This window comes from Lepisma saccharinum, chromosome 29 (assembly GCF_977018435.1).
Source record: "Lepisma saccharinum chromosome 29, izLepSacc3.1, whole genome shotgun sequence".
Taxonomy (NCBI): domain Eukaryota; kingdom Metazoa; phylum Arthropoda; class Insecta; order Zygentoma; family Lepismatidae; genus Lepisma; species Lepisma saccharinum.
Window position 1 is genome coordinate 48,714,951 of NC_139257.1, and position 65,656 is coordinate 48,780,606.

Consider the following 65,656-nt stretch of genomic DNA (forward strand, 5'->3'; position numbering starts at 1 on the left):
GGGTGAACGGCCCCCGTTGCCCCCCCTTCCGGACGCCCATGGCTCGGGAATAAAACTTGATGACACACAAAAGTATAAAACTGTTATGGTCCTGAAAGGTAGCGTAACGTGTTGTTTTGGCACCTGCCAGATTTAGACTTGATTTGGTTTATTTTACTTCGCTTTTCTGCCACTTTTGGGTAATCGCGAAGATGATGAGTAATGATATGATAAAACTGATGAAAGGACACTAACAAAGAACACTCATGTCCGGCTAGTTCATCTTGAACATATTTACAATATTTCGTCAGGAATTAGACAACACATTAAGAAAAAAAAACGAACACAGATAATGCACGAGTTGCACAACAGTCATGCTACTCATAACGTGATAGTAGGGTCTATCAAGGCTAACCATACTTCGAAGTTCGTAAGATTTATCAACACTGACAACTATTTCTACTGGGGGAACATTACTTGAAATTGAAAGTGTTTTTCGTATGGACAGTGTCTTTAATTTGACTTTGTACCACAATTGTTTGTTTCTGTTGTAACTTGTAAGTACCTTCCAGATTTTAGCTAGTTATTAAGAAACAGCATTGAAGTCGGAATATATCTTTCCCAAATCTACCTAATTACGCCAGATATGTTTAAATGACCCCAACACATCTGTTCGTTAGTTTAAATCAACTTTGCAGAGTCTCTCCCAGTCTTTTTATTTTCTGACGTGCTTTTCCTCGTATCCGTAACATTGAAATTCAATTGTTCTAAATGTCTTTTCTTTACACTGAACTTATAAGTGCAAAACGTTGTTAAGATTCAGAATTACGCGAAATCTACGAAGAAAAAAATACAGTGTTGCAAAGCAAGATTTGTTGGGTCTCGTTGTTAGGAAGGCAGCACGTACATTCACGGACACTTCTGGGTTCTAGCAATCTCATTGACTTTCAATGATATCATTACAACCCAGAACTGTCCGTGACTGTACATACCAATTATAATAATTCGTTAACTCACTTATTGTGTCCTTGAACAATCTTTTGCATAATTTAAAGACCATGGGAAGAATGTATCTAGCTTTGGTTCACGATACTATAAAGGTATGCAAGGGACGATAACAATGTGCTTCCGGTTTAAGCTGTATTTTTTGTTTTGTAGTAGGCTATGATAAGTGGACTCAACCACGAGATACAGTGAAGGTGCCAGGAAAAAATGACCTGCAGTTCAAAGTGGTATCCGAACCACTATGTGCTTCCACCGTGTATCGAACCAAGAAAGGGGGGGGGGGTAGTGAGAAGGCAGACGAGGGATTTAGTACAGTGGGATCCATGGGTATTACCGTGCAAATCGTCCATCACCATGTTCGAGTACTTTATTTGATCCAATAAGAGCTTCAATAATTAAAAGAAAACTCAAAACAAGCTGTTGACAACTTCTGCACCAACATACATAAAAATCCATGGCTTAAAAACACATAGAATGTAAGAGAAAAATTAATGAAAATAGTCATGGACAATTTGCACGGTAATACTCATGGATCCCACTGTACACATGTAAATACCACTCGAAAACGCATATTTTGGCTAAAGGGCTATTTGTCATAGGAGTTCTTAGTATCGATTCCATCTAATCAACACTGGTCCTCATTGCTCGAAAATAAATGGCAAAAAGTGACGCAAGACACAAATACAAACTAATTAGTGCATTTATCCATAAGGTCAGAAAAAAATACTACCACCACGAACTTAAATGAAAGAAGCATTCTCGCTGTTGTAGAAAAGGACCTACGTACAGTGGGATCCATGAGTATTGCCCTGCAAATTGTCCATGACTATTTTCATTAATTTTTCACTTACATCCTATGTGTTTTTAAGCGATGGATTTTTATGTATGCTGGTGAAGAAGTTCTCAACAACTTGTTTTGAGTTTTCTTTTAATTTTTGAAGCTGTTATTGGGTCAAATAAAGTGCACGAACATGGTAATGGACAATTTGCAAGGTAATACTCATGGATCCCACTGTACGTAGTCTTACATCTGTTCCAAAAACTGGAACAACCTGTTTGACGTTTCACTCTCTCTCTCGACGAAATTTCCTTTACGTTCACGGGAATTGTGGGTAAAACCGCGTGACCTCAAGTCGGATGATGTTTTGGTCGGCAGTACTTGAATCCCAACAGTGACACAGGTGAGTTAATTCCTTGTTTACAATTCCGGTCTTAACTCTATACAATTTGTTTTCCCGAGTATTATAAAAACACAACGATGCTCTTTAAGCACTGTTTTCTGTTCAAGATACAGCGTCAGATTACAGTAACAAGACCCTTCAGGATACACATTTCTGTCGGTTGGGTAAAAATACATTTGATTCGACCGACAAACGTTACTGATTTGCACGGTCAATCTGGATGTGCCGATCATATGCTTATCTGCAGGGGCAGACAGTTGACAGTTGTTGTTCAGCTGTTTCGGCGGCAGAGATATACCCTACTGCATTTGAACCAGAAATGTGCCCAGTTTTTGTACCGAAATCTTGACCTTTAATTCAATTTGGTCCTATTAATGTGTATTCTGCAGAAGGTTTAAGTCAATACAGATACGTCTTTTATCTATTTGGGGTTATTTTATGTCTCTTTTCTACATCTTGGGCCAATCGCGACGATGATAATGAATTATGGGTAAGGCATGAGTGTGTCGTAGTATTTGTACAGTGGGATCCACTAGTATTATCGTGCAAATTGTCCATGACTATTTCCATTATTTTTATCTTACATCCTATGTGTTTTTAAGCGATGGATTTTTATGTATGCTGGTGCAGAAGTTGTCAACAGCTTGTTTTGAGTTTTCCCTTAATTCTTGAAGCTCTTATTGGGTCAAATTAAGTGCACGAACATGGTGATGGACAATTTGAACGGTAATACTCATGGATCCCACTGTACCATCGTCTAATTCATCAGTCTATAGACCTATATGGTTTCCACATCCGTTTGCAAACCCAGGAATATTCCAAAATTACATTATTAACTCAATGGTGAGGACGGTTGAAGAGGAATGGTCGAGCAGGGATGCTAAGTTTTCCTAGGAGGAGCCCCCCTCGGCCCCTCCCCTGAAAGAGGAAGCGACGCATTGAGTCTGGAAAGCACGATGAGATGACGGGACTCGATTCGCTTACCACGCGTCATGCTCCCTTTCCCAGGCCTTGATCTTGAGCCAAGGTATGTTTATAACATAATTACGTAATTTATCCTTTTGATTCTCTTCTCGTGGTTAAATTAGTACTACAAACAACCGACGGACAAGCTGATAAGAATACTCACACTATACTAAATTCAATGACAATTTCATTTCCTTGTTATAAAAAATAAATTACAATCATGGCTTTTTGCAACCCAAACCACTACAGAGTACATATGGAAATTTGCTGAATTTGTCGTGATTTTAAGAGCAAAATATTCCATTTCATGCCAAATGATCGTAACTGGCAACACTGTAAAATGACGAGAAAAACTTCTTCTTTTCCCTGTGGAAGTACCTGCAATCAGCACTTGTTTGTGGTTGTTCTGACAGCGCTGCTGCAAGGAGATAGTCACGACAGACAAAGCGTTTTTGTGCTAAGTTGTCTTTTAAGACATTCACCTGACCTTGGCTAAAGTAATTTCTTATTCAGACGCGCATGCTCATGAATGTATTATTTCTATTTGGAATGTTTTACATACAGGCAAATTCATCCATATTAATAAATAGATAGCCGTATTTAGTGAGTAAACATGGGGACTGTGTAACCGATTTTTGCCTCAGGCCAAAGGACTTCCGGTTTTGCACGTGCAACAAGGCAGAAGTGCAGTGCGCGCACAGCAGGCCCGTAGCCAGGATTTTATTTCGGGGAGGGCTCATCCATTTTCAGCAAAGGCGTCGCCAGAAATAGGGGCAGGCACTTGATAAAAACTTGATTGTAGAAATAATAATGACAATAATAACTATTATAAGTTATTAAAAATAAACCAATTTTAATCCAAATTTATCTTTAAAAGTTACGGCCAAATTTTATTCATAAAGTTTATATTGTGTGACCTCTCACAAAGAAAATTATACATTTTGGAAACTGTGGATCCATTTTTTCTTTGGATTAAATTTTAGAATATAAAAATATAAGCTATATATAATATAAGCTATTATACACTAAACGTTTTTCGATCTAATGTTTAATCTTGCTAAGGAAGTAAAAATTAATAACTACTATACACTATTTAAATCAGATATTTGTAGGTTTTCAGCCCCCTTAGCCCTCCCCCTGGCTACATGCCTGGTGAACAGTATATCTATTTCTGTGCGAGTTTGCTTTAGAATGCTGGTTCTCAACCTTTGTAAGTTCGCGGCCCGGTAAATTAAAAAAAGATATAAAGTGCTCCCCATGAAAGGCTGTCGTGGGTCCAACACTTTCTTGATCATGTCCGAAGGTGGAGGTGATGTGATCAGCACCATGCTCCTGGCCGCCTTTACTCCCCCCAGAGTTTCCTCCATGTACCCACTTTATACAACGCTGGGTGGGCGACGCAGTAGCTTGAGCAGGTGGAAAAAATCTCGGTAAATTTGTTTTATAAAAGTCGATGCCCCAACAAGTGAGGATTCACAAGTCATATCAGGGAAACTTGTAACCGTATACTCTGTCCCGTGAATCGCTGGAGTAGGCGAACGGAAACAAGTCTCTGGGGAACTGGATTGCGTGGAGGCAAAAGCGACTGCAGCTACCAGCCGTTTCAAGGAGTGCACTGCTTCACTTCGCCCACTCGCTTTCTCTCCTTCTGTACCGTTATGCGCGACCTTACTCCAGAGATTCCCTGGATAGAGAATATACGAGTTCTTTCTAATTCTTTTTCTGGATAAAACTGAATCGTTTGACTCGCATTCGATCGTGCTTCACAAGAACGATGGTTGATTCCTCACATGTGCGTAACAATTTAATAACACAAATTCACACACATGGATTTCAAAGGACACTGAACCCCGCAATTCTAGACTTGCTACTTTCTTCCATTTCTCGTCTGCTCTCGTGTGAGCAACTTCTCGTTAGTAGTTATTTCGAAGCGTTTAAGTGGTAATTTTATGTGAAAACTTCTTGACGTCTTCGTTATATTTTCCCTCTGAGGAGTCACGCCATCACAAATACAAATATATACACACAAAAATACCATCCGTACGTTCATCTCACCCATTGGAGGGGTCGAACGGATCTGTCGGCATCTCGAGAACAATCGGGTAGGCAGAAAGCATTCCGGCGTCGAAAGACAGTAAATAGCTGTGACGATTTTGATCAATTGATTGATGTGGTTTATTTTACGTGGCTTTTCTTCCAGTTTTGGCTAATCGCAAAGATGGGTATTAGTGATAATATGATGAAATTGATGAATGGGCATTCAAAAATACCTATGCCCAGACCGGGATTCGAACCCGGAACCCATACAGCTGTGACGGAAATATATGCATTGACCAGTGGCGGCGATTGGGTTCCAATATTAGGGGGCAAGGTGCCAAAATTGGGGGAGCAAAGACAGGGCTAGACTCTACTTTACGTCCTTATTGCCTTTTGGTGGTAACCGATGGGAGTTAACAACACTGCAGGCTCGTCTTTGTGTCCGCGTTGTGAATGCGCGTGCTTTGCTCGTTTGCGTTCTGCGTGGTGATTTCTTCTTTGCGTTCTCGGTGCGTTGTGCGTGTGTATGGTGCATGAAAAAGAACAGGTTCCAAAAACTTGTAGATAGTGTAAAATACATTTATCCCCAGTAATAATTTAATGCATCGTTTAAAACCGTGCTTGCAGACAGCCGGCATCTCTTCGGGTAAATATATTTTGCTTTTTACACTTTCTGTTCACGATAGCCCCACTTACCATTCACGGGTAGCCCCACGAACCATTCACGATAGCCCCACGAATCATTCACGTTAGCTCCAAAAACCATGCACGAGTAGCCCCACGAACCATTCACGATAGCCCCACGAACCAATCACGGGGACGAGGTATGCCTACAAGGTTAGGTTAGGTCTGTTAGGTTAGGTTCCATTAGCACTCATTTTACTCCTAAATATGTGCTTCATCATCGAAAAATTTCCTCAGTACGTTCAATTACGCATATCAGGACAACATCGGTTTTTATCGATTTCCTCCTCCAGGTAATTTTTCCTCGCTTTTGGATTTACGTTGTTGAATTCCTTATACAATAAGCTTTCCAACGATATATGACACGTATTCCGTAGGAAAAGGACGTAGAGTCTTACCAAAGACAGTTTTCTTTCCCTCGTAGATAAGGTTTAGCATAGTGCGGGGTCAAAAGTGGAAAAAAGGCAACTGCCCCACTCGCCCCCCTGGCACTGGCACTGACTGAGCCTAGACCATTGAAAATCCGTTCGGAATTTAGAATTTCAGTTCATTCTCTATAATATCTTAACTCGTGTTTCTTGTTGCGGATAAATTCGTTTAAGAAACAAAACACAAACGTCTCACCCTCAAAGGCTGAAACTGGTAGGCTGTGAGGAAGAATATTTGTAACTGATTACGTGCACATTTTATATAATGTTGACTGTTTCTTACATAGCGTTATTGTGTTACGTAACGCAATGTGATGTATGAAGAAGAGGGTTCATATAGAAATTACAGCTGAGTGAAAAAAATATTTCGTGATTTGTGACCACATGAAGGACGCAATTTTTTGTGCTTTCAAACATAAGTACAATTGCTGGCACATCTTATTATCAAGAAATGCCTAATAATGTTTTATGTGTTGGCTGAAAGCTGAAGGTAGAATTTAATGGAAAGCTCGTTTCGTTCATAAAAAAAATAATGGCTTACAGAAGTTTCAGTTTTAAGAGCTTGAGTCAACATTCAAAGAAGTTAAGTATTAGTTCCATAAAAACAGCTACTTTTCTTATGCAACGAGACTTCTAGACTAACATGTTTTTCAGGCCTCCCCGATGACGTAGAGGTGACGTCGTCGCCTTGTAATCAAGGAGTCCCGAGTCAATATCCGGTGGAGGTAGCTAAATGGCACAGTGGTTCGGTTTCTATTTAAAACTGTAGGTCCAGTCCCGATTAGCCTTTTTGTGCATAAAGTGGACTTAAAACAATAATCACAACTAGCAAGTTTTTCAAAATGAAGCAGCAATGGATGGAAAATAAGATTTGATAGAAGCAGAAGTGTAGTGAGCGATCCAAAAGAAGATTAGCGTGTAAAATAAGTGATTTAGTTAATTATTATTAAGTTAATAATTATTTTAATATTTCACTAAAGCCATTGTTAGAATTACTACTACTACTACTACTAACATGGGCGTCGCCAGAAATTTTTCTAGGGGCGGGGTTCGAATCGAAGATGTCGATGACACTCCTCCCCTCAAAAATATTGTGATAAAGACCAGTGCCATATGCAGGAGTATGTCAAGGGGAGGTTCATTTTTAAAATTATTGCATTATCGATATTTTAAATTATGTTATTATATTATTATTACTACTACTGCTAATAGTAGTAGCAGTAGCAGTTTTAGTTTAGTATATTTTAGCATCCAATAAGTTTATTAGTATATGAATAATATAGTACTTGTTACAACCAAGTTTACATAATAGTTACTTCTAACATTAACCGCAGCAGCAAACGCAGTAGTATGAGAAGCTTCGGAACGTGTGAAAGTTACAAATTAACAGTGTTTCAGTGTTGCAAATTATGAAAGTTTCGTACCAAATTCGATATCTCAAGACCATTTCTAAACAGTTACGCGAAATGAGGCGAAGTAAAGTGCTTCGTAAATTGGAAAAAAATAGAAAATTTTCAGGGCAGAGTCAACCGACCGGTTGGGCCCCCTGCTGACGCCCATGACTACTACTACTAATAATAATAATAATAACAACAGCAATGAAATGCGCATTTAACTGCTCCAAAAAGAACGGATTTCGTAGCATTCCCCAAATATAAAATTCGCGCTTAGCCAAAAGTGACAGAAAACCAAAGTAAAATTTAACAAATCAATCAAACCCAAAGCAAAAATGTTTAATTCGCACACTGGTTCAAGTTCTACTTTATGCCTAGATAGACAAATAGACTGGACCTACAGTTAGTTCAATTCAAATATAGTATTCGATTAATCATAATTGATATAGGCCTACATATTAACTGTATGGCTCATCATGGCGGAAGCAGAACAAAAGGGGGCTGCTTTACGTATTGAATGGCACATTGCAAATGTTCACTACTAATTTTCTATAACAATTTGCAAGCACATCAGTTTGGTGTCGGTGCCCCCCCCCCCGCCAAGTTCTGGCTACGCCACTGCAGCCCACCCAAATACAGAACATGATATATTTTTATTTAACAGTGGTTTTTTAACAACCTACTTAAATATTTATAGTATATAATATATACGAATTTCAGGCGGCGTAAGAAATTCTTGTGCACAATTTCTAAACGTGATTCTTTGGGACGTACAATTTTTTTTTACACCATGGTCTTCGAACAAGAAAACTATATCGATATAGGGGAGACCGGGGTAATTAGAACATGGGGTTATTGGAACATGTTAATGTAGAATAATTTAAAACGAAAAGACTGGTGTAATAACATTTCATACCTATGTACCTACACTAAACCTACATGCAGAAAATTTGTTATTGGAATAACTACACAAAAGTAAGTTTTATTTGACTTTTATTATACACCTGCAAAAAATGATGTGACGCATGTTTGGTGTTTCTCTGCTTCTGAATATACTGGATGTGAATGAAAGAACCCTTGCAAAATTTTCTTCACCCCTATAATAAAACATAAGGGCACACATCTTTTCATGTGAGTTTGGTTGTCTATGGGCAATTTGCCTGGTTTTTATAAGCAAAGTTCTTATTACCCCAAAAATTTCTGCAAAGGGGTTATTAGAACATTGCGTAATTTGCTTGATTTTGCTTGGGGTAATTAGAACAGTCATGGGGTAATAAGAACATCATCTTGAAATACCATGAAACGTAACTACTTTTGGAACAACCTGCTTTTAGACTGGAACAGAACCAATCCTGGTGCTCGTTTGCCGAAGTCTGTCTTTGCTCAGTACATAGGGAGAGTGTGGTCTAGGAGTTTCAAGAAATCATACCTAGTGTCGGGATTTAAAACTACTGGTCTGTTTCCACTGGATGAATCCATGTTTCCAAGTGAAGAATTTGACCCCCTTGCCCTAGCACGATTTCGTAATCAAAGTCAAGAAGACATACAACCTGGATCAACAGTTGTTGCTGATGTTCAGATGACTCAGAATTCACGAAATACAACTGCCTCCACTGACATCCCACCAGGAGCAGTTCAAGATCCAGTAAACATTCACACTGCCAGCCAACCAGCCACTCCTTCCTCTTCCATTACTTCAACAGCAATGCCAACGCCTTCAGATGTTGAAAATGTTCTGAATAGAAGTACTACACCACCATCCCAGTATCTGTCTTTTGAACAATTCATCAGAGAATCTCTTAGTAAACAACACAGACCAAGCGGACAAAATCCAAGAACAATGTCTAGTGGTAATCTATCAAGAGTACGCCTTTCTGATCAGTATGGCGAAATTCTAACAACTGAAGATGCTATGCAGCGACTGAAAGAAATGTCTACTAGGCCTACCAGTGCCAAAAAAAGAAATCGCCCTACTCAGAAAAAAATACCCACAGGAAAGACCAAAAAAGACAAGAAAAGAATGTCCCTTCAATCCAGCTCTACTTCTTCAGAAAGTGAAATAGACCTATCTCTCAATGATGAAAACAGCACCGACATTGAAGATGACGTGGAGCCACAGGCCGAAAGTGAACCAGGCCCAGCAGCTGAAAATCAGCCAGGTTGTTCTGGTATACCAACTGTTCCAAAACGGAACAAAACACAGGAAAACAATGAGGAAAGTGGTAGGCCTAATGAGGCCGATGAAGAATCAGAGGATGACGATGTAGGCCTATTCAAACTGGAAAAGTACTACGCTGTATATTACGAGCGAAAGTGGAATGTTGGTAGAATTATTAAAATCTCTAATGGCCAGTCTAAAGCAACAATCAAGTTTCTGGAGGAAAAAGAAACTGGCAAGTTCGATTGGGCACGAAGACCTGATGTTGAGGAAATTGATAGGAAGTTTATATTTTACGGACCTTTGGAGTTAAATGGAATCGGTCCATTTACCCTTCCATTGTATGACATCATTAAGAGCAAGTATGAAGCTTTCAAAAAAGAAATCAAACATTCAAATCAGTAGATCTACTGGTGCCAAACTGACAAATGTTAATATGGGTCAAGTGTTCTTTGGTGTAGCTTTTGTCATGTAGCCTATATTTTATGGTTTCATATATAATTGTTTTTTGAGACTGATAAGCTTAATTTCTGTATATATTAGTTTTTCACGACAGTTAAACCTGTTAATGTAAGTTATCTTAAGTGTTTTCATAAGTATTAGCACTACTTGTTACAAATTGGAGTAAGTTTTCCTCCAAAAAATATGCTTTTTTGTACTTTTTCTAATTGATATACTAGATTGTACATGTAACTATTAGAAGTTTTTTCTTTACTACATTGTAGAATGGCCTGTAACCTTTCAAATAAATCATAGAACACTGATTTTCATTCACACATGTTTGCTTCATAGCTGGGAAATTGAACTTTATGAAAAAAGACGTTAACTTGGGATTTTATTTAAACAAGCATTGATAACTCCAGAAGAGGTAGAGCTATTGTGTTCAAATTTGCAGGGTAAATGGGACATTTATATATGATGTTTGTATTACCCCAACAGCAATCTAAAGCTATTCAGTTGAAATTTCTAACTTATGTTCCATTAACCCCAAATGGGGTAATTGGAACAATTTTATGGTGTCATGACAATTTATTTTTTTTGGACGAGTATTTGCAATGCAGGTATGGTCAGTATTTTTTTCAAAAATATACAAAAGATGTCCTTTGAAATGGTAGAAATTTTTAAAAAATCCATCAGTAACTTTCTGAGTAATTTACAGTGGAACTTCTACAGGCTGTTTCCTGTTCTAATTACCCCGGTCTCCCCTAAGGCATTTATTGCTCGCTCGAAGCTTATCACAATTTCATTGTTGGTAAAAAGTGCACAATAGGAACCAGGTAAGTGTGTTAGGCATTCAAAGTGTGCCACAATCACTAAAGGATAAATTGAAAGGCAACACAAAGATTAAATCATTCTTCTTTCATTGCCTTGATACCTCATTCTTGACTAAAACGGAACATGCTTTCAGGTCATTGACCGTTTTGTGTCACCGAAGATTTGCTGAGTACGAACATACGAACTTGGCCTGAATGACGAAGGTATGTAAACCCCGTTTAAGGCATTCTGTCATTCTAGAAAATATGCTTTCTGTACAAAATGTTTGTTTACGCAAGGGGTGGGTAGGCTTAAGTGTATGTTCATAGGTCAAGCACTTCCTCAATACATTGCTGAGCGCTTAAAAATGCCTGGAGGTATTACACAGAGCGACCCGACCGCAAAAAACATTCTGGGTTGTGTGAAGTGGTGAAAGTCAGGTCTGTTGTTGCTGCAAGAGGCAGGGGATTACGCGAGTCTTTCGTTCAATCCAAGTTCGAGAGGCGAAGCAGTCAGGTAGCCAGCCAGCCTATCCAGACCGAGAAGAAATGTGGGATTTCATGTGTAAGTACTCGACTTGCAAGACTGTCTCTATAGCTATACATGAGTTAAGGAAGAACGATGAAGGAAGTGAGTTTGCTTATAGAAGAGGAAGTGAAAGACTTTATTTGTCCAGTTTTTTTTATAAACTACCGAAAGTAGTCAGGTATGTAAAGGAAATGACGTAACATGCTTGGAGGAAATTTTGATCGAAGACGTTACACATGTTATTTCAAAAGAAAAAGTACATTATTCGCTAATTGGCCCCTAATGAAATGAACAGCTGATTTATTTATCTTGATTATTACGCGATTTGATGTTCGTGCTTTCGCTTCTCTTCTGCAAGGCAACGAAAATTTTCTATTCATTCCTTACAAAATGTAGGATTCTCTATATGTGCGATACGGTTTAGTGGCATTCAAATGAAGAGTACAGTGGGTATTGCTGTGCAAATTGTCCATCACTATCTTCGTGCACTTTATTTGACCCAATAAGAGCTTCAAGAATTAAAGGAAAACTCAAAACAAGCTGTTGACAACTTCTGCACCAGCATACATAAAAATCCATCGCTTAAAAACACATAGGCTGTCAGAGAAAAATTAATGAAAATAGTCATGGACAATTTGCACGGTAATACTAATGGATCCTACTGTACAAGAAAAGTTTTAAAGGAACTGAAATTTTGTTTCCCAAACAGAATGTTGTTGTAAGAGATCTTATTTTAGTACTTTGCTATTATTATTTTTTTGTATATTATTATATCTATCAGGTATTTAATCTCTTATATTGTGCCTGAGATATACATCTCGCCGGTAGTTCAGACAGATAGAAAATGAGAAGGGGAAGAGAGAGAGAGAGAGAGAGAGGGGAGGAGGTAGGTAGGTCACGATTAAAATCTGACGGACATTACCGAGACCATTCATGTGTAATTTGTTTGTTCCTCGAAAAATTATGACTAAAATTTTAACATATTCGGTTTTATGTTGAAGGATTTTATTTATCATATTATAATGTGGACAAGACGCAAAATTAGAATGTGATGCTACATTTTGAAATTAAAAGCAATTTGTATTCAACAGAATAGAATAGAATATTTTTTATGTAAGCAGGTCAACATATAACGCTTTAATAAATAATTTACAAACTTAGGAGTTACATATAAATCCTAAATAAATAAATTTAATTTGAGACAAATATACATGTACTATTGCGAAATGTTTTGCAAGAGATGTAAAGGTACAAGATATGGCACGACTTAGTATTTAAACACATTTTATTTATAATTTCTGTTGAAGTAACAGTAGCTTTAATTAACATTATCTTTATATTATTAGGAAAAATAAATTCTCATTTTTTTTAATAATGGGAAACGTGTTGCCTGCTTGAGTAGTTATTGATTTTTGAAAATGTGAAGTTACCCAATTTTTCATTTGGTTACAATTTGGCTTATATCTCTACATGTGATACAGATCTTGTTTCTAATTCGTGATTATACGGAAATTTCTATGGATATTAGAATTCTGTCTGATAAATCTGAAGTTTGGAATGTCGTGACATTTTCATTTCACACGGCGATATTTTGACCAAGAAAGAAATGGTAAGGAAAGATTTTTGAAACGGGGTTTAGCAAAATTAATTTAATTTAGAAATGTTGGTAGACCAGTCCCAGACGATTTTGTGACAATATTGGATTCAATTGTTGCTTTAAGTCCACTTTATGCACAGAAAGGCTAATCTGGACTGGACCTACAGTTTAGAGTGGGGCTAGAACCACTGTGCCATGCACCTCCACCGAGGATCGAACTCGGGACTCCTTGATTACAAGGCGACGACGTTACCACTACGCCATCGGGGAGGCCCTGTGAAAATATTGGAGACAAGGTATGTCGGGTAAATATAGTCTGCGATCATGTATTACAAAATATACATTATTATACAATACTGGTGCTGTAAGTGCAGCTCCAACCTTTATAAAGAGCTCATTATATGAGTACGAACAAAAACATCTTACGTAAAAGAAAATTACAAACAAATTATCCTAAGAGTTTATAATTAATTAAATATTTGGCCTGTGGCCTTGTATTACAAGCGACCGTTTTTTTCTTGATGTGGAGTTACAACTGAAGGAAAATCACATCAGCTGGGATTGCTACGTTTGAGAGTGATTTTCAACGTGTTTGAATTGTATTGGTTGCCGTGTTGCAGCAGCATTACGTAAAAAGGTTCGTTATGAAATATTTTATGCTGATGGGTACATTCGTTCAGCTTCACAATTGATTTTTCTAATGGTTGGCTTTGTCTGACGTAAGCATTTTATTAACATTGTTTTGTTTCTTTCTTGAACGTAATCGCAAGGAAAGGCTAATTTAATTAGCATATCCTTGACCTGTGTGCCATCTATATACAGGTAATGGACAAAATAATATGAACACCAATGCAATTGCAGAAAACTTGTATTAGTAGGGGGTTGGGCCCCCCATTGCCTGAATGACAGCTTGTATCCTACATGGGATAGACAAATAAAGGTCCTGTACAGTGTGAACTGGAATACGTAGCCACTCCTCGCACAAGACAGTCTCAAGTTCCGAAAGTGTCATTGGAGGTGGAAACCGATTACGCACTTTGGCCTCCAAAATACTCCACAAAGGCTCAATGATGTTAAGATCGGGGGACTGTGGACACCAGATGAGATGTTCTACCTCATCACTGTGCTCATCAAACCATGATCAACGCACCTAGCAGTGTGAATAGGGGCGTTATCATCTTGGAAGATGGGGCATGCATCGGGAAACAAAGTCTGAACCATGGGATGGAGGTGGTCACCCAGGATGGTGCAGTACTTCTCTGCGTTGATTCTCCCACGCAGGACGACAAGTGGGCCAACACCATTCCAAGATATAGCCCCCCAAACCATCACAGACCCCCACCATGTTTCACGGTAGGCACTAAGCAGTCAATATCAAATGCTTCAGCAGGAGTTCTCCACACATAAACACGTCCTGTGGTCTGAAATAATGTGAAAGACGATTCGTCTGACCATATCACATGTTCCCATTGCTGCTGTGTCCAATTCTTGTGCTCTTGGCAGAAACTTCTTCGTGTCACTGCATTACGTGGAGTCACCAACGGTTTGGGGATGGCAACTCTGCCATGAATGTTCACAAAATGCAGCTCCCTTTGAATTGTTTTCGTTGATATAGGGTCCTGGAGGTGATTGTTCATCTTTGCGGTTATCTGGGACAGTGTTGTCTTGTGCTTTCGAGTCACTATTCGCTTCAACACACGTCGATCTCTGTTGGATAACTTTGATTTTCGCCCACTATTCTCCTTTGCAGACGTTGTCTTTCCATGTTGTCTGTAGGCTGTCAGAACAGTTGACACTGTGCTCCGTGCTACACCAACAAGTGTAGCTGTTTTTGTCACAGATGCTCCAGCCAGGCGGGCTCCTATGATCATGCGTCTTTGGAAGTCTGAAAGGTCGGACATACCTGCATTTGACGGATAGCTGACTGCTCGCATGCAACTCTCACACCAGCTTCTGATAGACTGACATATTTGCTTTCATCGCCACTAGATGGTTGAAATCTCTGCTGTGTTGTTCCTTTTCCACGACGGCGTATATAGGCCTTTCCAAACCAAGGTGTTCATATTATTTTGTCCATTACCTGTATGTATATATAGTTTCATGGTCCAGCTCTGAGGAAGCTGGTAATTTATGATTCGCGAAAGGTCAAAGTTGACGAATGCAATACGTAGGAGGAATCTATTTGAATTATCTCGAAAGAGAGGAAAATATTTTCTCATTTCCTCCACTGCCACGCAGAACACCACAGATCTGTTTCCGGGAATTCAAGTGGGAATTTTTCCGGCACTGTTTCTGTATAAAGTTACTCTGGGGCTCGCCCAGTCCATAATCAAGAAGCAGAGTGGGATTATTGCAGTAACGTCTTTGGCTGTGACGCATTTGCAGCCTGGGTGCGAGTCATAAACTCCCGAAGCATCCAATCAGCAAGCGAGCCTCTGACGTCATCTCACCCTTGCACCTATCGCAAGTGTGTGGCTGGGTTACAGGGGCTACCAAATGTTCCATTATTCTCACTGAAATGATATGATTGTTCCAAATATTTGCTTATTTAGTACTTTTTACATGAAAAATGTTTCTGAATTTGAAATATGTGTATATATTTTTAACTAAGGCAAGCAACCTAACCACACTAACTAAGCGTTGCAAGTTTGGTAGATATTGTCACGTTTCCCGCGCTTGCCAACCCACGCGGCGTTGCCGCTGTAGACAGGGTGAACCCGACGTTGGTAGAAGCCGAGGCCAGGTTGCGCATAAGATACGCGGGAAATCACAAATTCAAAACTACACTAATCAGCATCACGTTAACAAAGCAAGTTTCTTGCAGACACAAACAAAACACATGGGAGTTAGACCATAACGTGGCAACAGCGATTGTGTAAGCACCTCTCTTCTGGCTTCCATTCGCTCCTCGCTGCCCAGCAGACGATTTGTTTCCTCGTTTCTCATTGGCACAAAAACTGTCGAGTCATCGCTAGCGCGGGAAACCGGACAGGTTGTAACAAACGCGGTTATAGATAGGCCCACATTCTGACTAGAGATGGCCAAACGGATCCGGATCCGGATCTGAAAATTTCGGATCCAGATCCGATAGTTCCGGATCCGGAAGTTTCGTATCCCATTATAATATTACCACACCTTAAAAGGTATTATGATCTTCGATTACAAAGAAATTTTTCATTTGTTAGTCCTACAAGATTTTTTTTCAAGTGTTGTTCCTAAAATAATTCGCTACTCATCGGCTAACACACTCGTGCACAAAAATAATCTTACTTGTTTAACATAAAATGTCAGAGGTGATTTTGTAAATTGCATTGAATTTATTCGAATATATTGGAAATGGAAACACACATAAATAAAACATTATAATATATGCAGTGTTATATAATTACAAAGTGTAAGACTAACAAGGGAGGTTATCTAAGTGTCCCCCTCCGATTTCCATGAAACTTGGCAGGTGTATAGAAGGGCCCAAACGAAGAAATACGCGTTTTCTTGTTTCAGCTAAAAAACTGTTTTAGGGGGCAAAACCCCCTCAAATGTCAAAATGAGGACAAATTGAAGTGGGCATTTGACTCCTGTGTCCCCCTCACATTTTCATGAAACTTGGCAGGTGTATACAGGGGCCCAAAGGAAGTCATACATGTTTATTTGCTTCGGCTAAAAACGGTTTTAGGAGGCAAAACCCGCCTCAAATGTCAAGATGAGGACAAATTGACGTTGGGATCTGACCCCTGTGTCCCCCTCCGATTTACATGGTGGCGGCGCCACCCTTGTTGTGTCCCTAAATAATTTCGTTCGTCATTTGGTTGCCCTAAGCTTTATATTGGAGCACGATGGGATGGCTATTCAAACGTTATTTTCAATGAAGGTAAGAATTTCTCGTGTAAATCGATAATAAAAATGGGTTTAGCAAAGCTTAAAGATTATGTAGCCAGGCATAAGTTTCCGAAAATTACATTCTCCTGAACCTAGGAATTAATAAATTAAAGCGCAACGGAATGGTTGCGAAAATGAGCTAAATATAGTACGTTTATGCACAAAGAACACTAAACCTGATGTCATTTGGGTCGTCTCTAGCTGCCATGGGTTGATAATACAAAAATTTAAATTTTTACACTGTGCTTTGCTTTTTTTCCTGGTTGCAAACATGTGTAATTCAACGGCGGGTAGGAATCGAAGAAACTCCCAAAATTATAAAGAAAAATGTATTAAGTGCGTAAAGACATGATATATATTATTATACACTATGACTGACATTATGCCCTATTCGATAATTTAATATTAACGTATGTTTTCATTGTATTAAGCAGATATTCTCCCCTCGTATTTTCGTCCTTCTTTTCCTTGGTAACAACAATTTTAAAATTGTAATTCCTGTAAATAAGATAGCCCTAGAGGTTGCGAGACATGAAACACAAGAATTTTTTTTTTTGTAATAACTATTCTTGACGATGAATGTGTGTATATAATACAAAGGACCATATTTACTAGCTACGTGAAAAAGTATAATATCACGTGAAAAAAAGTCAGTTATTAAAATCAACTATAAAAATAAAAGTTTTAGTCGCGCGGAATTGTTATGCTTTATTCTTTACCGGATTCTCAACAATAGATCACTTAAATTGTGAGAATTGCAAGTGACGTAAACAAGAGCTGTGCAAATTTTAAGGCTTTTTTTCTGTCGTTGACGATCGTCTTTTCATAAGTCTTACTCTTACAGCACTGATTATTCAACTATCATGATCAGACATCATTTCTGAGGTTAAGATGATATTAAACTTGCAATTTAATGTAATAGCAGCACGTTCGGCATCTAATTCTCCATGTATTTAAATGGGAGAACAAATGCCGATCAAAAGAACAGGGCTGCTGCCACCTACAATTAGTTTGCTTTGACCAGGCCCATTGAATTGCCGGGAAGGCTAGTGCCTTGGTGTCCGATTTACAGGTAAGAGGTAGTTTGTACTGGATGTTCTTTGAAGCAATTGCTGTTCACCAGGCAACCTCATGCCTTGTCACCGTGGAATGTCGTCAAATGTGCACGTCGGGCGACCTCGCACCTGTTAAGACGTTTCTTGGAGTAACGTGAGTCTAACCTCGTGACAGGCGTACTCCCAATGTAATTGATAAAATGTAAAGCATCCAGGTACAGTGGGATCCATGAGTATTACCGTGCAAATTGTCCATCACCATGTTCGTGCACATTATTTGACCCAGTAAGAGCTTCAAAAATTAAAAGAAAACTCAAACAAGCTGTTGACAACTTCTGCACCAACGTACATAAAAATCAATCACTTAAAAACACACAGGATGTACGAAAAGAAACTATTGAATATAGTCAAGGACAATTTGCACGGTAATACTCATGGATTCCACTGTACAAACATTAGAGATTTCCAACATCACAGAAAGATACGACTTGTACATACATATTTAAATTTACGTTAATTAAACTAGAAAATACCCCAAAATTTCTGTTTTTAATTTCACAGTTGCTGGTCAAGTTAATTTATCCCCTACATCAATAAGGGTTCGCAAAGGTTATCCGTTGTCTCTTAGTATTTTGTAGTTAATTATATAAGTATGTTGACTTGTTGCAACTCACGTGCATTGTCGTACGAAGAACAATACCCCTAGACAAATCAGAACCGAGTACGGAGTGCACCGAACCTTGAGTGCGGAGGTAAAGTGTCGGTGGGCCAGGCAAGTATCAGACTCCATCATTTCAAAGAAATCAAAATCACACGTTTAACTTGTCAATTAAAGCATCAAGAGTGTATCAACTTGATATGATGCATTTCGAGTTCTGTGTTTAAAATTAGGAAGAGAAACATTTCCCCTCAATGCTGTCACAACATGCGACGGATATGCTGCACGATTTAAGGGTTTGTAAAAAGCTCCAAAACCAGAGATATTGAATTCGAATCTGTGATAGTTTCATATTTATCATTTTCTTTTCATTTTATTTTTATAACGAAATTTGCCTATTACATTTTAACATGGTGGCTTTGTCCTACTCCAGGCGAATGCCCCGTTTTCTCTTCCTATTGGAAGCTTGAATTAAGGACATGCGAGACAGTCTCCGCCCGGCTTTTCCCTCCGAATCAGTCTTGCCAACTTAGCTCTCTTGGAGCCAGATCTGGCTCTTTCGTGCACTCGTTTGCCTGTGAACTGTGGCGCCCGCCCCCGTGCCTCACTATGATACCATAGCTGGTTCCGACCCACATAGACCAACTTTTGCCATGATTATACATATTGCACGTGACGTGATATTGTTATGTTGGCTGCGTCGTCCCATCCCCTCTTATATCCACAGCTACTTTTTTATAGCGCCGTGTTGACGTGAAATTGGCATAATATTGTTATCAGGGAATCCTTTATTTTCGATTTCGTACGACCATGAGATGGGTGATGCTGGTGATCTAGATGCTGAAAACAGAATAAATTGTCATCAATTTAGAGTTAACGGTAATAGAAGCGCCCCACCCCTTTGACAACCAACATTACTCTAGGAAGCACTTCGTAAATCTAGCTCCTTGAAAGTCAGTTTTAACTCCATTTAAGGCGAAATTTAGCTCTTTTGTGCGCACCAGGTTTGGCAACACGGCAAGGAGAAATACATTGAGCATATGGGAGTATTTTTTCATTTGTTATCTTGGGAATATCAAACTTCCGATGGAATAGAAAATGATATCAACGGGAAGAGGGCAGTTTGAAGAAGTGATTGCCCAGCAGAAAAGTCGAAACTCCCATTTGATAAGCCGTAACTTGATGTTGAAGTTGATTCCCCATAAGGAGTACATTTCTTATACGTCATATTTTTACAGGTCGTATCTAGCTTAATGATCAACTTTGAAAAACGCTTCGACCTGCCACATGTGAAGAAATCCATACTCTCTTGTACCCCCACGTTTTTCTTCAGTAGCATTGCCCATTCCGACGATATTCAAATAAATGCACACATGGTGCGTAACTGTATCTCCTCGCCTTAAAAATGGGAGAAACGTGGAGTGATGCTTTCCCGCAATTAAGAGGATCCTCACATAAGGCATCCCCAGCACTAGGATAATTTGCGTAGGTAAGAGTCTGCTGTCCTTCACGGCACCCCACGTCTATATTTTCACGCAATTTCAAAACTTGAATTGTATGAAGTATTTCCAGATATATTTGGGGGTCAAGTACACCCCCCCCCCCCCCGACCCTCTGTGCGAGTGCCCTTGATTTAAATTTTGTTCTGCGGGAACGCCATCCATTTTATGATGTCTGGGAAACGGACCTACTTTCTTCGCAATTTTCCGGCGCTTGTCAGGTACTTTCCTTTTGTTTGATTCGCTGTACTGCTTTCGACTTTAGTACTTTAGAAAGTTCTTACGTAACGCAGCGAAAACCTGCTCTCGTCAAGCTACCCGAACGAGTTAGTCAAACGTGCTGTATGAGTTATGTTATTTTCCATACATTCAATGAATCGTTTCCTGTTTTGTTGCTTTCTATTCCCATGTGAGATTTCAAGTTTGTAGCCTGTGCCAAAAGTGTTTGATACAGTCACAGAAATCTAGTAACAGACCGGAAATACTCATTGTTTCATCACTGAACAACTTTGAAGCTACAGAATTCATAACATGACCACCGAGTTCTATTCTATTAAATCAGATAAACTTTTAGCAATCTGAAGTTTCTAGTAATTAATTATGTTGATCTTGAGCGTGTATCACCGATATTTTTGGAGCTTCCTTTTATATGAATAAATAAAATGCTCAGCTAAAATTAACCATGATCTGTGTGGTTCAGGTCATGGGCATACCCAGACTTTTTTTTCCTGGGACGTGAGAGGGGGGGGGAGACTTTTTTCATGGAGAGCAAGAAATATATAGTTCGAAATTGTGCCAATGCTATCTTTTGAATTATTTAAAAATGGCATAACATTTGTTTTATTTTACTGTCTAGTATAAAATGCAAATGAACGAAATTATATTTTTCATCACTCGTTTAGCCGGGGAAAGGAAGGGGGGTTGCGAGAGCCCCCCGCTTGATACGCCCAAGGTGTAAGTTGACTTTTTCGGTGCGCTATAGATATGTTTGTGTAACAACAGGCTAAACATTATGAATAGGCTAAATCATAGTGTGTATTGTATGTATGATGAAACTTGGGAAGTTGAAGTTAGAAATTATGAAAATGTATTTGAAGCTAAAATTGAATTCGGTCGATGTAATGTAGACACTATACAGTACATCAGGCTGAACTCTGAAATGATTTTAGCCCACCAAAGTTTTCAAAATCATTTAAGAACAGCTAAACCAATATGAAGAGAACCCCTCAAACTCGCTAAGCAAAGTGGACAGTCATTTGTTTTCTTTTCGTTGTGTACTGTTTTTCCTTGCAGCATGACACAAGCGGTTGACACTGAATAAAGGTGACGACGATGTGTTGAAGAACGCCTCACATTTTGGCAACGCAGGGGCAGGGATAGATAGCAAGCAGCTCCCTTCGCTCACTTAGGGTTGGAAATTCTACGCCAGGGTGTTTTCTCTTCTTGGTCAAGTAGTAGACAAATAATACGGAGACGATTTAAAACTGAAAGCAAAATAAAATGAACCAGAAATTGATAGAATATGATAAGAGGAAGAGGGAGAAATAAAAATAGAGAGCAGAGGAGGGAAGAAACGTATAGATAAGAGGACAGCGAGAGAGAAATAGATAAACAAGCAGAGAAAGAGGAAAGGAAGCAAAAGGAAGAGAAATGGAAAGAAATGTAGAAACAGGAGAAGGAGTGATGGAGAAAGAGGAAAATGGAGAACAAGAGAGAAACTTCATAAGCATGACCAACATTCATCTTTGAGCCCACCACCAACAATATTCTCCGGATGTCCCAATCAGATGCAAGGTAAAACGATATTAATCAGTATGTTATCAGATTGTATTGCTGACTTACAAGAATCAGGTCCTAGGTGGTTTCTATTCAGAATTTGAAAATTTTACACAAACTCAGAATTGAAATTGTACTGGAACAGAAAAATAAAGTTCGAACTACGCTAGCAGCGTGTAATCCGATGTGCTCCATGAGCACACACGCTGATCAAGACAAATTATAGTGCACTATTTGTTTTCTAGCAGGGTTGATAAAGGTCCAGGGATTTTAAATAAATTCAATTTCGGTCCAGGGGAGAAAATCAGCAAGCGTAAATGGGTTCTGGACAGTAAAGAACATTTTTATCTGTAATGTATTTCAATTCGGTCCAGGAACCTTTTTTCTAGATCAATTTAAATACGGTCCGGGAACCTTTTTTCAATGAAACAATACGCAACTTGGACCGAATTTAAATTGTGCGAGAAAATAGGTTCCGGTACTGCAACGGAACCCAATAGAACCCATTAGAATTTATGGGTTCCTTGTCCTTTAACAACCCTGTTTTCTAGTTCATAACATTTTTATCTTTCCCAAGTTCAAAAGGTGAGAGTACAGTAAGAGACCGCTCAGGCTTCCAAACTCCTACCATCCTACAAGGCATGGCCGTATTTAGAGGGGGGGGTTCTAGGGTTCAACCCCCCCCCCGAAACTTCTGACATGTTGGATTATTGGAAGTTCAGAAACCAAAATCTGTTTCGAAGCATCACAAAAATACATGGAGACAATGTTGAAACGATCGAGCTAGAATTTTCATACATTTAGAATTCTGAAACTTGAGTGAAACAGGATTTATTCTCAGAATCGTAGCCCACCCGCGACCCCTCCATTTTCACTTCTGTTGTCATCTTTCCAGTGTTGCTCCTGCGTCAGAAGGAATATAGACTGAAGATTCCCTTATGATTGTCCCAAAATTCCCTTTCCAGCTTTTAAATTCCCTGTCCGATAAAGTCGAAAATCCTCGTTGATATGAGTTCAAACCTAGGATCTCGAGTTTTGTAGCGCATTACGTTCGCGATTGAGGTTACAATCCATGCACCAGGCTACGTTTTTAAAAAGAATAACTGGTTCTACATTTTTCAAAATTCCAAAAATTTAATTTTAAAGTCAAACAACAAAAGCTTTATGACTAAAATTTCCATCTAACTTTTAAAGCTTTTCTCTTGAAGGTATCTAAAGTTTAATGACGAAGTATAATAATTGTGCATTTCAGTACACACTGTATGAAACGTTAAAAAAAAAAAAAGAAATATGTGCTGGATATTCACTCATCTGCTGGATTGAGTGTGGCCGCGGTGGCTCAGTCGGTAACGCGTCTGACTACCATGCTCAAGGTCCCGGGTTCGATCCCCGGCCGGTTCAAATCCGGGAACTTTTCTAACGGTGGAAGCGGCCCCGACGCCTACCCAGCGTCGAATAGCATGGGTACCTGGGGGAAACCCTGGGGGGTAAAGGCGGTCAGGGGCGTGATGCTGATCACATCACCCCTACTCACGACCGGATCAAGAAAGTGTGGGGCGTTACCCCCACACCCCCTATATGCCTTCATGGCATGGTGCTATGCACAGGGGAACACTTTACTTTACTTTTTTTGCTGGATTGAGTAAGCCCCCTCAAGGATATAACAATAATATAATAATTAAATAAAAGTATTATTATTATGGAATAAAATTGTTTTATTATTATGAAATTTTAATTATTATTGTACAATTATTGTTATTATTTCTATTATTCAAATTTCTGGCGACGCCCATGGGAACAATTATGGATGAACCCCCCCCCCGAAATTTTTTCCTGCTTACGGCCATGCTACAAGGACATTTCTTTCAGCTCATAAGATTAATCCCTTAAAGCGACAAATACTTTTACACCGCAACTGCCAACGCCGGAAACTTGTTGCTTTAAGGTTAATTGACCTAGAAACCAAAGCATGGACTTTCAGGTTTTCAAGCGCACATCAAATACTGCTTATCCTATGCTAAAGAAATTCTCTCAAGGTCAACAACTTCTCCAGGAAATTTGACTCAGCTGAGCACACAAGGTGAGTGGTTTCTAGCCAAACAGTCGTCGTCGGAAGAGCTTAGCGTGTGCAAGGGAATGTTTTGTCTCGCTGGTAAGTTCACTCTACTTTTGTCTGTTTCGTATCAATTAACATCAAACTGATCTGTTACACGTACAGTTGTTTTGGAAATGGAAATTGGTTAGAAATGATAGAGGTTCTTAACACAATGTGTTGTTTTCGTGTGCTCTCTCTTATGTTTGTGATCGACAATAACTTCAGATGGGCCCAAGTTCCTTTTGTTTTACTGAGATTTCATGATGCTACGAATGCAATTTTAACATGGTTCGATTTCGATTTACTTCTGTTAACACATACTGCAGAGTTTTAGCGATTACTGTTTACTGTTTTGTTCAACATATGCTTTCGTAGTTAGATTAGACAGGTCAGGTTTGGTTCTCTTAGCATTACAATAAAGTCCCTAAATGCATTCTACTCATGGGCGTCCGGAAGGGGAGACACGGGGGGCCGTGCTCCCCTGGAAAATGTAAGTCAACAAAAAATTATGTATTTCACACATTTTAGCCACAATAATATGTGTTAATTATTGCATGAACACCATAAATTCAAATTTAAGCAATGTTTTTTTTAGGGAACAACACTATTTTTGGGGAAAATGTGCCTTGTTTGTCCCCTACAAGAAATACCTTCCTTGCCCCTCCCTGGAAAAAATCCTGCGGACGTCCACGATTCTACTAAGGTTACGATTTACTTCTACATTAATTCCCACTAGTCTACGATACTTACAGTCGCTTGTCAGCGGAAAATACATTGTCCATGGGAAGCGCGCATGCTTGCGTAAGGTAATTTTTAAGTTTGTTTTTTTTTCAACATAAATAACTTTTTTCGAAATCCAAACAGTGCTCATTACTTTAAGGAAGGTTCAAATTTCGTGTGACGATGATTGCCAAAATTTTACGATAATTAGTCTTCCTGCTAGGAGAATTTGAAAAAAATCATAAAACAATCGGAACTGTTACCTGCTGCAGTTTTTGACACTAGGTGTAGTGCACGTGTATCGCAGTGTCAGGTTGGTGCAGTGCAATGATGTTCAACCAAGACGAATAGCTGTGTTCTAGTTCAGAAGAGTCAACAAATGCCTGTCTGCTGCTTTAAAATTGAATGAATACGTCAAATCAGAGTCGTAACATACTGTGAGGCGGGTTCTAAGCCTAAAAAGGCCAGAAAAAAGTAAAAATTATTGTTGTATTTCTCATGTGAAACATTGAGGCAAAAAATTCACGATAACTTGGACATTTTTACCCATTCTTTTCTTTTCTTGAATAAAAAGCACTTTGTCTTTTTTTTTCTTCTTTCTCTTGTCTTTGCGCACAGACACTAGTTCTAATAAGTGCTCTCTGTTTGCACTCTCGATTTTAATATGTTAACAATCAAGCACCTCCAACTCCCACGGAGCAAGGTGTGACATTTAAATGCTTGCGTTGTTTTCAACTCAAGAAGGACATGGATAATATTAACAGACTCGGTCTTTGTTTTATCGTGATTTCATCATGCTATGTATGCAATTACGTCTGTAACACATACTGTGAAGTTCTAGCGATTACTTACACAAAAATGTTTTAAGATTAGGTCCCTCAGGATTCTTCTAATAATAAACCTAAATGCTCTCGTAGTTAGGTTAGGTTCTGTTAGCATTAGAATAATATCGCTAAATGCTTTCTAAAGAAAAAGGTTCTAAATTACCTGTACATTCATTCCCACTAATCATAAACTTGCTTTTCTCTCGTCTTAATCTGTTGTTAAGATTTGTAACATCCTCTTAGCAGACGAAGTACGTGGCAGGAGCAAATTTGACGCTTATTCTTACTCCTGACACGCGCGTGGCAGCAGAGACAGCCTATAATTTGTGAACAGCATAAGCGAGAAATATGCACTGGGGTACACTGGCGTCGTTAGCGCCCGAATACATGTAAGATTCATTTACAGTTCCGAGTTGCTTCTGTTTGAGAAGTGTCTGGTGTTTCCGAAGTAAAAATTCTGCTCTTTTGAGTATTTCATCGGCACGCGTCGCAACCCACCAAGCTTTCTGAAACCTCGGAAAATATGCCAACTACAGGTTCCTCGACAGTAGCGCCACTGCCTCCACGCGAGTGTTTCAAATGTCTTGGTGGATCTTTATAATAATCCTCTGTGGTGCTTGTGTTGTGTCGTCCATTCTATGTTTGTCTTTTTATCCACCTCATCAGCATTCGAGATTTTCTAAAAGTGACAGAAAAGTGAAGTAAAATAAATCAATCCAATCAATGAACATAGCAGTCAAGGTTTGACCTTTAGCCATGCAACCAAATGCTCCAGGTCCGAATCGCAATTAAGGCATCCATTTAATCCTTGATAATGGCGACTCACGAGTGTAAACAAATGGAATGTAGTCGTGCCGGTACGACAGGCTCCTCCTCCTACGTAAACAATGTTTATGTTTACACTTTTAAAAAGTCTTGTACGCCATGTTCCTCCCTGATGACGTGATGACAACGACGTCAGATCTTTAAAATTAGATAGAATGAAAATCACAAGTGATAATGACATATTTTTTTTATTTTGAAGAGCAAACAATGGCATTATGTTTTGAACAATATGTCGTTCGAATGCCCTCCTCTGCTTCGGTGGGTAGAATGGATTCTGAATGTCCCAATTTTCCAGCACGTCTGCACACATATTGAGCGGTATAGCCTCAATGGTTTATTTGATGTTCCGTTTCAGGTCACGAACTGTGCGTGGCTTAGTCTCATAGACCTTAGATTTGACATAACCCCATAGAAAATGATTATGGGGGGGTTAGGTCACATGATCTTGGTGGCCAGTTCACATCACCCTTTCTGGACAGAACTCGTCCGGGAAATTTTTCCTGCAATAATTCCATTGTTTGGCGAGCTGTGTGGTAAGTTGCACCGTCCTGTTGGAAAAACGCATTGTTGATGTCAAGATTTGCCAGTTTAGGCCACAAAAACTGCACCAACATAGCCTATTCCTGTATCGCTCCCCATTGAGTCACGTGATTTCCATGTTGGTCCTCAAAAAAATAAGCCTCGATCGCGCCATTGGCCCAAAAACCACACCATACAGTCACTTTCTTAGGATGAAGGGATACGTCCAGAATCACTACAGTTTTGTTTGTTCTGTCGGTCGATTATGTTCACCATAAATTCCTCTCAATGCACGAAATGTTTGTCGAACTGAACACGAATTTTGATAATAAATTTGAATAATTTCTATGCGTTATTGCATTGTGTATCTCTCCATGATAACTTGCCACAGACTACTGCACACAGATGTCACAATTCCATCTCGTCATTCCAGTCAGGGTTGCCATAACACTCTTTCAAAGTTCTGACGTTCAAATTGGTAGACCCTTTATATATGGAAGTAATGTTTCGCTGAATTAATATTATTTTTCTGTCGGCTAAGAACTCTTTTAACACTTTATTCAGGTGTTCATTAATGAGTACTATAAGTATACATAAAATTCGAATCTTCTGTATCTGTTTATATGAATTCTGCTCACAAATATTGTTTTCAACATTTGAAAAACCTGTTTTGTATGCAGAAGGCATACGATCAACTCTCCGTTATTTGGCAGAAGTGACGCCAAATAACGAAGGGGAAAGTACTAGGGGTGTGCGGGATCGAGAAGTCACTACCGGTATCACGACAAAATCCCGTTCCGACCCTGAACTCGAGAAATTATTTCCAGACTTTTCGGGATCACGACGCAGTTGAGAAATTCAAAATTATAGTATTTTAAAGTGGTCAATTCTTGATGGTTTTTGCACATATGAATGTCTGAAGTGTCTTGGAAATGGAATTTTTTATTGTAGAAATGCAAAAACAACCACCTGAAGGAAAAAAGTGTGTAGAATATGACATTTTCACAGTATTGGGAACTTTGGAATGTCGGGATTTTAAAAAAATTCCGTTCCAGCCTAAAATATACCACCCTGCACACCCCTAAATAATACCACTAACATGTAATTTTTTAACCTGAAATGGGGAGTGGGGAAAGTGCACCCCTTGCCCCCCGCCAGGTTATGCCCATGTGCATGTGTATAATGAATGAGCAATTAGTTCGTTGAAGTATGACAGGATCTATTTCCCAACCGAAAATTCCCCAATCCTTTCCAAGGGTTTTCCACTTGCGTCTTCAGCAGTGTTGCCACAATCTCTTGGCACAATTTCCCTCTGCAAGGGGGAAAAATTTCCCTTTTTCGACTAATTTTTCCCTTCAACTAAGAAATCATGTTTAATTAATAATAATAATAATAATAATAATAATAAATAATAAGTAGTGGCTAGCATTTTCATTGGTCCATGTTCGTATAAACGAAAAATGTTAAACAATCCTGAAATCTTACATAATCAGGTCAGGCCCATAAAGGCTTAAATTCAATGAAGTGGGAATAAGAAGTGACAGAAAAAAAATTGTGAATGTGGAAGTAGATCTTAATATAATGTGTTATATTCAGTGTGATATCTTGAAATTTCCCTGAAATTTTCGTATTTTTCATCGAAATTCCCTCTTGGCTTAAAATTCGGTTAGAATTTCCCTTCAGAAAGGGAAATTTCCCTTCATGTGGCAACACTGGTCTTCAGCAGCCGCAAATCTTCCGTCCACCACCGCTGAAGGTCACCACCATTGATCACGGAACTCCAGCCAATCCTCCTCAGGCGCATCCATGACGCAAATGAGCTTCGAGAGAAAACTCTCCGCTTTCCCACGCAGCATTTCCTTGCACCGCCGCTAGAAACTCGAGCTCCTGTTCAAACTAGACCCGTCCCGATTAGCCTGTCTGTGCATAAAGTGGACTTAAAAACTCAAACGAAAGATTTCACTAAACGTTGTGATAGGAGAAAAACCAGCCTCGGAAAAGTCTACAAGTTGAAAATATTCTTTTTTGAGATAGGTATGCCACTGTTCCATTTAATCAGGATTAGTATTTTATTATTTACACATGTCAACATGTGCGTGCTACTTGATACTGCATTGCTGTAGCTGCAATTGATTGAATTGTTGTTTTAAGTCCACTTTATGCACAGTAAGGCTAATCGGGACTGGACCTACAGTTTTAAAGTGGGAACCGAACCACTGTGCTATGTGCCTCCACCGGGTATCGAACCCGGGACCCCTTGATTACAAGGCAACAACGCTACCACTGCGCCATCGGGGAGGCCGACTGCTGTGGCTGCAAGTTGCAGTGTTAAATATATCTATACGTAACCAACGTTCTTAAAATACGCGCGCCCATGTGTTCGAGCATGTGCGAAGCTATAAAACTAAAATAAAGGATAGTGGGAATAAATATTATACACACAATGCGATAATCACATTCTCAATCAATCAAGAATTACATATTAAGTATTATGTTGCAGAATTATATATTCAAAACATAGTGAATTTTTTGTCCTGCTAATAAAGTTTGATGTACCCTGTATATGTTTATGCATTCAGAGCTAGTTAATTGTAATTATAATTTTTCAAAATTCTTTCTCAAGTCTTTTTATTCTTAGGTCCCTATTAATAATTAAAAAAAACTTGCACCCCCCATTCCCCGCGTACTGAAAGAAATCGGCATTTGTGTTTTCCTAGCTTTGCCCCCGCCCCCAAGATCGGAAGAAATCGGCACCTATGCTACCGTCTCTTGCAGGTTCATAGCCAGAATTTTATTTCAGGGGGGAAGGCTCATCCCTTATCAGCACGACGTTGCCAGAAATATTTATAGAGTGGGTCAGGCCATAGATAAAACTTGATTAGAACAAATTGATAACTATCATAAGTTATTAAAAATATACCAATTTCAATCCAAATTTATTTTTATTACATAAATGAAGAGATTTTTCTACTCAATCCACCGTATCAGTGAATATCTAAATCAATTGTTGTCCATTATTTTTCTTATATTTGTACAGTTAGTGTACTGAAAATAATAGGTATTGTATTGTGTTATTACCTTTTACACAATTGTTCAAAAAAAGGCTTTAATAGTTTGTGGTAAATTTTACTTATATAGTTTATATTCTGTGACTTCTCACAAAGAAAACTATAAGTTTTGTAAGCTGTGGATCCATTTATTCTTGGATTATTCGGTAGAATATAAAAATATGACCTGCTTCCTCTATTATACACTAAACGAGTTTCGATGTAATGCAGTTTTTACTGTGGTTATAACTTTCTGTTATTAACAATAAAATTAGCATTTAAATTAGATATTTGTAGGATTTCAGGTAGGAGTTCAGCCCCCTTAGCCCTCCCCCTGGCTACGTGCCTGGTCTCTTGTCTGTTCAGAACCTCATTACAAATGCAACAGTCTTATGCATGATTCTCTTCATACGTGTTTAGCCGGAAAGAAGCCAAAGGAATGAAAGTGTCAAAGAAAAAATAACAAGTGAAATGCGTGAAGATGGTGGACTCACGGGTTGATGAATATTTCCAGGTGTCGCGTCGGTCGTATGCTCAAAGATTCACTCCTTCATTGATTCCGCTTTTTGTTCCTGTTTTTCAATGTCTATCTTTTCTTTTTCTCTGTTTTCTTATCTTTTTTTCTCACCGTTGCTCTCCATGTTCTCTCCCGCTGTGTGTTTGTGATTCAGCGATTCTGAAAATGTAGGCAATCTGTTGTTTAGTTGTGCAAAGTGACAGAGTGAAATGTGTGGTCGACTTTCGAAGTTCCTGGTTTCTAGTCCCGTAGCCAGGGGGAGGGCCAAGGGGGCTGACCCCCTCTGAAATCCTACGAATATCTAATGTAAATGATATTTTTATTGTTAATAACAGAAATAAAGTTATAACCACAGTAAAAACTGCATTACATGGAAATAAGTTTAGTGTATAATAGAGGAACCAAGTTATAGTTTTATATTCTACTATTTAATCCAAAGAATAAATGGATCCACAGCTTCCAAAACTTATGGTTTTCTTTGTGGGAGGTCACAGAATATAAACTTTGGGTAAAATTTACCACTGACTGTTTAAGCGTTTTTCTTTTTTGAGTGGATCGAGTATCAGTCTTTCCATTTATGTAATAACAATAATGAACACCGATGGCGCAGTGGTAGCGTCGTCGCATATAATCAATGGGTTCGATTCCCGGTGGAGGCAGATAGTGGTTCGGATCCCACTTTAAACTGAAGGTTCAGTCCCGATTAGCATTACTGTGCATAAAGTGGACTTAAAACACCAAATCAATCAATCATTTTGGGATGAAAATGAAATTGGTATATTTTTAATAACTTATAATAGTTATTATTGTAAAATAACAATAATTGTCATTATTATTTGTACTAACCAAGTTTTATTTATGGCTTGCCCCCTCTACAAATATTTCTGGCGACGCCCGTGCTGATAAGGGATGAGCCCCTCCCGAAATAAAATTCTGGCTACGGGCCCAAGTCCAGTGACGGCGCCAGCCTGAAATATGTTGGGGGCTACACATTTCAGTCAAATTCTCGGGGGCTAACTAATACCGATTACAATGTACTTACTTCATACTTTTAGGGCATAATTTTACCGCTTGCATATTTTACAATCAGAACTCAAGATAAATCAATGAGATGTTGCATTTTATTCCATCATATACAAAAGTACTTTTAGGCACGAATCTTTTATTTAAAATAAAATGCACTAATTATATTGTTTCTTTTCCTAAGACATTATTGAGTGAAATAATATCAGTGTCTTACTACCCATGTGAAGAGTACAAAATACACCAAAGAAACTACACTCATTACATTATCAACTCGCTGGATATTCGTATAAATACTACACGTAACACTATTTCTATGTAAAAAGTGTGGCTAACTTGCTGAGAAAATGAGCCACAGCAAGAAAGTACGATAAGATATGTCTGTTTTTATGAGCAGCCACAACCTTTTTTAAATCCAAAGATTTTGCAAGCTCTTCAATGGACAGAACAAATAGAGCACTCAGCCTCACGTCACCAATTAGATTTTGAAGGTTTGTCCCAAGCAACCGTTGATGGATATGAACATTTCAATAACACAAAGCTTATAAAGTTCGTAAATGGAATTTTTGAATGTTTCAATCATTGCAAGCAGCTGCTGAAGGTCTTTATTTTGGCTTCCATTTCGCCAATGTGCCATGACTCTAAACTGTCCAAATCACAAGAGTAGAGAGCGTATAAATATTGTAGGTTTCCATGCTTCAGAAAAGTGGCACTAACTTAATAAAGTAGGCATAAAATAAGCGAAAACACCCTTGAATAGAAACTGTCTTAATGACACCATTTTCTCTTCCATGATGAAGTATCTTACTTTTCTTGTTCACCGACTGGAATTCAGAACTTAGGGCTAGAAATGGGGAGGATGTGAGAAATACCGTCCACTTAAGGACGTGCCACTCTCAAGGAACAAAAATATTTTCAAATCTACCTCCATTACGAGACAAATATATTGACATAAAATCAATGCATTGGGCATTTTGGTTAGAGAAGTGACTGCTGAAGATTATAATTTTATTTCAGAATATATTATGCTCTGAATATTGATCAGAATTAGATCAATAGTTTTATAAGATGTGCTTCAAAGATTGATTCTTCTGCACGAAATCAAATTTGGACAATTTAACGGTACTGCAGAAATTATTTTCCAACATCACAAATAATAATTAATTAGCATATAGGCCTAGGCCTGTGAAGAATGAAATTTGCCCAAGCATACTGATTTTTACATCGTATGCAAAAATATTTACTTGATTGGATTTGGATTAAGATCCACTAGATACACAGAAGCTAATTGGGACAAGACCTACAGCTTATAGTGGAATCCGAGTCACGTAATGATATGTGCCTCCACCGGGATCGAACCCGGGGCCCCATAATTTCAAGGCGGCAGTATTGCTGCTAGGTAACCAGGGCGGGGAGGTCCAATTTGAATATTTCCAATTCTTTACGTTTAAGAATTAGTTACTTTGTGTACTCTTTGATTTATTAACGTCCTATTTCTCCCTCCTGAATATTTGTAATGATAAGGATAGATATAATGATGAAAACAATGAGAGAACATCAATAACACTCATACCATTGTCGATCCTCGAATGAGGAACTAGCAAACAGAAAAGAACATTTGACGTCTCTTTAGATGTTGAACTTTGTCCTACTTAAAAAAAATAATTTTATACATCTGCTAGATTTATTCAGAAATATAGCAATACGATTTATGGAGCCTAATAATGTACACGTTTAGCTGCATATGCCAACAATTAAAGAACAATCTCACAGCCACTGAATACTTCGTCCACCTACGAGGCAGGTAACAGATTTCGTAGCAAGTTTGGCTGGCACTCATGATTGGCCCATTACGTAGTATCAAATGGTAGCCACTGCTATCCAGGCATATCTGCATCTACCCCCTCCCCTTGATTTTAGAACACATCGTATTAAAAACTTTGTGATCTAACTGAACTAGAAAATGTACTTGCCTCAATGGAATTTTAATAATGGAAAATGTAAACTTAAACTTTTTAAGTTTTCGGTCAAAATGCGTCTACCGTACTACAAAAATCTTGGGGGGCTACAGGGGGGCTGAGGCCGGTTTAGGGGAGGCTTCAGCCCCCCCTGAAGCGCCATCCCTGCCTGAGTCCCGTTCGCTGTAGGTTCATAGTCCATTCATCAATTTCAACTAACCACCACTCATTTTAATCTTCGCGATTAGCCAAATGTGGCATGAAAGCAATGCTAAATAACAAAAACACGAAGTTAGACAAAGATTGTGACAGTGGGCTAGAGCTCACACTCGACCACCCATGATCTACTCGAAGCCAAAGGATGAGCACACGTGCTATGACGACATACACAGGATTTCTCTTTTTTCCTTGGGAACAAGTTCTACGAGTATATTTTGCCTTCTTCCTGCATTCGTGGCATCTTCCAACGAGACTAAAGGTGTTATGGTCTCCCGCCAGCACACTCAAGGTCACTTTACCGTGTACGAAAATTGCTTTGTTCGATGTGAATCAGTTGTTCAAAAGTCAGAAATGTGGGATGCAAATAGGAAACATTTTAAAATAAAGCCAAACGAGACCTAACACATTGGGGGCTGAACAGGACCTCCCCGGGAACTTAGTGGCAACGCCGACGTAATCAAGTAGTCTCAGGTTCGATCCATATCGGAGGCACATGCCACAGTGGCCGATACGAGTTTAAACTGTAGGTCCAATTCCGATTAAGGTGCACAATATGGACTGTCCTTTACGATGTAAGAGTGCCGAAGTACACTTGATTTTTTTAACTAACTAACTAACTCTCTAGCCTTCTTAAACCCGAAGGTTCATGGCTGCAGCAACACAGGCCTTCCATCTTTCCCTATCTTGAGCAAGATGTATATACTCTTTTCCATCCCTACCGATTTCCCTTAGGCCCATCTCAACGTTGTCCCTCCATCTTCGTCTTGGCATTCCTACAGGTCTCTTACCATCAGGTTTCCCAACAAGAATCCTGTAAACTCCTCTTTCCTCTCCCATTCGTGCCACATGGCCTGCCCACCTAAGTGTTCTTGACTTAATCATTCTAATAATATCTGGACATGAATACAAATTATGTAACTTCTCCACTCGCCTGTCTCCTCTTCCCTTTTAGGTCCAAAGATTTTCCTAAGGATCTTATTTTAAAATACTCTCAATTTATGTTCCTCTTTCAATGTAAGGGACCAAGTTTCACATCCATATAATACTACAGGCAAAATTACGGTTTTGTATATTTTAACTTTTAGTTTTTTTAACTAGCTTTTCTAGCCTTTTTGGCTAATCGTGACGATGTAGATGAGTGGTTATATTATATGAAATGGATGAAGAGACAGACAGAAATGGAAAGGTTGTTGTTGTTGAGTTGGTGTTTTAAGTCCACTTTATGCACAGTAAGGCTAATCAAGACTGGACCTACAGTTTAAAGTGGGATCCGAACCACTTGTGCCTCCACCGGGTATCGAACCCGGGACCACTTGATTACAAGTCGGCAACGCTACCAAGAAATGGAAAGGTCACAGGCGTCAGAGCCTCTTTTCTTCCAAGAATGCAGATGACGTAGAAAAGAGATTGACACTTAATGGCTTCATAGAACGTCATCCACTACACCCCAATGATAAGGGAGTAGAGAAACCGAGCAAATTATATGTAAAGTGAACGAAATATTGCTCGCGTCAGGTTAAGTTTGAAGCAGGTTTTATGTATTAATCCGCGCGAGAACGGAGCTCAGAATCATCCGTGCCAGTCTTGCCTCGACCGCCGAGCTCTTCGTATCGCAGACAATGAGAGAATCGGCAGTATTGCCAACCCCTTAACACATCAAAATCCGTACATGCATGTCAAGCGGTATGCATTTTTGCTTCTTTTTGTCTCCTGAACCATACAATTTTTAAAGAACTTTCAGCGCATATATTATGTAATAAATGTGTCCTTACTTAATATAAATCGAAATTATCTTCGAAACATGAGAGCATGTGTGTATATGTCGAGCACGCACAAAAGAAAAAAAAAACGAAGATAAAAGTAAACGACAGCCCCTCTTCAATTTAATGACGAGTTATTGTTTCTCATTTAGAAATAAATAAATTTATGAGAAATCTTGGTTGCTTTGTTCGCAAAATACATACGTTACTATAAGATACACGCCCTTCAAATTTATACTACCATAAGAGCATGATTTGTTATTGGTGATATATACAATGTAGTGAATTGTCTGCTACTACTGGGCGAGTCTGTTAAAAGAGGCCCCGTGGAAAATGTGCTCCTTGCATGTAGGCAACCCTGGTACACCGAAGAGAAGAGTGGGGTAGAGAACAGTCCAGGATATCGGTGCCAAGCAGTTTAGACAACTTGACATAAACGTAAATGAATGAAACATCTCTTCTGTAAATACAGTACAGCGTGACAACAACCTACCTAGAGGTGCTGGAAGTGTCCTCCGTTGACCTCGAGGCACGTGTGCAGACGATACCACATGCTCTGAAAAGCACGGGCGAGGACATCCTGCGGGATGGTCTGGATAGCTGTGATAATGTTGTTCTGGAGTTCTTCGAGTGTGTGAGGGTTGTTGCTATACACCTGTCCCTTTAGAGCTCGCCACAAGAAGAAATCGCAGGGTGATAAATCTGGAGAACGAGGTGGCCAAGGTTGGTTCGTGCCACGGCTGATGACGCGATCAGGCGGGAACACTGACTCAATGTGCATGATCGTTGCACATGCTGTATGCGCCGTGGCTCCATCCTGCTGAACGTAAGCGTTCCTTCGCTCATCCTCAGTCAGTTGTTCAACAAACATGTTGAATATGTTAGTAATGTAACGAGCCGAGTTCACAGTCTCATGGAAGAACACGGGGATGATGCGGCGTGACGACACGGCACACCAGAGACAGAACACTTGTGGATTGTCACCTGACCGGTGTTCGCGTGTTCTGGGAGTTTATGTAGCCTGACAGATGGAACCATGCTTCATAGGAAATGAACAAGTAACCATCCTGCAGCACCTTCGGACCAATATTGGACAGAAACCACTCACAAAATTGCACGCGAGCTGCCTTGTCCACATCCCGCACCTGATGCATCACGTTAACTTTGAATGCGTGCAAGTTCAAGTCCTGCTTCAGGATCCGCATAGCGGTTGACTGGGACACCTGCAAACGCGGAGATGATTTTCGTGGCCTGCGTATCATTAGCTGCGCTGCGTCGCCCACCTTTGCCTCAGAGCGGACAGTCTTTGGACGCACTTTTGGCCTATTCAGCACCGATCCGATTTCCCGCCATTTTGCAATCAGTTTTTGCATTACTGATTTGGTTGGGGCCTTCGCTGGAACTCCAATCACCGCGAACTCCGTCGTAAACAAATTTGCACACTGTTTCCAAGAATCGAAGCGTGCATACATCTCGACAACAAAGATACGCTCCTGCACCGTTAACACCATGCTGAGCCACGGAACCACACTCACAACTTTCCTTGTCGCTCAACTACACTCAACTGACCTGCACGCTGCCTGCCTCAAGGTCATCATTGGACACTTTCTTTTCAATCTCCCTCTATGTCATGTTGTCGAAACTGTTTGGCACCGATATCCTGGACTGTTCTCTACCCCGCTCTTCTCTTCGGTGTACCAGGGTTGCCTACATGCAAGGAACACATTTTCCACGGGGCCTCTTTTAACAGACTCACCCAGTATTACTCTGCTTTAAATTTATGAATCACTTCACTAAACGAGGAGCCAAATCTTGGTCTGTCCATTTCTTCCCTTCCTTTGCACGGAACAGTAAACATGCGTCTTGAACAAAGCTTTCATTGCCGACAGTGGGTGAAACAATAAGCCCTCCCCCCCCTCCTCCGTCGATTTCTTCAGCCCTGATGGTGATTTTGCACGCTCCCACGCTCGTTTCAATGTATGCCCCGCGTTGACGCATGCCTCTTCCAAATAATTAACATGTTTTTTTTTTGTTTTTGTTTTTTTGGCACGGCGATAGGCTATCTTTTAATACCGCGGAGATTATTTTGTCGACAAACAACAAACAATCGTTTCCTACTCCTAAACTCAACCGCAAATCATTGAATACCCGAGACACAGTTCGTGCACGCATTGACGGCAAATCACGCCACGGCTGTTTTATTTTAGTCTTGTTGCCTCAAGGAGGAATATGGATTTAAAACATCTTGTTTGACTTTGAAGAGCTTTTTCCTTCGGATGATGGTAGACTATGTTAAATTGTTAATAAATCTTCATTGATGACGTATTCACAACTGCTTTGTGCGTCTCGACCGCTAACAAGACTAATCGAACAATCACTTCCCACGCAATTATATATTGCCACGGGGAAATCTGTGCGTTCGATTCAGTCCATTTGCATTTATTAGCATGGTGGCCGTGTGAGAAATGTCTACATTGCTTTGTTTCTGTTGCAGATGATGTAAACCTGACGTACCTGGCTCTCGTGCTGCTTGTGACGTTGGCCATCGTGGTCGGAGGGAGTCTGCTAGTTCTTCTGATAGCCCTCAGGATCTACGCCAGAGTCACTCTGGGCAAGTTCGACAGCAAAACCAAGATGGACGGAAAGACTGTCATCATCACTGGAGCCAACTCAGGTATCACATTTCTTCCTTTCTTTGCATGCAGTTGAAGCCATTTTAAAGCGGAAAGAACCAACAGTAAAACAGTAAACTAAGGTTAGAAAACAGAAAAAAAATATAAAATAGAATACAGTAAACTAAACAAGCCAAACCAGTACGAAGGTAAACAGATTAGTTTCACAAAACAAAAGCATTAGTATGTCAGTGGTATAGCCATATAGTCTATGGTATAGCAACATATCGTCAGGCCTTGGGCGATTAGAAACCTTCCGGCACTCGCGCTGTTGTAAAAAGTACAACAATGTATAATTTTTAAAAGTATAATGAAAAGCTTGGTCACCAACAATGGATTCCACCAACGTATTCGTTTTTTGGTCCTTCCTCATAGTTACTGCTAAGTATGTGATTTTGATAGTCACTTGTTTAGTTGCAACAGAAGAATGAAGAAGTGAGTGTGTGTCTGTTGTACTTTTTAGGGGAGACCGGGGTAATTAGAACATGGGGTTATTGGAACATGTTAATGTAGAATAATTTAAAACGAAAAGACTGGTGTAATAACATTTCATACCTATGTACCTACACTAAACCTACATGCAGAAAATTTGTTATTGGAATAACTACACAAAAGTAAGTTGTATTTGACTTTTATTATACACCTGCAAAAATGATGTGACGCATGCTTGGTGTTTCTCTGCTTCTGCATATACTGGATGTGAATGAAAGAACCCTTTCAAAATTTTCTTCACCCCTATAATAAAACATAAGGGCACACATCATTTCATGTGAGTTTGGTTGTCTATGGGCAACTTGCCTGGTTTTTATAAGCAAAGTTCTTATTACCCCAAAAATTTCTGCAAATGGGTTATTAGAACATTGCATAATTTGCTTGATTTCGCTTGGGTATACTAGATTGTACATGTAACTATTAGAAGTTTTTTCTTTACTACATTGTAGAATGGCCTGTAACCTTTCAAATAAATCATAGAACACTCATTTTTATTCACACATATTTGCTTCACAGCTGGGAAATTGAACTTTATGAAAAAAAGACGTTAACTTGGGATTTTATTTAAACAAGCATTGATAACTCCAGAAGAAGTAGAGCTATTGTGTTCAAATTTGCAGGGTAAATGGGACATTTATATATGATGTTCGTATTACCCCAACAGCAATCTAAAGCTATTCAGTTGAAATTTCTAACTTATGTTCCATTAACCCCAAATGGGGTAATTGGAACAATTTTATGGTGTCATGACAATTTTTTTTTTTTGGACGAGTATTTGCAATGCAGGTATGGTCATTATTTTTTTCAAAAATATGCAAAAGATGTCCTTTTAAATGGTAGAAATTTTTAAAAAATCCATTAGTAACTTTCTGAGTAATTTACAGTGGAACTTCTACAGGCTGTTTCCTGTTCTAATTACCCCGGTCTCCCCTATAACGCGTGAGTCCTCTTTTTTCAATTCCATCCCCATATTTTGTTTCACCTTTCTGTTTTATTTCATAATTACTACGCGTAGTATTCATGATTGATGGAATTAGTGTAAAAAGCATTAATAAATATTAAGAAAAAAAACTACTTTCTTGAAGAATTACAATTGTAGACTGAAAATAGTGAGTGTTGTAAAAAATACAACGAACGAATACTCGTGTGACAGAAATAAGCCCGAGTGCCGGATGGGAAATCTCAATGTGAATCGATACGAAATCTTCAGGGATACGTCATCAGTTTTTCATATTTAAATAATCGTAACGAACCGTAAAGTTCGTGGGATCTTACGAGTACCTAGAATGTTAACCAATTAATCAATGGGTGATGTCAATTACTCATCATTCATCCTCTGATGAGAGCACTCGTCATTGGCATGACGAATTAACGCTTGGCAATGCGAAAGGTACAAAATCACACTAAGGAACTAAACTACAGAAAAGACAATGGTCACTCGTTGGGTTTTGTGAACCGTTGAACCTGAATCATGGCTGGGTGTTAGGCTAATTACCTGTCTATCTGAAGTATTAGGCTGAATAGAATATGCGAAGTCCTCTGTTAGCTTCTCCAATTTGTCGACCAAAGCGTCGTTCCACTTCTCACCTACTGCTCTGCTAAACACCTCCTCTCTCAACTCCAATCCCAAAAGTCCGTCCCCTCTCAGCTTGTCTCACCTCTATATCACTAGGCCATCGAGCTCTTCCTCTATGCCGAATCGTGTTTTTTAATTGCCACCATGCAAACCGCTGACTCTATAACCAGAAGAATTACCTGTTTCCTGAATGCTCAGGAGGTTTGCATGGCACAACACTGTGCATTGTTTACATGCCTCAGAGGCTGAGACAACTGAGAAAAACAAGTGAATGCCCTGGTCAACGTGAAGCATTCAGAGAGACTTAATAAAATAAACATATAATCTTAGGGATTGATACGTAATAACATATTTAATAATTTCACTCACCCTAAAAATTTCGTTTTCTGTTTTCCGGGAGCGAAATCTGAAGCTGTAGAAAGGAAGAAAGATCTGCTAATAGGTATTATCCATGTCCTTCTTGACTTGAGTTGAAAGCAACGCAAGAATTTAAATATCTCGCATCCTGCTCGGTGGGAGTTGGAGGTGCTTGATTGTTAACATATTAAAATCCGGAGAGCAAGCCGTACAAACAAGAGTTTGTTTAGATTAACGGATTGTAAATAGTCTATGTGAAGCCTGATATTCGAAGTTAATTGGCTGCGAGAGGTGTATCGTAAGAGGGGGTATAGCTCTGAAGAGCTACGTCTACACTTAACCAAGCAAGGGGGCTTGGCCCGGGAAATAATAACAACACTCACGATTAACTTTAAACACTACAATTGACTGGTCTGGCAGGGGTGTGAGAGAATGAAAGACAAGGATAGAGGAACGTTCGTTACCTGTAGATCTCGAAGTGTGCTACCTTCATTTGGTGCAAAGGTACATAAACCTTAATCTTGAAACTCAGCTATCTTATCTACAGGGTAGGGTTCTTTGTAGACAACGAAACCAGACAGGATGCCTTCCAATGGAGACGTTTAAACGAATATATTATTTAAACACAGGATACATGGAGTAAGAATTTTACATGATAACCTACATTCTTCTATAATTTTCTCGTTTACAGTCAATTTTCATCTCAATATTCTTTTATTTGTACTTCCTTCATAATGGTCAGATCTGGATCGGGACTTCCTTCTCAATGGACGGTCTGTATCTGGACTTCCTTCTTGATATGAAGGATCTGGACTTCCCTCTTAATGGACGTTCTGGATCGGGACTTCCTTCTTGTCTTCTTTGTGAACTTCCCTCTGTATTTCAATTTAGGTTTTGACTATTTAACGAATTCCTTTATCCTTTTCCAACTTTTTCCTTTAAGCTTTGGGAATAATACTAATATCCTCCCTCGGGGCTGCAATTGGAACGCGCCACCACTAACTAGGTACAACAGAGTGTATACTTGGTGCAAACGATTTACACGCGCATCCAAGTAGGTGCTACGGTTAAACCGCGCAACCAAAAAGTGCTGTGGGGCGTCGATCAGAACGTGCTCGCCACTGATGTACACAAAATTTCCCCTATGGGAATGGTAAATCAATCAGACAGATGCAATATATGTTCAAAGACACAAACTTGAATCAGTGCTTTGACTTCCTTAATTTTCATATTAACTTACATGTGATCACTGATTTGATTTATAAAATATATATATGAATTTACTTCTTTCATATTTATTCTTTGTCTTCTTATAATATATTCTATTGTTTTTCATCTTTCCAATTTGCTTTGTTCTTATTTCTAAAATTATTCACATATATTATGCCAATTCTTAACCTTGCACGCCTGGTGCTGCCATCTCTATTCGTCTTTGGCAAACTATTCACATTACTTGGTCCTATTGGGTACGTAACAAGTGACAATCGACTCGCTGGTTCGTTGATGAAACTCTGATGAACTCTCCTTAAATCCTATGGAGATAAAACACATTCTCGGATCTGACCCCTTCCTCAAAAGAAACCTAGGTACGGGCCTGATGCAAGGTGCACGTGTATACTGTGAACATTGCCTCAGGTCTGGCGACAAGGACTGTTGGACAGAGCTGGTTGCCCATGAAAAACTAAAAACTAAAATGTTGCGGCATTCAGTTCAGTTCATTCTGTCGTTTCCCAAATTAAGCAATGTGGGCAACTTGACAATTTTCTATGTCCGAAAGGAAATTTTGTGAATATTATGGTACGACTGTCAATGAGGGATGAAATCATCCATCTTAGGGATGGATAACCCTCGTGTGTTACTGGAAGGAAAACTCCTAGTGTTTCCTTTCCGACTTCCCTTCTGCTCTGTAATCCTTCTCACCGAATTGTTCGTCTTCGCAGGAATCGGGAAGGAGACAGCGCGCGACATAGCCAAGAGAGGCGCTCGACTCATTCTGGCCTGCAGAAACGTGGACGCTGCAAACGAGACTAAAGGTAGGACCTTTTAGCCTTTATCATATATTCTAAAATGTATTCTTGTTATTCTTTACAATAGCTACATAGATATTAATAACCAGCTCAAGCTTTTCTGTCTATGAACAACGAACATACTCTCTTGTGAACCAAAATCCACGTAATTGCTATCACTTAGTCCTTGATACATCTTTAGTTTAATCTCCTAGGTATAGGTATAACATGAAACAAGGACATTTTTAAATTGCAGATTGCTACTTGTTGACCTTATTACAAGATAATTATTTCTAATTCTGAAACTGTGCCTTAAGCAGGTGTTTAGTGGATGAGCAAAGTACTTCGAGAAATCACTGTTCCTGTAGGTGCCTTTTTAAAGCGCCAATCTTGAAGGATTTGGAAGACTGTTATAATTATTTATATAAAGGGGCACTAAGTGTAATCATTTAACAATTGTACTCTTAAAGTTATATGCTTTGATGTTGTAATTAGAAAGTTACCTTTTATTCTGATGAACAGATGCTCATCTCAATTATAGATCAACTGGGGGAGTGCTGTGGTCGATAAACTGAGCCTTCCTTCTTATTTTATTGCCACTAAAGCTTATTTTGATTTCTTTGTTTCCACCAGGTGGAAACGTGGCGCTTAAAATTAAGTTTCGACCCGAGAACCCTCTGGAGCCCATTCGAAGCAACGGATTGCGGTGAAACTTGGTGTAGAGACCATTGGGAAGCTAGCGCTGGTGATAATTCAAATTTTCACCAGGTGAAAGTGTGGCGCTGAAACAACAACCAAAAGTCGGACATGCAAAACTTTATTTTTAGTTTGTCAGTACAGCAGTGCTCAGTACATGCATCACCGTGCACGAAGCGTTTCCCAGGATGATATTCACAGTACACTAGATTTTAGCGTCACATTTCCACCTGGTGCTGAAAATATGAACTAGTTCTTTCTGTCAGCATTCGCTTCTCCATTGTTTCCATAGCATCTATACCAAGTTTCGCCGCAATCTGATGATTTGAACGGGCTCCAGAGGATACTGAGTAAGAAATTTGAATTTATGACCACTTGGTAGTCCAAGTACATGTTGTCTAATCATGAAAGTTTACCACTAGGCTGTACTTTCATTTATATTATTTCGCTGTCACTCAATAACGTATTTGTGCCCTCTATTTCTCATCGTATGGTTTATTTTCGGGCAAAAATAATATTCTCTTATCTGTCACATGTTTAATGACCATAAAATGTTAATTAATCATGTATTTTCTGTTGCAGATGATTTAATAAAGACTACGTGCAACAGTAACATCATTGTTAAGAAACTTGATCTTAGCAACTTCGAATCTGTTCGTGAATTTGCGGCGGACATTTCTAAGACGGAGCAGCGGCTGGACGTCCTCATCCACAATGCAGGAACGGCGCAGACCTTCCACAAGATGAAGAACGACAAAGGGATCGAGATGACGATGGCCACTAACCATTACGGACCATTCTTGCTCACTCATCTGCTCATAGGTAAGATGTTACAACCGTTCTTATATTGTGTCGGTTGAGTCATTCCGTGTTCAAACAACTGAAATGGTTTCGACTTCTTCCACCAAAAAAGTAAAGGATGTCTTTCTCGACTTACATAATAGTCATCTTCTTGCCAGACGATTTGCAATTGCAATATACTCGCTCGTTCTAGAATCACAGGACTAAAATATTTTGTTGGCACTTCAGCGCTCGAGGTAATTGTGGCTAGTTTAATTTAATTTAGACATTAAATATTTTGAATCCGATTTTTGACAAACTAAGATTTTGTTTCTATAGTAACCTAAGTGAAAGCTGATAAAAGTAGTTCTGATGCAAGTAATGGCATTCCTGCATTAGTGATCTATTGATAACAGATCATGAACAGCTGCTGCCAAATAAACATGCTGAAATCCTGATTGTGTGAGTGTGGTATGTACAGTTTTTTTAAAATGTTAATTAAAGATGTCCTTTGTGCATTGCACAATTTCATTAAGCCACATAGGGGCATGGAGGTAGGACCATGGGCGCCCGGAAGGGGGAAAGGGGGGGGCTTGGCCCCCCTGGAAAATGAAAGTCAACCAAAAATTATATATTTTTGACATATAATTTCATTTCAGCCACAACAATATTTATTAATTATTGTATGAATATGATAAATTCAAATTTAAGCAATGTTTTTTAAGGGAACAATACTATTATTGGGGAAAATGTGCCTTGTTTGCCTCCCTGGATAAAAATACCTTCCTTTCCCCTCCCTGGAAAAAATCCTGCGGACGTCCATGGGTAGGACCCCACGCATTCTTCATCTTTCCCATGGTGAAGGTAGTGTGATTAACACAGTGCTCTGGTCGGTCACCTTTACTCTCCCATATATCCACTGATTAGACAGTTTGAGCCCTAGAGTCGGTTTATTTTTGCTGGGTACCATTGATGAAAATGAGCAGGTGATCCTGAAGATGCCATCCAAAGCCAAATGTCAACCTCATTTCCACATAGTACATCTCAATAACTGAATTGTTGCAGATTAACAAGGCTCTAGCATCTGGACGTATGACTAGGCTTACCATATTTTTTTGGATCCAACCCAGGACATATTCGCGATCAACTTGTTATTGCTAAATTTCAGTTTTTTTTACAAAAATAAATTGAAATTATTTAAAAGCCTTAACATTTTATTGGAACACTAAACTATAAATTGTACAAGAAAAAATATTAACATTATTTTCACTTTGAATGTTTCTAAACACATTTTCTTCCCCCTTTCCCTTCACACAACCAAAATTACCGTTAGTGTTATCAGCAGTATAACAAACCAACTTTTCTTCAAGTTTGTATTTTTTTCACACACTGCAAAAGTTACCGAGTCAAAATTTGAGCAGTTTCACCTGACACTTCATTGAAATGTAAAAGTTTAACTTGAATTCCCTCCTCTATGCTGAAGTATCTTATAACAATTGCAACAAGTTCTACTTCACTTCTGTTTGAACTATCCATCGATACTGTAACATAATCAATGTTTTCTAAAGAGCGCAACAAATTATTGAAAATAAATGGTGAAATAACATTAACAATTATTGCCTCGGCTTTGGTTCTAGCAGATGAAAATTTTGTGTCACATAACTTTTTAACCAGTTTAGAAGTGCAGTCTGATGTGTTGAAACTGAGTTCGTGTCTAGCAGTGTGGTATGAAAATGTAGCTTCTCTGTCTAGACCATCAAGATGCTCACGGAAGTATGGAGACGGAACTGCTCGGAAGTCGATACCTCGAAGAAAGAAAAGGTATAATTGATCCTTATAATTGATCGATCCTTGCATGTTCAGATTCTGAAAATCCCGGGCATTTTGCAATCCCGGACAACACTAAAAAATAGGACTGTCCGGGCTAATCCCGGACGTATGGTAAGCCTAGCTATGACCAATATAATCATCTGTAGAACTGTGTGTTTTTGTGTTTTGTCCTTATACGTGCTGAGTGTCCCTTTACAAACCTCAGCCTCTAGCCTCGGTAATGAGATTCTAGACCTCAGAGGCAGATGTTGATTGCAGTTACAGTAAGGGGATGAGCCCTGTATAATGTGACAGGTGAAGCACACCAATTTTTTTTTTATTTCAATCAATCAATTTCAAGATATGAGATTTATTCCAAACTAGTGACGCATCAGATATGTACACAATTTTTTTATGACCTGTCAATAGAGGGAGACACGTGCATGCTAGATTGCTTGATTGATCTAGTTTATTTTACTTCGCGTTTTGTGCCTCTTGGCTCATTTGCGAAGATGGGGATGAGTGATGAAATTGATGAGGACATTCACAAACAACCAAGCCTGAGCAGGATTCGAACCCGGGACCCTTGGCATCTCAGTGCGATGTGCTAACCACTCGGCCACAGGGTCCGGCACGTGCATGCTAGAGAAAATGTATGTACATATATGAGAATTTGCTCACTTTCTGATATCAATATTGCTTTAAGGCACTTAAAAGTCAATGCAGTACACCCTGTACTACACACTGATGCAGCCAACGAGTATCTGGAACCCCTGACTCTCAACCAGTATAATCCACTGTGGAGCTTGCATTGTGCCACCCATATGAGCTTTGGATTGTCCCTTAATCCAATTTATCTTATCACCATTCACACCCACCCTCACGATTAGTTAAAAATAGCAGAAATGGGACATTACATAAACTAGTAAATCAATCAATCAAACTTTGGTGAGCAGATTCTCATGCATTTTTACTCATACAAAATGGAAGTATGTGCTCCAGAATTTTTACTTCTTTTGCGAGGAACAACACGTTAACAGCCTACTCTGAGGTCACTTCAGACATGGGATAAACCTTAAGGTAGTTGCTGAATATCATATCCTGTCAGAAAAAAAAACCTAATTAGACCTTCCACTTATTATACGGCGTACGCTTTTAGAAGGAACATGAGTTCAGCCAATACGCAGCCAGTGCTGTCGCGCTGCTGCCAAACCAACTGCTAGCGGTAAGGAAGCACAGAGATTTCGCCGTGCCCAATATTCAGCTTTTTATGTACAATGCATGCACGTGATATTTTAGTACAATGAAATATATAGTAAAGAATTCTACACAGGATTATATCATATCACTGCAGCATATAAGAGAAACTCGTACGTGAAAGTTTGAAGGTATTTTTTATAGAGGAACTGCAAGGTCATCGTCATCGCTCTCGTTTCTGTTTTCTGGCATGTTTCTCAGGAGATTTGAATAGGGGTTCACCGATTTCTGTGGTAGATACGTTACTCTGTTTTATAATACGCAACACAATATGCACACAGACACCACACGCTTTAGCAGTAGTTTCTCGACTCGGAGAAAACACTGTTTCAGCACGCACTTCTTCCGACGCCAATTCCTTGAAGCAAGAATACACTAGATTTCTGTCTTGTGAACGTAATATTTTACCCTTGGTGCCTGTACTACTTGTAATAGGTTTTGAGAGCGACATTATTACTTTGATTTGATTTACTTTATTTTATTTAACTTTTCTGTCACTTTTGGCTAATTGCGAAGATGGGAATGAGTGATTATATGATGAAATTGATGGATGGACATTCACAAAATTCATGTCCAGGCCAGGATTTGAACCCGGGAACCCTGGTGTCGTAGCGCAATATGCAAACCACTCCACCAGGGGGGCCGGTGTGAAATTATTAACACTAGCGGAACACACACTATTGCATAACTATCGAACATAAGGGCTGGACTTCACAGCATGCTACGACGCCAGGGGTCCCGGCTCGGTCATAGGCGTTTGTAAGTGTCCCTTCATCAATTTCATCATATCATCATCCATTCTCATCTTTGCGATTAGCCAAAGGTAGCAGAAAAGCGAAGGAAAATAAACCAACATTTAATCAATCAATAAGGGCCATATTGAATCGTCTCACAACTGTTCTTCGTGGCGTATGAGTATAATTATCTTACACCGCCCTTGTTACGAAAAAACTGAACTGAAAGTGACTCAAGATTCGCAATGTTCGTAAACGCCCACGACAATGAAGGGCCATTGTTCATATTCAGCCGAATTTGACACCCATAGCTTTACCAAGACACAACTCAGCGGGGTTAACAAGTTGGCAAAAAAAAAAAAAAAAAAAAAAAAAAAAAAAAAAAAAAACAGACGGAACACTGAAGGAAAACGAAGGGTCATTGTGTGCAGTGACGTGCGGTGATGTCGACACTTGGGGTAGCAATCAGTGGCGTGTCCAAGGGAGGTTGGTGTGGGCATAATCCCCCTCCCCCCTTTAGGGCCCAGTATTGCAAAATGAGGAAGGACTACTGTTAATCCCACCCACTTACGAAAATCCAAAACATGTTGATTTGACTATTAAGCCAGGGTTCAAACTTTGACCTGGGCATTGGTGTTATTTGTGTTTGTCCCTTCATCAATTTTATCGTACCATCTTGACGATTAGCCAAAAGTGTAGGAAAAGCGAAGTAAAACAAACCAAATTAAACAATCAATCAATGATTTGATTTATGCTACTTAGCGTCGCTGTCACATTTGGTTAATCGCGAAGATGGTACAATACAATTAATGAAGAGACAAACACAAAAAACACCCATGCCGAGGTCGGGGTTCGAACCCGGAACTCCTGGTGTCATAGCGTGCAGTGATAACCACTCCCCCACGGTTGGTTGATTTGGTGTTTAAGTCCACTTTATGTACATAAAAGCTAATCGGGACTGGACACACAGTTTAAAGTGGGATCCAAACCACTATGTGCGTCCACCTGGTACCGGTCCGGGGCCACTTGCACTCCCCCACGGAGGTCGGCCGACAACAAAGATGAGTGGAAAGTTCTAACTATTCGGATACGTGGGTATCGGTAAAGCAAACTGCGTATTTACTCAGTGGTACGTAAATTTCAATTGGATTTTTGAAACACCATATGTGCATATGATTAACGTTTTTCCAAAAAATTTGCATTGCTTGATTTCCCTAATTTCTTCATCTCACGATATCGTTACTGAAGTATCCGGGCTCGAGCCCTGGCCTGTGCATGAGTATTCCTTTGTAACCACTTTTCATCCGTTTAATTTAATCAACGTTCATCGTCATGGCAGATGGCAGTTAGGTAAAGCAATGGAAAAGCAACGCTAAAGAAAGGAAAAAGAAAATACAAATAATTTCATCCCAGTGCATCTGCAGGGCATTGTGAAATCAGGAGTCCGGAGTTCTCTGTTTATGATTGTCCCTCGTGACTTCCATAAGCTCATTAGCTACTTATCGCGATTAAATCTATACAGCTAGAAAAAGTGATGGAAGGTGGCAAAAATTTAATATATAATAGAGGGGATGAACAGGTAACAAAATACACTTTTTTATACTTTCTCAAATGATATTCATTTGACTTTTTGAGTTCTGGGATACATTTTACATTCCAAATTATTTCATTATTCACTGCAGAGTACAACACATAGGAACAAGAATGCGCGCTCGTCACGGGTTCGAATCCCGGCCTGAATTGTTCTTTGTGAAGTCCCTTCATCAATTTCATTATATCATCATTCATCCTCATTTTCGCGATAACCAAATGTGGCAGAAAGGTGAAGTAAAATAAACCAAACCAACAACAACAATTAGAACGCGCGTTTTCTTGCCCAAATTAATACATCCGTATTTATGACTGTTTAGCTTACCCATATGTTTTATTGGAGGCCAAATTATTAGTATATTTAAATAAAACACTACTAAAACGAGAGCGAGAGAGAGCGTGAGCAAATATTTGTTATTTAATCATTATATATTCCATATTTGAAAAAAAAAAAAAAGAAACCATAACACTTTTGTCTGCACAACGTTTAAAAGGTTGTGTAAATACAGAGAACATAAGTACTGCAGAAAATTTTCCCCCGAGTTCTTTAGAGGATTTACAAAGGAATCGAAGGGAAACCAATCCCCTATCTGTCCTATAGGAGATAGACTGGAGGACCTGAAACCACGGGCCTTCAGCCATGGGAGCGGGGAGGGGGGGGGGCGAGAGGCAAGAGAGGTACAGGCAGAAATCTTCCCTTTCCCTTCGGGCGGTTGTCTATACCTGGATCTGGTAAGGCGGAAGAAGAGCCAGCTAGGGTATTCAGCCTTGCCAGCTGATCACATCGAGGGGCGAGAAACGCGTGGAAAGAAATGTTGCATATGAACTGAGGAGGCCTCACGATAATAAATATTGTGATTTGAAAATAATTAGAGACGTGAGATTTATTGATCTATCTCTGCTAGACTAGCTACTCCTCAGTGCACGTCACTGATTGTGTGTGTGTAGAGACGCGCTGTTTCCCTTGTTTCTTAGAGAAACGATAACTCCGGCTGTAGGCGACGGAAATGCATGGGACTTGGACAGTTAGGTTCATAATGTCGTGTCCCATGCAATGATGGACCTTAAAGTGGCGAGTTTTATAAAGAACTTCTTGCGCGCAATCCTAACTGTACAACGTTGCACTCCTGCTATTGGCTGGTCGCCAAGGACACGCTCTCCGTAACTCCGCCCGATATCGCTTCTAAAACCGTGCGTCGTATAGTTCCATATAATTTGCACTTAAAAAGAAAACATTGAATCAGTTAATAATAATATTAATCTCAAAAGACCTTTCTTCAATTATCCTCCCACAAAACATCATCTTTGAATCAGGACACATCATGATCTCTCTAAACAACTACCATATCCTAGCAACTTGAAGGAAATTATTTGGGGGGGGACAGGCATTTGGCTGCCCAATTATAGGTCTCCACCAGTGGCGGCGATTGGGTTCCAAAACCGGGGGGCAAAGACAGTATATTTCCCTTTGTAGAAAAAAATTAGCGTAGTGTGGGGGCAAAAGTGGCAAAAAGTAGGGGGGCAATTGCCCCCCTCGCCCCCACTGGTCTCCGCTAATTACATTTAAAAGTTACAGCTACAAATATACATGTCACACACATACAAATAAATTTATGGTTGATTACATTATCAGAATTTTACATGCTAATGTAGAATATGCTCAGTCGAAAAAATCACATTATGTAAAAGTAAAGCAAAGAATTATGGTATGTACAAAAAAGAAAATAGAAATTCACCACATAAGTATAACAATAAATTATCATTATTTTTCTGACAGGAGAATTCAACTAATGATTGTTATATGTAATACATTCACTATGGAATATGTATATGGATATGAATGTTGAAGTATATTCGAGTATATTTTGGATGCAATCTTAACAGTGCAAATTAATGTGTCCGTGCTTCATATTTTACTTGAACACGTTGTCTTCACTTACAGATTTATATTTAGTTGGTCAGTTATTTAAAGTTGTACATCCATTTGGGGACTGATTTTAGAAAATGTTATTTTTCCTAGGTAATGTGGAGGTACAAACCACTGAATATGTTAATAATATGTGAATAGTTTTAATAATAATAACCATTCAACACTAAATTACCTGTAACTAAATGTCTGCTGTTTGATGTTCCAGAGTTGTTGAAAAAGTCCTCTCCCAGTCGCATCGTTGTGGTTGCCTCAGAACTGTACAGGCTGGCGAGGCTGAACCTGGATAATGTTAACCCAACAACCTCATGGCCAGGCTACATCTACTATGTGTCAAAATATGCCAACATCTGGTTCACCAGGGAACTGGCTAAGCGTCTGGAGGGGACAGGTATGTACACCTATTCTATTATAGTGTTTTTCATTCCTCTTATTTCTCTGAAGCTTTTGTAGAGAGTATTATCTCTAGAAAACAACGATGTATTGCATCATGATAGATGCAATATCCAAATAGTATATTTTGGCACCATTTTACTTATCGATATTGTTGAAGGTATGGTGCAATATATTTTAGTACAGATTTTGTTTCAATTTAAAATCTTAACTATTTCTGATTTCCACTCCAGGAATTTAATCAAAGTATCTCTTATGAATTTCGTTTTGATACATTTTTCAAGGATATCAATACTATGTATATTCTCAGAGATGGCATGATTGATATCATGAATATTGTTACAATGCATCTTCCACATTCAGTGGTGAGAGAAACAACAATATTCGTCTTCATTATCACAATAATGTTGTTATGCTGTTTGATTCCATGTATATCCACACACTTCTTGTTGCTATGCATATTGTTATGATTTATATTGTTATTGTTACAATATATATTGTCAACATTATTGTTAGTGTATTTTTCTCTTAATAATGTTACAGCCTGTATTTTCAATATTTTTATGGTGTATCACTTGTCCTGAATGTTATGATTATTTTCAAGACTATTATTATAGTGTATTTTGCACAAATATGTTGCAATGTATCTGCCAACAATATTATGATTTTGATTGCTACAGATATTGTAATGATGTATATTGTTATTAGAATGGTAATGTTTTTTGCATATATTTTAAGATGTATATTCTTATTGATATTGTTAGGATGTAGCTGATATTTATAATAAGGAGATGCATTGCATGTAAGGCAACTCTGCTAAATATTACCCTCATGCTATATTCTTTGTATGAATTGCACACCATAAGCATTCATCTAATAAACCATTGGATTTTTAGTTGTGACGCAACACATCTTTTGTATTTTCAGGTGTCACTGCGAATTGCTTGCATCCCGGGATGGTGGATACTGGCATTTGGCGAAGTGTTCCTTTCCCCCTCAATCTCCCCCTGAAGCTTCTGATCAGAGGGTTCTTCAAGGTATGTAGTCATAGGCACTGCTAGAAGTGTAAATTACTAGCTGGAGCAATGTTTTGTCAAGCCTTAGGTCTAGGTGGGTGATTCTATTGTTTAACATGGTGATAATGAGATGGCAGGGGGAATGCTTTGCGACAATTTTGCTATCTGGGGATACCTTTCCCCTGCATTCCCCTTACTTCGAGCATTGTTTACAGGCTATTCACACCCTGCTGAAAATTGTGTCTACTATTTTCAGTAGATCTATAGGTGTTTTGAAAAATCTACGGTGTTCAGATTTTCAAACAGATATAAATAGAAATCTTAATAAGAATGAACGAAATGTAATACTTAGTCACCATTTTAAGCTAAAAACACTACATACATATTATTGATAATACTGAAGAAGTTATTTTCACTTTTAGTTTCTCTACTGTACTGTTTTCAGTAGATCTATAGGTGTTTTGAAACATCTACTGTGTTTAAATTTTCAAATAGATATAAAAACAAATTTTGAATCAGGAGGAATGTAAAGTTATATTACAGCCAACATGTTGAGTTACATACACTGTATACAATATTACATGCAATACTAAAGAGAATATTTCACTTGTATTTCTTCTACTGTACATGCATAGTAGGCATTGAGTTTCAGTAGATTTCCGAAAGACACAGTAGAGTTCAGTTGATAACAGTAGATTGTGTCTACTGAAAACAGTAGAAATTTCCAGCAGGGCGTCAGTCCTCAAATAAAGCCTGAATTTGCACCAAACCACCTTGTGAGAATCAACACTTTCACAACTTATTTTTTAGTGCTGATGGTTCAGTATCTACTTGTTACTTCACATACATGTTAACATATATCTAGAATTTTTTCTTTTTCTTTCATTTTGCTTAACTTCAAATTTGGGGTTAAATTTTTTTTAATATGTAAATTTCCTCAGAATTATTTAACTATTTTCTTTTAGATTTCTATGATTATTGCCTTGAGCTGAATATTTTTTAGTCTTTTAATGCTTTTCAAACTTCTGTCATAAAAATAAAATTGGTATTGCACATGTACTCTTTCTCTCACTACTTTCTAAAAATTTCTTAACATATTGCCAACTTACTGAAATCAATATTTTGATCAAAAACCTTAAAATTATCTTTGTGATAGTGACTGTATGGTTAACTTTGAGTGATTTGTAAGTAATGCAGAATATACAGTATACACATATGTAAGAACATAATAGTTTTGGATGTTTACAAATATAACTTAATGTCAATTGACAAATACAATTTCGTCTGCATATTGCAGTAGGAGGTTGTGAGGCAATTATTACTTTTATTAATAATGTTTGTTTAAATCTTCAGAATGCAACAGAGGGTGCTCAAACAACAATTCACTGTGCAGTTTCTGAGGATCTTAAGGATGTCACAGGGAAATATTTCATGGACTGCAGGGTGAGTCTTGCTTTTGATTCTAGACCATAATAAAGAAAACTCTCTGATATCTACCAGGGAGGATGGGGGAAGCTCCACTTCTAGTTGCAATTTTTTTTAGCTCCTGGGACCATATTTTTTGGGCCCCACCAACAATCATCAGCATGTTTTTCCATTTTCTATAAGTGGGTTAAACACAATGATGCTACAGAGTTAAAAACGTGTTTATATATTTGAAAAAATTTTGTATGTTAGTTTTTTAAGTTACAAATTCCACATGTTTTACCAGAGATTTATTTTAGTTGTTTTATATGATTTCTTCATTGCATTTACAGTTGTATAGATAAGAATTTTTCATAAGCAATATATTGAAAACAATAGAATACTTTCCAATAGAAAATTCATTACAATTGACCAATCAGTTCCGATTGACCAATCAGTTCCGATAGACTGTCTAAAAACTCATATTGGCTATCGGAACCAATTGGAAAAATTTCCAGCTGGGTATTGCTGTAATTTTATTAGGTATTTTATATGCCTTCTGCATACACATAGACGTTCATATTTACTATGTGTGAATTACTCACAAGATTAACAATATAAATTACAATTTTACTTACGTTTTTTTGCGAGTATGATACGTTTTCTTCAATTACGACGTTTCGAGAGATAACTTCTCTCTTCTTCAGGTTTCGATGTTATAAGCAATTCATAAAGTCTTAGCTTCGTCAAAATATTTCTTCCATAGTCAACAGGATCAAGGGTTAGGAAGTATACACACTGGCAATCGATCTTCCTATACTTTTTCCCCGCTCACATTTCACCTAACCCTTGATCCTGTTGACTATGAAAGAAATATTTTGACGAAGCTAAGACTTTATGAATTGCTTATAACATCGAAACCTGAAGAAGAGAGAAGTTATCTCTCGAAACGTTGTAATTGAAGAAAACGTATCATACTCGCAAAAAAATGTAAGTAAAATTGTAATTTACATTGCATACACATGTCAAAGAGTTTGCATTTGTCTCCTCTTTAGTGTATGTGAGAGATGAAGTTCAAATATTAACCTAACCAATGACAAATGAACACACTATTGACATGCACATGCAAAAAGCAGTATGGTCAACCTAAAGAAAATTACAGCAAAAGTACGGATAATGACTGATAAAATTCCTATCGCACCAGTCATAACTAAGGGGCAGGAAATGAAGGGGGACATGGGTTGTAATTAGTAGGGTCTAAACATTCAACATTTCAACTACAGATAAGAATTTTTATCAGTCTTCATGAAAACTATTGTAGATATTTGAGTTCATCCAAACTTGATATATAATATACACATACCGTGTTACAATCAGGGTTTTACTTGAGCCACAAGATGTTGCAGACCCACAATTTAACGTAACTGAATACAATTTCATTTTTATTTATAAAATTGAGTTGAACTAAAGCTCCCTGTGATCTAGAGCAACTATTCAGGCTGGTGCTCTCCCTTAGGGAGGATACACCCACCCACCCACCCACAATTCCTCATCCCCCCAAAACAGTGTCCACTCCCAAGAATCTATGCTCCAGAAACAACTGGTTAGCACATCGAATTTGCAGTAAAATCACTGAGCTGCGATAGATTTGATTCCATCACCAGCAAAAATAAATTGTTCACATGAAGAGAAGAGGTGTCCCCTTGAAACTTGAAACATAGTGTTAGTATAGTATTAGTATTAGAAGTACTATATGATGTATAATGTGCATTTACAAGTGCATATTAATAAAGAACCATTGACAGTAATATTCAGAGAATTAGCATTGTTATTTTCTACACAGGCATCAGTAAACAAGTTACAATCTTTACTGAATGCTTAGCGACTGTTTATTTTGTTGATGGCACTTGTCATTTGAATTTTTCTTCTATGTACTTATTGTTTGTATTGTAGAATTATTTATCTTGCAGTTTACGGTTCTCACAAGCACATAAACACAATTTTCAATGTGGCGTTTCAGGTGAACACATGCTCCCTTCATTAGACATATAGCAAAATAATGAAAATTGTGTTTATGTGCTTGTAAGAAGCGAAAACTACAGAGAAATGACTCTTGAGTTTCAGCAGCTATTTCAGTTTCTAATCGTAATAATTTTAGAATAATAATTTCTCCATCTTTCAGGAGGCACAGCTGTCTCGTGGAGCACAGGACATGGCATCTGCAAAGAAGTTTTGGGAATTGAGCGAAGAAATTGTTGAGTTACAAACTCAAGACCCACACATATAAAATGAAAACATATAATGGGTTAATGGTTGGTAAAGAGTTAAGCATGGTTTTCCTCCCTGGCATGAAATGCAATAATAGCCTGAAGGCCAGTATTATGTGGGCTGAATCCCCTCCATAAGATGAACAGAATGATTCTGTATTTGTGCATGTGAACAGTGACATCCTGCGTTCACAAGTACATTTCTACTAAAGTACAAGAACCTTCATGATCCTGGCAGTTATCATAGAACACTTTAGCTAATAAAATGTATATTTGTTACTGTTTGCATGTGCAAAAGTAAAATCATTCAATGGCTTCCACCATACTTCATGTTCTACTGATTACAATAAAAAGGAAAAATATCAAACCTATAATTATTTTTCCAGTTGACACGTCTTGTTAATTGTACTGGAAGCCCAGCTTCTACATGGGATAGATATTCTTCAAAATGAAAAGTGACAACTTTCAACACAAGAAGCTTAATTTATGCTCTTAATAGCCAATAAAACATGAATATTTTTAATCATAATAATTTTAATGAGCCGTTTACTGCAAAGATTCCTGTCCATGTGCTTTTATTTTTTACATTATTATACTCAAAATGTAAAATCAAAAATAGTGCTTAAATGCTTTTTTTAAATAAAGGTATTTTTACCCATAAAAATAATTCAATATTATTTTGAACAATGCATTAATGCTTGTATTTGATGTACATTCTAACTTTTTAACTGACCTCCTCGAAATATTTCACTACAGCTCATATATTAAGTCACAGCCAGCCAATAATGCTTTGATCACCTCGAGACTATAGGGATGGGTGTTCCATTGCAGAATCCAACATCCAAACATCTGTTCCCAAATAGTGGATCCGGACCTCTGTCTCCAGATAGTGGATACGGACCTCTGTTTTAAAATAGTGGATACGGACCTCTGTTTCCAGATAGTGGATCGGAATCTCTGTTTCCAGATAGTGGATACGGACCTCTGTTTCCAGATAGTGGATCCGAATCTCTGTTTCCAGATAGTGGATCCGAATCTCTGTTTCCAGATAGTGGATCCGAATCTCTGTTTCCAGATAGTGGATCCGAATCTCTGTTTCCAGCAGGCGCGGTTGGCCCTATAGCGCACAGGATCAGTGAACCCCCAGTAATATACGATAATCACCTCGAGAATGAACAATAAACAATGTCTTTACATTTTAACATTATTTCGCTAAAAATTCTACACAATAAGTCATGTATTTGTGACCGTAACACGGCGAACTCTCTTGCTGAGAAGAAGAAACCGCGAATCGGCCGCCCTGATACAGACCCTCAGTTGAACCCCCACAGGACAGCTCGTGCCATTGCGAAAGCTTCGTGCGGGAGCAGAAGCGCGAGGAGCGAATAGGGCAAAATACATGGAAGATGATATTGCAGAACCTATGTCTCCACCCAACGGTCATGCGCAGTTCGTTCTCTCGCAGAAGCCGCGGGACAAGGCTCCGTTCTCCCTGCTTCCTCCCTTCCAGTGTTGCTGTGTGCGGTTCAAGTTTGAAGCGCACACATTACATATTCAATCTTCTCTTGTATCATTTTTGCACCGAAATTCTTGGAATAAATGCAAGATTGTGGCAGAGATGGATGAGTGGAAACAAATAAAAGCTGGACTTAGATGCGATGAATTAAAATAAAGGAGATACATTACCAAAATACCTTGTGCATGCATTCAGAGGTTTTTCCTTAAAGGTGGAAACACTTCGGTTCGCGAAAGAGAAAGAATGGCGCGAAGACGTGACTCGCTGTCGCTCGGTGTCAATCGTCTCAAGTTTGTTAGTTTTTGAAGTGCTTGGATACTTGTTGGAAAGTATTAAATGATGCTGCGAGTGAAGCGAGGGATGGACTTTACATAGGTTATGTCATTTGATGCAGTGCAGGCATTGCTGTCCGGGCAGGTAAGAAATGACCGATAGAAATGCACATAATTAACGTAAATAAACTTCCTTGTCCACTGAAAGAAAGCGTGTTCTGGTCGACCAGCCCCAAATTTGAACAAAGCTGTCGCGTATCAATGAAAGGGTCTCAGTTTCGATTTCATTATGTAGTATGCACATGCCATTAGTCGCTATTTCCCTCTGATAAGTAGGGCCTCCCCCGTGGCGCAGTGGTAGCGTCATTGCCTTGTAATCAAGGGGTCCCGGGTTCGATACCCGGTGGAGGCACAAGTGGTTCGGATCCCACTTTAAATTGTAGGTCCAGTCCCGATTAGCCTTACTGTGCATAAAGTGGACTTAAAACACCAACTCAAACCAAACCCTCTGATAAGTGTAGGACTAGTTCTGATTAGTCGGCATGGACGTCCGGAAGGGGAAAAGGGGGCCGCACCCCATGGAAATTGAATGTCAACCAAAAATTATATATTACACGCATATAATTTACTTTCAGTCACAGTAATTTTTGGTAATTATTATAAAAGCGTTGCAGTAACTTCAGACTGAAGGAGTGTTTTTTTGCCCCTCCTGGGAAAAAATATATTCCTTGCCCCTACTTGAGGACGTCCATGATTTTCCAACAAAACCCCACTTTTTTCATAAAGGCACAATTATTGTAGTTTCAGCCCTAAATTTATTCGCACACCCCTACTACAAAACCTTATACTCCCAGATGAAAAAATTCTGTACAAATCTTTTAAGCCCTCCCCCCATCCTTTTGTTAGGCGAAGGAAGTCTAATTGCGGAAACTGAATATGTGTCACATGACTTCAGTGAACCCCCGGGTACATAATGCACGAGCCGCGCCTGGTTTCCAGATAGTGGATCCGAATCTCTGTTTCCAGATAGTGGATCCGAACCTCTGTTTCCAGATAGTGGATACGGACCTCTGTTTCCAGATAGTGGATACGGACCTCTGTTTCCAGATAGTGGATACGGACCTCTGTTTCCAGATAGTGGATACGGACCTCTGTTTCCAGATAGTGGATCTGGACCTCTGTTTCCAGATAGTGGATCCGAATCTCTGTTTCCAGATAGTGGATCCGAATCTCTGTTTCCAGATAGTGGATCCGAATCTCTGTTTCCAGATAGTGGATATGGACCTCTGTTTCCAGATAGTGGATCCGAATCTCTGTTTCCAGATAGTGGATCCGGACCTCTGTTTCCAGATAGTGGATCCGAATCTCTGTTTCCAGATAGTGGATCCGAATCTCTGTTTCCAGATAGTGGATCCGAATCTCTGTTTCCAGATAGTGGATCCGAATCTCTGTTTCCAGATAGTGGATCCGAATCTCTGTTTCCAGATAGTGGATCCGAATCTCTGTTTCCAGATAGTGGATCCGAATCTCTGTTTCCAGATAGTAGATACGGACCTCTGTTTCCAGATAGTGGATCCGAATCTCTGTTTCCAGATAGTGGATCCGAATCTCTGTTTCCAGATAGTGGATCCGAATCTCTGTTTCCAGATAGTGGATCTGGACCTCTGTTTCCAGATAGTGGATCCGAATCTCTGTTTCCAGATAGTGGATCCGAATCTCTGTTTCCAGATAGTGGATCCGAATCTCTGTTTCCAGATAGTGGATCCGAATCTCTGTTTCCAGCAGGCGCGGTTGGCCCTATAGCGCACAGGATCAGTGAACCCCCAGTAATATACGATAATCACCTCGAGAATGAACAATAAACAATGTCTTTACATTTTAACATTATTTCGCTAAAAATTCTACACAATAAGTCATGTATTTGTGACCGTAACACGGCGAACTCTCTTGCTGAGAAGAAGAAACCGCGAATCGGCCGCCCTGATACAGACCCTCAGTTGAACCCCCACAGGACAGCTCGTGCCATTGCGAAAGCTTCGTGCGGGAGCAGAAGCGCGAGGAGCGAATAGGGCAAAATACATGGAAGATGATATTGCAGAACCTATGTCTCCACCCAACGGTCATGCGCAGTTCGTTCTCTCGCAGAAGCCGCGGGACAAGGCTCCGTTCTCCCTGCTTCCTCCCTTCCAGTGTTGCTGTGTGCGGTTCAAGTTTGAAGCGCACACATTACATATTCAATCTTCTCTTGTATCATTTTTGCACCGAAATTCTTGGAATAAATGCAAGATTGTGGCAGAGATGGATGAGTGGAAACAAATAAAAGCTGGACTTAGATGCGATGAATTAAAATAAAGGAGATACATTACCAAAATACCTTGTGCATGCATTCAGAGGTTTTTCCTTAAAGGTGGAAACACTTCGGTTCGCGAAAGAGAAAGAATGGCGCGAAGACGTGACTCGCTGTCGCTCGGTGTCAATCGTCTCAAGTTTGTTAGTTTTTGAAGTGCTTGGATACTTGTTGGAAAGTATTAAATGATGCTGCGAGTGAAGCGAGGGATGGACTTTACATAGGTTATGTCATTTGATGCAGTGCAGGCATTGCTGTCCGGGCAGGTAAGAAATGACCGATAGAAATGCACATAATTAACGTAAATAAACTTCCTTGTCCACTGAAAGAAAGCGTGTTCTGGTCGACCAGCCCCAAATTTGAACAAAGCTGTCGCGTATCAATGAAAGGGTCTCAGTTTCGATTTCATCATGTAGTATGCACATGCCATTAGTCGCTATTTCCCTCTGATAAGTAGGGCCTCCCCCGTGGCGCAGTGGTAGCGTCATTGCCTTGTAATCAAGGGGTCCCGGGTTCGATACCCGGTGGAGGCACAAGTGGTTCGGATCCCACTTTAAATTGTAGGTCCAGTCCCGATTAGCCTTACTGTGCATAAAGTGGACTTAAAACACCAACTCAAACCAAACCCTCTGATAAGTGTAGGACTAGTTCTGATTAGTCGGCATGGACGTCCGGAAGGGGAAAAGGGGGCCGCACCCCATGGAAATTGAATGTCAACCAAAAATTATATATTACACGCATATAATTTACTTTCAGTCACAGTAATTTTTGGTAATTATTATAAAAGCGTTGCAGTAACTTCAGACTGAAGGAGTGTTTTTTTGCCCCTCCTGGGAAAAAATATATTCCTTGCCCCTACTTGAGGACGTCCATGATTTTCCAACAAAACCCCACTTTTTTCATAAAGGCACAATTATTGTAGTTTCAGCCCTAAATTTATTCGCACACCCCTACTACAAAACCTTATACTCCCAGATGAAAAAATTCTGTACAAATCTTTTAAGCCCTCCCCCCATCCTTTTGTTAGGCGAAGGAAGTCTAATTGCGGAAACTGAATATGTGTCACATGACTTCAGTGAACCCCCGGGTACATAATGCACGAGCCGCGCCTGGTTTCCAGATAGTGGATCCGAATCTCTGTTTCCAGATAGTGGATCCGAACCTCTGTTTCCAGATAGTGGATACGGACCTCTGTTTCCAGATAGTGGATACGGACCTCTGTTTCCAGATAGTGGATACGGACCTCTGTTTCCAGATAGTGGATACGGACCTCTGTTTCCAGATAGTGGATCTGGACCTCTGTTTCCAGATAGTGGATCCGAATCTCTGTTTCCAGATAGTGGATCCGAATCTCTGTTTCCAGATAGTGGATCCGAATCTCTGTTTCCAGATAGTGGATATGGACCTCTGTTTCCAGATAGTGGATCCGAATCTCTGTTTCCAGATAGTGGATCCGGACCTCTGTTTCCAGATAGTGGATCCGAATCTCTGTTTCCAGATAGTGGATCCGAATCTCTGTTTCCAGATAGTGGATCCGAATCTCTGTTTCCAGATAGTGGATCCGAATCTCTGTTTCCAGATAGTGGATCCGAATCTCTGTTTCCAGATAGTGGATCCGAATCTCTGTTTCCAGATAGTGGATCCGAATCTCTGTTTCCAGATAGTAGATACGGACCTCTGTTTCCAGATAGTGGATCCGAATCTCTGTTTCCAGATAGTGGATCCGAATCTCTGTTTCCAGATAGTGGATCCGAATCTCTGTTTCCAGATAGTGGATCTGGACCTCTGTTTCCAGATAGTGGATCCGAATCTCTGTTTCCAGATAGTGGATCCGAATCTCTGTTTCCAGATAGTGGATCCGAATCTCTGTTTCCAGATAGTGGATCCGAATCTCTGTTTCCAGCAGGCGCGGTTGGCCCTATAGCGCACAGGATCAGTGAACCCCCAGTAATATACGATAATCACCTCGAGAATGAACAATAAACAATGTCTTTACATTTTAACATTATTTCGCTAAAAATTCTACACAATAAGTCATGTATTTGTGACCGTAACACGGCGAACTCTCTTGCTGAGAAGAAGAAACCGCGAATCGGCCGCCCTGATACAGACCCTCAGTTGAACCCCCACAGGACAGCTCGTGCCATTGCGAAAGCTTCGTGCGGGAGCAGAAGCGCGAGGAGCGAATAGGGCAAAATACATGGAAGATGATATTGCAGAACCTATGTCTCCACCCAACGGTCATGCGCAGTTCGTTCTCTCGCAGAAGCCGCGGGACAAGGCTCCGTTCTCCCTGCTTCCTCCCTTCCAGTGTTGCTGTGTGCGGTTCAAGTTTGAAGCGCACACATTACATATTCAATCTTCTCTTGTATCATTTTTGCACCGAAATTCTTGGAATAAATGCAAGATTGTGGCAGAGATGGATGAGTGGAAACAAATAAAAGCTGGACTTAGATGCGATGAATTAAAATAAAGGAGATACATTACCAAAATACCTTGTGCATGCATTCAGAGGTTTTTCCTTAAAGGTGGAAACACTTCGGTTCGCGAAAGAGAAAGAATGGCGCGAAGACGTGACTCGCTGTCGCTCGGTGTCAATCGTCTCAAGTTTGTTAGTTTTTGAAGTGCTTGGATACTTGTTGGAAAGTATTAAATGATGCTGCGAGTGAAGCGAGGGATGGACTTTACATAGGTTATGTCATTTGATGCAGTGCAGGCATTGCTGTCCGGGCAGGTAAGAAATGACCGATAGAAATGCACATAATTAACGTAAATAAACTTCCTTGTCCACTGAAAGAAAGCGTGTTCTGGTCGACCAGCCCCAAATTTGAACAAAGCTGTCGCGTATCAATGAAAGGGTCTCAGTTTCGATTTCATCATGTAGTATGCACATGCCATTAGTCGCTATTTCCCTCTGATAAGTAGGGCCTCCCCCGTGGCGCAGTGGTAGCGTCATTGCCTTGTAATCAAGGGGTCCCGGGTTCGATACCCGGTGGAGGCACAAGTGGTTCGGATCCCACTTTAAATTGTAGGTCCAGTCCCGATTAGCCTTACTGTGCATAAAGTGGACTTAAAACACCAACTCAAACCAAACCCTCTGATAAGTGTAGGACTAGTTCTGATTAGTCGGCATGGACGTCCGGAAGGGGAAAAGGGGGCCGCACCCCATGGAAATTGAATGTCAACCAAAAATTATATATTACACGCATATAATTTACTTTCAGTCACAGTAATTTTTGGTAATTATTATAAAAGCGTTGCAGTAACTTCAGACTGAAGGAGTGTTTTTTTGCCCCTCCTGGGAAAAAATATATTCCTTGCCCCTACTTGAGGACGTCCATGATTTTCCAACAAAACCCCACTTTTTTCATAAAGGCACAATTATTGTAGTTTCAGCCCTAAATTTATTCGCACACCCCTACTACAAAACCTTATACTCCCAGATGAAAAAATTCTGTACAAATCTTTTAAGCCCTCCCCCCATCCTTTTGTTAGGCGAAGGAAGTCTAATTGCGGAAACTGAATATGTGTCACATGACTTCAGTGAACCCCCGGGTACATAATGCACGAGCCGCGCCTGGTTTCCAGATAGTGGATCCGAATCTCTGTTTCCAGATAGTGGATCCGAACCTCTGTTTCCAGATAGTGGATACGGACCTCTGTTTCCAGATAGTGGATCCGAATCTCTGTTTCCAGATAGTGGATCTGGACCTCTGTTTCCAGATAGTGGATCCGAATCTCTGTTTCCAGATAGTGGATCCGAATCTCTGTTTCCAGATAGTGGATCCGAATCTCTGTTTCCAGATAGTGGATCCGAATCTCTGTTTCCAGATAGTGGATCCGAATCTCTGTTCCCAGATAGTGGATGCCAGTGGCGTGCCCAAAGGGGGTTGGTGGGGGTTATAACCCCACTCCCTCTGACCCAGCATTCCTAAAAAGAACGACATCAAATGTGGGAAAATATGGCAAAATGAGGGCAGACTACCAAAAAAAACTGTACATAACCCCTCCCTTTCGAAAAATCCTGGGCACGTCACTGAGTGGATCCAAACCTCTTTTCCAAGATAGTGAAATTTATACTTATTGTAGATAGTTGTTGAACTAATGTTGAAAAATTGTCATTCTACTTCGCTGAAACAACACGTGAATATATATTTTGTGATCCAGAGATTTTTCTTTGTATTTCTGGTCTCACTGAGGTTCTATGGAATGTTGAGGCTGGACGGAAAGACAGCTATTAAAGGGGGACAAAGGAGCAAATTAATAACAATGTTTCCAAATTTTCTTCCATTTTCTTATCAGTTCCACTGAGCAACCATGATAATTCTTTGTTTAGAAATAAATTAAATTATATTTGTATTAACAATGATTCTAATAATGAAAAACTGGCACTTTCGACAGGGTGCCGAAGGGACCTTCGAGCACTTTTCGGATTCCTCAATGCTCTTAATGTCTTTGAAAATGTCAGTATTCATAATTGGAGGAAGGGTAACGAGTGAGTACGTAGCTTATTTTATAATTTTATAACTTAACGTTATGTGTGTCAGTGCTCTAATATTGTACGAATTTCGTCTGTCTCGTCTCGTGGAAATGCTGGCTCGTCTCTTGTCTTGTCTCGAAAATATTCGTTTGTCCCGTCTCGTCTCGAAGCGTTCTGTCTCGACTCGTTTTGTCTCGTAAAAGTAATGCAGGATATTATACCAACAAAAGTTATAACTGGGAGACATCACAAAATATTATTCTCGAAAATGGGTTAAACCTGTAATCACTTTGGTCACTGTACCTAGTGAGAATAAATATCATTCCTTAATCATAAGAACATGAGCATATCAAATAAAGTTTGTTGATTATCAATAGCTAGATAGTGTATAGAATCTGCCTTGCTTTTCTAGCTCCCATCCACTCTTTATCCATCGTACACGCAGGGAGCTTTCAGACAGAAGGAACACGCGACAGGCGACAA

The 65,656-nt window shown here is 39.3% G+C and overlaps 1 protein-coding gene across 4 annotated transcripts; it reads left to right on the top strand.

Moving 5' to 3' along the window:
- The first annotated feature begins 401 nt into the window (after positions 1-401).
- LOC145981313 (retinol dehydrogenase 14) lies at positions 402-57,238 on the top strand. Of its 4 annotated transcripts, none has more exons than XM_083114515.1 (8): positions 402-536; positions 38,077-38,256; positions 42,620-42,712; positions 43,964-44,203; positions 51,687-51,869; positions 52,799-52,908; positions 54,241-54,330; positions 56,474-57,238. In XM_083114515.1, exons 2-8 carry the CDS (start codon positions 38,217-38,219, stop codon positions 56,576-56,578), a joined length of 861 nt encoding a protein of 286 aa, XP_082970641.1. In that variant the 5' UTR covers positions 402-536; positions 38,077-38,216; the 3' UTR covers positions 56,579-57,238. The 4 variants fall into 4 exon arrangements, with proteins under 4 accessions (XP_082970641.1, XP_082970640.1, XP_082970639.1 ...); XM_083114514.1 differs by lacking the exon at positions 402-536 and adding an exon at positions 2,072-2,165; XM_083114513.1 differs by lacking the exon at positions 402-536 and adding an exon at positions 11,560-11,650.
- The last annotated feature ends 8,418 nt before the right edge of the window (positions 57,239-65,656 follow it).

Coding starts and splice junctions, on each gene's coding strand:
- LOC145981313 (XM_083114513.1), top strand. Junction 44,204..51,686: donor GCTCACTCATCTGCTCATAG/GTAAGATGTTAC, acceptor TTGATGTTCCAG/AGTTGTTGAAAAAGTCCTCT. Junction 51,870..52,798: donor TAAGCGTCTGGAGGGGACAG/GTATGTACACCT, acceptor TTGTATTTTCAG/GTGTCACTGCGAATTGCTTG.